At 41.8% G+C, this 71,150-nt stretch overlaps 5 protein-coding genes and 1 pseudogene across 5 annotated transcripts; 2 read left to right on the forward strand and 4 right to left on the reverse strand.

Annotated features, from left to right (window-relative positions):
• The first annotated feature begins 1,840 nt into the window (after positions 1-1,840).
• Positions 1,841-15,514, forward strand: LOC129838059 (RNA-binding protein MEX3A-like). The gene is made up of 2 exons (XM_055904736.1): positions 1,841-2,794; positions 6,464-15,514. Exons 1-2 carry the CDS (start codon positions 2,371-2,373, stop codon positions 7,591-7,593), a joined length of 1,554 nt encoding a protein of 517 aa, XP_055760711.1. The 5' UTR covers positions 1,841-2,370; the 3' UTR covers positions 7,594-15,514.
• A 160-nt stretch (positions 15,515-15,674) lies between these two features.
• Positions 15,675-27,557, reverse strand: LOC129838060 (ras-related protein Rab-11A-like). Its single transcript, XM_055904738.1, has 5 exons — positions 27,217-27,557; positions 24,426-24,621; positions 23,725-23,918; positions 22,792-22,872; positions 15,675-17,470 (listed from the first exon to the last, which is right to left on the reverse strand). Exons 1-5 carry the CDS (start codon positions 27,254-27,256, stop codon positions 17,331-17,333), a joined length of 651 nt encoding a protein of 216 aa, XP_055760713.1. The 5' UTR covers positions 27,257-27,557; the 3' UTR covers positions 15,675-17,330.
• A 1,338-nt stretch (positions 27,558-28,895) lies between these two features.
• LOC129837486 (ras-related protein Rab-25-like) lies at positions 28,896-35,668 on the reverse strand. The gene is made up of 5 exons (XM_055903688.1): positions 34,839-35,668; positions 31,306-31,501; positions 30,406-30,599; positions 29,893-29,973; positions 28,896-29,615 (listed from the first exon to the last, which is right to left on the reverse strand). Exons 1-5 carry the CDS (start codon positions 34,873-34,875, stop codon positions 29,488-29,490), a joined length of 636 nt encoding a protein of 211 aa, XP_055759663.1. The 5' UTR covers positions 34,876-35,668; the 3' UTR covers positions 28,896-29,487.
• An 80-nt stretch (positions 35,669-35,748) lies between these two features.
• LOC129837487 (ragulator complex protein LAMTOR2) lies at positions 35,749-38,890 on the reverse strand. The gene is made up of 4 exons (XM_055903689.1): positions 38,682-38,890; positions 38,352-38,514; positions 37,991-38,080; positions 35,749-36,186 (listed from the first exon to the last, which is right to left on the reverse strand). The coding sequence occupies exons 1-4, from the start codon at positions 38,747-38,749 to the stop codon at positions 36,130-36,132; spliced, it is 378 nt and encodes a 125-aa protein (XP_055759664.1). The 5' UTR covers positions 38,750-38,890; the 3' UTR covers positions 35,749-36,129.
• Positions 38,891-39,486: 596 nt separating this feature from the next.
• Positions 39,487-45,620, reverse strand: LOC129837266 (ubiquilin-4-like). The gene is made up of 11 exons (XM_055903286.1): positions 45,239-45,620; positions 44,065-44,216; positions 43,815-43,966; positions 43,419-43,681; positions 42,944-43,102; positions 42,650-42,875; positions 42,343-42,482; positions 42,146-42,229; positions 41,881-41,996; positions 41,597-41,777; positions 39,487-41,366 (listed from the first exon to the last, which is right to left on the reverse strand). The coding sequence occupies exons 1-11, from the start codon at positions 45,383-45,385 to the stop codon at positions 41,208-41,210; spliced, it is 1,779 nt and encodes a 592-aa protein (XP_055759261.1). The 5' UTR covers positions 45,386-45,620; the 3' UTR covers positions 39,487-41,207.
• Positions 45,621-55,855: 10,235 nt separating this feature from the next.
• LOC129837209 (uncharacterized) lies at positions 55,856-57,803 on the forward strand (annotated as a pseudogene).
• The last annotated feature ends 13,347 nt before the right edge of the window (positions 57,804-71,150 follow it).

The following is a 71,150-nucleotide window of genomic DNA, read 5'->3' on the forward strand; positions in this document are numbered from 1 at the left end:
CCCTTTCTGATTAGCACCCAGGACAGGTGTCAGAGTCTAGACTCTCTACTATGATTATGCACAGGTGCACCTGAACTGACCTTTCTTGTGACAATGTACTTCAACACATGACATAGCCTACTCACCTGTAGTGACTCAGTCAGTGTCTCATGTGTCCAGAAGAGAAAGTTGGGGGATTTCAATCAAATGTCTTTACAAGGGATTCATTTAACTATTTACTAATTACAGAGATTATGGATGAAAAAACGCACTAATCTGCAGACTCTGGCACATTTACAGTACATTGATGTGAACACTGAAATGTTTACTGATACATGCAAACGGTCCCTGTTAAATAAATGGCATATAAATAAATAAATAAATAATTATTCATTCAGTAATTGTTTCTCAGTTTCAAACATACTCAGATTGTAATGGTTGTAAAAACAATTATGGCGTAAACATCATCATGGTTATAAATGTGTGTTTTTATCAATGTACTAGGCTAAACATTCATTATGAACATGTATTACTGCTCTATTACCACATTATTAGGTATAGTTATTGTATAGGGATTTGTGCTCATGAAATGAGTGGCAGACTGTCTGATCACATACCCAGTCTGTCACATCCCAAATGAAGGAGAGTTGTTGTTGTTATCAGTAATGTAATGCATGACAAGGCCACATACAGTATATGGTGACAAGTGATTAATTGAACTCACTCAGTGGGGTTCAAGCCCTCAAATAATCTGGTTAAGCCAGTCCAGCCAAACCATATCCCCTCTGAGAATACAAAGAGAGCATCAAATCATCCGATGATATTCATAATCGGTTAGGCTAACTATAGTTTTGTCAGTGCTGAACATATCACCCATTTGAGGGTGGCTTTGGTGACAAACGTCAAGGTTTCCACAGTTAGTTCGAAGGACACCAGAAACAGAAAGATAACATAATTGCTTATGCGAGATGCACAGTCAGAAGTAATGGAAACAGTCAATTACCGATCAAATTAACCGTATCATCGTTTGTAAGAGCGCAAGCACAGTGATTACACCCACAGTTTGCCACAACACTGCCATGCGCACCCACACTGCGCCCGCGACAGGCACTATAGGCTACATTAGAGATAGGATACTGTTCCGCTCCAATTCACAATTGAGAGTTTGTATTGCTCACTTGTGAAATGAGACGTTGGCGACCGTTTAAATTAAAACACTGGAGATCCATTAAATTAATTAATTGTACTATTATTTGTATTATTATTATTACTACTAAGCACATGTGTCTTTGTGTTATTATACAACCATGCCGCCAGGCGTGGCTTCTCTAGAGGACATTTTGGTATGTAGATTTCGCGAGGCAAACGCGGTTCTTTGTTCGCACCAGGCAAGCAATGCTGCAAGCAAGAGCTCTGCTTATGGGAAATATGTAAGGACCTTTTTTAAGATCCCTGCTGCACAGGGTCTGCAACGCCTGTCTGACAACTCCCTTTCTCCTCTCCTCCTCACCCCCTCCTCCTACGTTACAGCCCCCATGCGCAACGGCGCCCGAGACAACAACGCGGTGACCTGCCGCAACCCACAGCGAGTGGGGTGGGCGGACCCCGAAATGTCACTTAACTCCTTCATTCTCGATAGTAAGAATAACGCAAATCCTCCCCATGCAGTGAACCAAGTCGTTAAGATTCCACAAATAAACTCCATCCAAAGTCCATCTATCCCTCCGTAGGCTACTGCTGTGCGTCCCACCATAGATAATACAACATTGGAAATATACCAAAACAGTACACTCTGGTGCCCAAATAGTCACTTGAATCGGGAAAAACAATCCTAAATGGATCCACTTTTGACATTTTATTGAGGGGGAATTATTAGGCTATAGTCCATGCATACTTGTGTTAGTAGCATACAGTACAAAGATCGTTGCGGTCTTGCATTGCAGGGATGGGGAATAAGTAGCGTGGCTTGGATCTAACGCATGGCTGATATGGACAAAGAAAAGGTGGAGGGGATATTTGTATAGTTTTTTCTATACGTGGGGAAAAACGCGGGGGTTGGTTTCTGAGATGCCACAGGCTTGGGAACCTGAGACGGAATGGTATAACGGGAGGGCGGCTCGTTTTGTCTCAGCAAGGAGGGGACTGTATACCAGACGGGGTGGAGTGATACATCGCCTAGTCTCTCCGTGCAGACGGCCTTGTGTCCCGTTTGCCTAGAGCTGGGAGAATACTGTATCGCAAGTAGGCCTATAGCAGACAGAGAGAGGGGCCGGTCTATGGGAGGGACTAGCGCAGAGGGAGAATTGGAAGAAGGAGGGGGCGGGGAGGCGGCACGGGTGCTGTTTCTCCAGTCTCTTTCCCCTGTCTTTGTCTCACACTCTTTTGTTAGCCATGCCTAGCCTGCTGGTTCTAGCAGGGATCATGGAGAAAAATGGGGGCTACGGCGGGGATCTAGCCGGCTCCGGGTTCGGAAGCGAAGGTCTCCTTGTGCCACCCGACGAGGAAGAAGACGACTCCCGTGCCCTGAGGGTCGCGCTGGGCCAGCTGTCTCTACTGGGGCTTGGTGAAGGCGAGGACGGTGGCGGGGCTCCTGGAACGGGAGTACAGGATCGGAGTAACAATAACAATAACCATCACAACCATACCAATAATATTGGCGGAGGTGGTGGTGACACAGGGCTTTTGCAAGGGAAGAACAAGTTATGTGTCCTGTACGAGGGTTCTTCAATTGAGACGAAAGGACGAGGCTGCAACATAACAGAATGCGTCCCCGTGCCCAGCTCAGAACATGTGGCCGAAATAGTGGGGAGACAAGGTAAAGATTCCAACCAAATGTTCCTATTGAAAGTTATGTTGCTGTTCTGAGCTAAATGTGTCTCCCTGTAGTTTGTAGGGTGTTTTGATAATGCTCTAACTGTTACGTTAGCTGGTGTTATTGATATAGAAAAGGGAGTGGTGTTATTTTTTGTTGTATTCTACCACTCTTTGACCATGGTAACAAATCTGTTTCAAGTTAACATACAGTGGCAGAAACTGCACCATTGTTGCAACTAGGCTCGGTTCTATTGTCCGTCTAGTGAATTTCATATGTGGGGAGACACAAAGCAGGACTGTAACCGTTACCTCATGGGCGCATTATTCTACATCCAGCAATCAATGTCAGCTCACAGACGCACACTTCAGGCAGGGATAGCACTTGCTTCCTTTGTCGTCTGAACGCGCGAGACCGTTAAAAAAAACGCAACGTGCTACTGGTAACGGAGGAATCTCGTTCGCCCTGAAATGTTTACAAATGATTTATTCTCTTTATTGTGAATATAACTTGGATTTGAGTAACGATTGACGTTTTCAAGCTGTTGTTTTCGGTTTCGTAAATTCTAATTATGTTCATTGTTTTGTTGCTGACTGCCCCAGTGACACAATTAGACAATGGCAAAAGTGTTTCTCTATTTTCTCTTTTCTTGAGCAGTTTAAAAGTGAATTCCCAGATTTAAGATGGATATATCTGTGTATTGAGTAATTGTCGAAGACCTCGACATGAACTTGAATGACAGCAGCTGTCAAACAAAGGTGTGAAAGTGAGAGGAGGGTGAGGGGAGGGGTACATTATTAGGCGGTGTTACCAGTAGACACTTGGGATGATCATAGGAATCGAAGCGTGACTCAGCCAGAAGTTGAACCAACGTGTCGAGTTGAATGTTGTGTGGTTCTTCTATTTTCTGATATAAGATAAGAATAAATAATAACAAAATATGTGGCCTTTTTAAAACCTATTGCCCATATTGTTATTGTGATCAACTCAAAATGGCTATTTATCAGACTGTAAATATATTGATTCTCCAGATTGCTTGTAACCTGTCCAACTCTCAGAACCAGCAACTCAAGGCTGTTGATTTGTATTTATTGCTTTGTGCTACATGGGTGGTTTTGTTTGACTGCACCTATTGTTGTGATGAGTCCAAAAGATACAGAGGGGTTGGTTAGACAAGCAAGGATAAATGGGTGGGTCAGAGGCACTGGGCATTGAAAGGGAGTCACACCCAGACACCCAAACCAAGGGCTCCCTTACCTAATGGGAGGGGGGGGGGGGGGGTGTAGGTAAGGGAAACCAATTCAGCCAGTGAATCCTAATTCATGTTTTTGGGGTTACACAAATAAACAGGTCCCCACAATGTCAAGTGGGTCCAAGGCAACAGAGACCATTTGCTTCAACTCCATTTTTTCCACAGATGTGGGGATCTGGTTGTTGTTGTGCCGTTAAGTGCCCTCATCTTCCTGTGCGTCTCCTGTTCGTTACTCTGAAGTGTAAGCTTCACATTTTAATGGGGTAACTGAAGACAGCCAGAGGGTGGATCCAGTGAGCACAAGTGCAGCAGAGGGCTTTGTGTTGACTGAGAAGTGCTGATTTGGGGGATTTGGGATGAGCTCCTTTTGATTCAGGGCCTCGTTAGTTAGTTCACATTCAACGCCCTCCTTCCCAGGGTCAACTACTGCCTGGTGAATCTGGCAAGTTAATGTTCCGTCCTGGAGAAGCAAATATTATCGTTTTGTCCTTTGTCAAAGTCATTTGAATTGATTCTGGAGGTTGATTTTGTGTCGTCTAGGGCTATATTATTACGACTTTTGGTCAACGGTGGGTTTGCTGTGCATGCGCCACTAACAATGCACACAGTACTGGAAAGCATGCTCTCCAAATGAAAGATATGGCATACAGTTGTGGATTGATCTAGAAGGATCTTTGTCATCTGCCTGAAGGAAATTATTAAGGTTCCAGTGGAGTACTTTTCTTTGTCTCCTCTGTTCATAGTTTTAAGTTTTACGTTGCCTATTGGTCTCAACTTAAATATCTATTCACCTTCCTGCTACAAAGGATCACAAAACCTTACATCTATCCTAAGTTAACACATGGTTTAATATAATAACATTGTGGTTATTACATGAGTTATAACTATCATACATATTATAAAGCTTGAGTGTTCCTTCTAACACCATCATGCTTGAACCCCAACTAATATCATCACCGCCATCGTCCTCAATAAATAAATAATAATTGTAGTTTGAACTCTTCAGCCCCCAGAGCCTCACTGAGTCACTCAGTCAGTGCCATCTAGGCTTCTGAAGTTTGTGCCCTAGTAAGTGGGGCTATTTAGTAGCATTAGGGAAGCACATTTCCCTCGGATAGAGGTGATCATGACATTTGATCCACACTGCTAAAGTCCCTGCCCAGGGACTGCAGTTGAAAATAGGCAGGTTGGCTAAAACTGGCACTTTTACAGTAAAGTTGATTAATGTGCACTGTCCCTGAAAAAAACGACATTTAATAAAGTAAGTAAAGTAAAGTGTATTTAGGCTACTGATGTAATGGTGTGCTGTGATTTGTAGTGCTACTCAGAAAGACGAGCTGAGACCTGACCATTGAATAAATTGCTAGTTATTGTTACCAGACCACGGACATACATACGCCTCTTAAAGACCCTGCTAAGGGGAGACACTCAGGGATTCTTAGGGGTGGAACATAAACTTGCATTTCAGAATGAGAACGGTAGCTGCACACCTGCGTATATATGACACCACTGGCTGCTTTAGTGGGGCATTGCATACCGTTTCCTGTTAGGCGTAATATACAGAGTACGGCTGTGTTTACCATATCCCTCTTGACCTCAAGTGCTCTTAACAACCCTACTCTACAATTACTCATTTTTTATTCCCCTCTGCATTATTACAACGTCTCAGTATTAGAGACTAAGGTAATTTGACATGAAATAGCATTAGCCTGTACTCTCTCACATCTAGGGTCTCGCTAAAAGCACTTAATATAGTCAGCTTTTACACACTGATCAAAAACAGAGCAAATGCACTGCAATAAAAGACCCAAAAATGATGTATGTGTGGGCCGGAGGTACCAGATTTATCAGTTCAAGGAGAGGGGCTGGTTGTTCGTGGCAACACTGTTGAATGCATCCATAACTGTAGCCATAGCACAGAATAGTTCTGATGTCCTTTGGAAACAGGTACAATAACTCATCTGTTTATCAATGTTTGTACATAGGAAATCAAATAAAGGGTTATTCTAAAAATACTTTGATGTCTACAGTCTCTTCAATTATTTCAGATTTTACAGCAGATTGAGACTTGATGTCATGTGAAAACATGTGACTTAGTAATGATAATCTTGTCAGAAATGGAAAAAAAAGTGTCATACTGTAAAATGTTGTAAAGGGGATAAAGACTGGTGACCATTTCTGGACTGTCTAAAAACTCTGAAGGTGCGGGCATTTTAGACCAAAATTTGCCATCTTTTAAAAAGGTATGTCAAAGGTCAACTATCAATTCAGTCTTTGTTTCCATAGAAGAGGAAAACATAAAACCATGTAGTAGTAACAATCTTAGCTATTTCAAACTCCTTATATTTGATGAGTGTAACAGAAAAATGAAATCATTGTGACCGTGGCCATTTTCAAACTTTGCCTTTTTGTTTCTGCAGGTTGCAAGATCAAAGCCCTGCGGGCCAAGACCAACACCTACATCAAGACCCCCGTGAGGGGCGAGGAGCCTGTGTTTCTCATCACGGGCCGAAAGGAGGATGTGGCCCTGGCCCGGCGCGAGATCATCTCTGCCGCCGAGCACTTCTCCATGCTCCGAGCGTCCCGGAACAAGCTTGGTGTGTCCTTCAGCGGTTCCCCGCCTGCGCCCCTGCCAGGCCAGACCACCATCCAGGTGAGGGTGCCCTACCGCGTGGTGGGGCTGGTGGTGGGGCCCAAGGGTTCCACCATCAAACGCATCCAACAGCAAACCTGCACCTACATCGTCACTCCTAGCCGAGACCGTGACCCTGTCTTCGAGATCACGGGATCACCCAGCAACGCCGAGAGAGCCCGTGAGGAGATCGAGGCGCACATCGCATTCCGAACGGGAGGTCTGCACGACCACAACAACGAGAATGACTGCTTGGGGCCGGATGGCGGCAGTCCAGTAGGCTCCGGGGGTCTGGAGAGTCGCCTGCAGCAGGTGTGGGGTCTGCAGGGGGGCCAGCGCAAGCCATTGACCAGTAGCTTCCGCCAGAACTTCTCAGATGCCATGGTTGGAGGAGGGGAAGGAGGTGGGGTAATCTTCAGCAAGGGCAACTTCAACAGCCCTGGAGAGAAGCCCTGCTCCTACTTTGGCTCAGAGGGCACCCAGAGTTGGGGAGACCCAGACTACCCAAAACAGGTGGCTTTCTATGCCCAGCAGCGCTCCAAGAGCTTTGGAGGCCTGCCCCTGCCCCTAACCAGACTCTCTCCAGGCCTTTCTGACCCCTGTGGAGGGAACAACGGCAACTCCTCGGGCACCAGCATCACTATTCTGTCTGGCTCGCCTCATGCCCAGGCCCGCCGTGCCCACAGCGAGCCAACCTCGGGCGTGGGTTTCCCTGGACGCCTCCCTGTACCGGACTCGCCACCGGCCATCCTCCGGGACTGCATGACCTGCTTCGAGAGCAAAGTGACGGCCGCCCTGGTGCCCTGCGGCCACAACCTCTTCTGCATGGAGTGTGCCATCCGCATTTGTGAGCTCAACCATCCAGAGTGCCCGGTGTGCCACACCCTGGTCTCTCAGGCTATCCGAATATTCTCCTAAAAAACACCACGTCAGTTTTTATCATTCGTTTTATCACAGTGTTTGTTTGACATTTATTTACTATTATTATTATGATTATTATTATTATTATTATACTTTTCTCAGAAAATTTTAAACAAACAAGCAGATATTTTAGAAGGCACTGCTTGCTTTACTAAAAAGTATAAGAAATATTTTGAATTTTTTCTTTTATATATATATATATATATATACATATATATTTTATAAAAGTTTTGTTTATAAGAAAAGTATAGTACCTAGCATTTTTTCAGTTTTTTTTACTGCTGCTGTTTTTCGTTCACGAATCACAGTGTGGGCGGAGTAGATAGGAACGTGAACATTTTACGATTCAGATTTATTTTACCATGAAGTGGTTTTATATGGAGCAATGGAAGGAGGTGATCATTGAGGTTCAGTTTAACTCCCTGGTATCTTATCTGTACCTGAATGATATAGGAAGTCAAAATCAAACAGAAGGAAAAATATTTTCATTGCACCTTACAATCGTCTTAGTTTTGGATAGTCAGATTAATGATTGTCAATCATCCAGAAAAATGACGTAACTGATGAAAAGCTAAATCCCCCAATGTGGCAACAAAAAAAAATGGAACAAACTGTGATATTGTCATTGAAAGTCTAAATTTGTTCCAATTGAAAGACAGACTATTCCATCATTGTCACCTTTCTGACATTTGTATCCCTTTACAAGCTCGTTGTTATACCTGGTAGTCCTCCCTAAACACCTGTAAGAATGGTAACAATATAGGACAGAATAGCAGACAAACGCCTTTCTTTATGCACATATGTTTTATAGATTTCCTTTTTCACAAAGAGGTGAATGAATGCTACACGTTGTATTGCTGAAATGTTCACTTCTGTTACACCTTGAATATCACTGCAGTTTGGTGAAAAGTTTCAGCGATGCCTGTTCCTCGTGGCACTTGAAAAGCATGTTTCTTTCGCCGGTGTTAAGCACTGATTTCATTTGTGAGGCCAAAAGCCTTGGAATTCTTCCAGTTGGCTAATTTGGGAGATCCGTCTCCCCGACGGACTAGTTTCAAAGCCAACTAATACCCACTTTATTGTCTTATGTGGTAATTTAGCTGTTATCTGAACGATGTAGGACAAAAACGAGAGCCACTTTTGACAGGCATCTCTCTGAGGTTTGCGCAGTTAGAGCGTCAGCAATTAGAGTGGACAGAAGCTGAGGAAAACACTGAGCTGTTCTCTGAATTGGTAATAGAGTGTGCCTAAATGGGCGAAAAGCTCCTAGAATACAGTACCACCATCCACAGAGCTCCCTCGCCATCCCAGTCCAGCAGCTTTGTATTTTAGCTCAGAGGCCTATAATTATCAGAGCTGTGCAGGAGCAGGTGTTTAATAGCGCACTGTGGGTGTGACCTCAACTTGGAGGTCTTTTTTAGCCCCCTCTTTTTCTATTTTCTTTGGGAGTGGCCCCCCCCCCCCCCCCGCTTACTGTTCGATCGTTGGCTATTGAAGGTAGTAATGACTGCAGCCGACCCACAATGCATTGCCTCCCTGTGTTGGGCGTATTGTCTACGCCCAGTGGTGGCGTGGGCCCGGAGTGCTTGGACACAGCCCGGAGAGACTCATTGATAATTAGGCAAATTGTCCGGTCCAGGTGCGGACCTTGCGGGGGACCCTGGTGCTGACCGCCCCATCCCTCTGTCACAGGCACAGAAGGTCCAGTCTGGGTGCAGCTGGGCGAATGGGACCCCTCCTTCCATATCCCCCTCCTTCTCTGCTGCTCTGAGCTATCCCTACTGGGGAGAGGGGCCTCCTTTGTCCCAACACTCAGGGAAAAAGCAGCATATGAAAGAAAGAGACCAACTGAACAGGCTGCCAGCTCTGAAATGAGAGTGAGGGGACTTTGGAGAAGGAAAGGATATCAACAGTGTCAGTAGATACAGTAATTACCTAGTGTAAAATTCTGACACACAGATCCAATCCTTTGAAATTTCCTACTGAACTAGATGTCTCCATGTGTTCTCAATACGATAAGGGTATGAAAACATGCAGACATATATAATTTAAGAGTACGAGGAGTCTGATCACTTGGAGTTCATCACCCCACCACAATTTGGATGGAGGCCTTTGTGACAGAGAGTGAGTGCAGATCGAAGTTTCCATAGAGAGCCCCCCCCTTTATCTCCCGTCTGTATGGGACATCCTGCAGCTGCCCACTCACCACAAACACACAGGCTTAGCCAATGGCAGGCTAGCACTGGGCCTTCAGAATGAAATCAGACGATTGTAATTGACAGGAAAGCGGAGGAAACGCCCCATTTAGCCACCACTCATGCTGAATCAAATTACACACCCTTTGCCTCTGCCTTAGCACCAGCCTGGGGATTTCAGAGGGAGGGAGGGGGGATTATAGCCGTTGGAGGATAAGAGGGGGGCTTTTGGGGGTGGAGAGAGAGAAGGCTGCTCCCAAAGAAAAGAGAACCTGCAGATCTAGTCTTTGTGAGGGGTCATTTGTGTGTCTTCAGTGAAGGGGTAGTTAGAAGGCTGCTGCCTCATGTTTGCTGGTGGTGGCAGGTGAACAAGGACATGCTGGTGATTCAGCTGGTCTCCCACTAACACTGCATCAGATCGCTCTATTGCGTTTTTTCAGGAGAACAATTTTGCTCAACTTCTGTCCATCAAAATATGATGAATAGTTACAATAGACTGTTGTCCCAAGTCTAGGCAGCAACAGAGCCCCCATTTCCCCCATTGTATTGTCAGCAGACCACTCCTGTTGTCCGTGGACTGTGAAGAAATTGTACTTTCAGAGTATCTAAATTCTATTACATATATAGAAATGAATTGAATATTTATGAATGGGGAGAACCGTGGTTTGGTCTGAACTTTCAATGACAATTTCAAGGCAGTATAACGCTGTCAAATGAATATAGTATTTTCTATTATTTTTTATTTTGTTTTAAGCCTTAATATTTTGTATTAAAATATTAATATTTCTTTCACTTTGGCATGAAAGTTTAGTGACATACAGTAGGCCTTCAATAGTATTGCCCCTTAAAAAAAAACTTTCACGAAACTATTTGTCAGAAAAGAATGTGAATCAACCTGGTTGGGTGGGATTAAATGGAATTGGGAAATTAGGCTCATAAAGACTTTACATTAAAATATAGAGTAAAGCACCTTATGAGAAAACACATATAATTAATACCAAACTGACCACTGATGGTGAATATTTCTTCATAGATTTTGAAAGACATGCACATCAGGTTTCCCTATCATGTTTTTATAATATAATTATTGTTATTCCTTGTAGTAGTGGTATTATGGGAGACCTCTCATCCATTCAGTCAGTACTGATGACTTGGTTGAGTTTGCACTGGTTTAATGTAGAGGGCTTTTTAGAGAGTCTCACTGTTTTAGAGGCTGTGGGAGAAATTTGCATTGTGCTTTATGAGAAAGGATTCTGCGCATCTGTGTATATATATATCAGTAATTTACGTCCAGTCAAATGCCTGCTATATAAGTGGGATTTTGATTATTTTTACAAGCTGAAAATATCCCTTTGAATTTGTTTGTTTATGGACTTTGAAGATCACTTTGATTTATATATATATATATATATATATATATATATATATATAATGTCCCCTCATCCTTAAACATAAAGACATATATTGATAGGCTACTTATATGTATGGATCTAATAAACTTAAGCATTTCATCAAGTCAAATATATAGATAAGAATACCACAATACCACATACTGTAATGATGAATACAGGGCTGTATTGATGTTTCCACTGACAGATACCGATACATTCTCTCAAATATGTAAAGACGTGTTCTAAAATATTCCTAGATCCTTTTGGATGAATCAGGTTTTATGTACATTAGGATGAAAAGCAATAATGTCAATACTGCAACAGTAAACAAAAGAGCCAGTTTAGTAAGTTCAAAGAATTCAGCGCCATCCATAACACAACCTTGATTCATTTGAATATTACTCCATTTTTGTCTATCTTCTAAAAATGCATATGGATTTATGCCAATGTAGGACGAGAAATGTAATTAATTAGTATCGGTTTCAGGCACAAGAGCATGTTTTTGTTGCCTTCCTACGTCTTGCTTTTAGTAATTTTTGACTGCTTAATCCCGTCTTTTTCACATTGAATATTAATAAGACTGCAAGCATACCTCAAATACAGGGTGTGCCACCACCAGTGCAACCTCAAGATTTCCTTCTCTTAGTATCTGTGGAATTTTGAGAACACAATACCTATTATTTGGAAGAAACCAATTGCATTGTAAAAGTAAGCTTTTCAGTGTAAACATACAATGCTTTTCAGGAACATAACATGAACAATTGAGGCATTTCCTGTCTGTCGAAAGCAGGAACTCATAACTCCTATGGTGATAGATTGGTGTTTAAGTGACAACTTAAATCACACACTAAAGTAGACGCAATGGTAAAACAGAAGGTTGGATTATTCCCATAGGATCTGTCGAAGACCATATGAACATATTCTGATGCCCAATGCATTGAGCCAAACATTTTCATCACTTGACAAAGTAGCATTTATTTAACATGTATTACTCTGTATTTATTCATGTTTAGGGAGAAACGTTTATAGTTACCATAAGCATATCATGAGAATATATTTCAGTTTTTAGATTGGTTCCAAAACATGTTTTGTAACTGATTTGATGGCACAATTTAATTATTTCTTTATGCTGTCTGTTATAAGTAGTTGTCATTATTATCCAGCTTTTAGCTGATTTAAAATAAAAGGTCAAAAGGTAGCCAAAGAACAAAACCTTGGGAGAGGTTCCAGGACATCGATAGGAATTATATTGCTGATCATAAGCTTACAATTCTACAAATGTTAACACATTTCGCCCTTATCATAGTTTGGATTTATTGATGAAGGTGGCTGAGGTCAATACAATAATAATCAGCTTTTGTTTTTAATAACCCGCTAGTGATAGTTTTGTCAAAAGTCATACAGCATACAAGCTTCAGTCAATATCTGTGAAATGGACCTTGTCTCAATAAAGACATCCTGTTTCAGTTTGGTCTTTTTTTATGCTCCAGTAGCTTCAGTGATCAACTACCCAATCACTGCCCAAAGACACCAATCCCTCTTACATTGTATTTATATTGGTATTATTGCCAACTTAGATTTATAAATAATTATGTCAATAAGTTTTGTTTCATCATCACAGCTGTTAATGTGAAAAGGCTGGACTTGTCTTGGAAAGTTGATGTTTCTTCAGAATGGGGCAGGAACACACACTAAATTAGAAAAAGAACAGGTAGAGATTTGTATTTGTTTACAATTCTGTTAAAATTCATGTTGAATTGCAGCTGAAGGGCTAGATTCGTCTCAAAGACCCCAGACTGAACAATAGTTGAATAATGCATAAGAAAGTTGTTAAGATTACACAAATACCCTGCAGTACCTTTGTTAGAGTTCAAAAATAATACTGCGGTTTTAATTTAATATTGTTTCTAGTTAACTCTATTCTCCATGTCGAAGTATGGTAGCTGAAGTTTAGTACAGTACATAAGAGTAACAGTAAAATTAAGATCCCATGGCATTAACATATTTCATCAACATAACCACAAGGTATATAAAAAAGCTTTAAAGAAATTCAAATGGACATATATTTAATTCCATATATTTACCTTGAGGTGTAATTGATATAGAAATTTAAATAATGACTGTCTTATAAGATGAGGTGTAGCTTGATATATGCACCCAGTATATGAAGTACTCCACTTCCTTTAGTGGAAAAACAAAGATGGCGGTGAGATAACTCTTAGGGGGATGTCTATTTCATTAACTATTTTTTTCAATTGTTAGTGTTCTTTACAATATATTAAAGTAACCATAGAAACTCTGAACAGTTTTCTTCTCTTTAACAAATGTACAACTCTTTATGCATTATGTATAACAATAATAGCACCCCTTTCAAGGAGTGATAGGAAATCCTTTAAATTGATGCACTTAAGCAATTATTCCGATCTATCATAATCGCAAGATGAGCAAGTAATGCATTTGAATGTAAAATAAATTACCAGTGCACTCCTTTTACCTATTGGTTTATACATTTTAAAGTGAGCTGGAAAGAATTTGTGAGAAGGTTTCACCGCAGTCTATATTTGAGTTCTTCCACATACATTTATAGAAAGCAACTTAAAAAAAAAAAAATATTATTACAGTTTCTTAAATCTATTTTGCTAACATGGGTTATTATTTCATAGAAAGATGGGGAATAAGTCAGTTTCTGGATGTTATTTATGAAAATCTCAAAATGAAGAAAACATGAGTAACCTCAAGAAATGTGTTTTTTAGTTAAAAATACAAGAAGTTAATATATTTCTAAACACAGGAAAGTTGGTTTCTGCTAACGGTAAAGAAAAAAAAAATGTTTTATTTATGAAAGTTATGGACTTACCTCCACTGTATTTCATTGTAAATGAAATAAGAGTTGATGTGGGTTCCCCATAGCTTATATTTTAACTTCCGATATGCACTATTTCAAAGGACACCAGTGCATCCACATTGGAATTATGACAGAAAATAATATAATATTTTTAGGATTTGGAGGTATTTTAGTCACTGAGCATCAATTCCGTGCCTCAATTACACATTTATTTCTTGCATCAGCACTCTTTCTCTATGCTGCTTGCTTACCTTTTCCCCTTTGACTAACCCCATACTGACTGGCCCCATTACACATTTCCTCTGGAGTCTTAACTTGCTTTTTTTAATCTCTAACTTTTTATGCTAACACAGCTTCAGTTGTGATTGCAATGCTGAGAACGAGTGATTCAGGTGTCCCGCAAGGGCACATGTAACGTATACAGATACACACACATTCATATGTCTACTACTTGGGACCCTTTGTGATTGGTAAGGCAAGAGAGGACATCATCAAAGCCTTAATGAATGATTACCTTAAAATTGGGCTTAAGTTTCGTGAAAACATGACAGGGTGAGAGCTGAGCTGAGTGATCAATAGTTTAGCACATAGGCACACTGTGTAGTAGATCTATGGTAACCAGCCACACACACACCAACACATTCATATCCGTACTAGTTTGCATGTATCTTGTATGGTCACCTAGACTGGATAAACACCACAGATCCTATGTGTTTGGTTTTAACACAAGGGGTCTGGGGCTGGTTGTTCCTTGTAGATTTTCATAGTTGGCGCCCCTTCAGAAACAGAAATATTTCAGGTGAAGCAAAGAGAGGCCGTTTCAGTCCCCATGTGACACTGTCAGTATTTTGTCCTTTTCATTTTCTCATCACAGTTCTATAAAAGGGGAGGAAAGCTTGGTTGTCATTCCATCACGTATGGATGAACCTAAAATGTATTTATTTCAATCCCAAAACTAGGTAGTTAAAAGTGAACATTTGTCGTACAATTCAACATGTCAGGACGGTATATTTTCCGCCACAACTGACTGAAGCACGGGGACTGAAATGACCTTCCAGCCTTCACGTTGTCCTCTTCTGAAGGGGCCACCACAGTCTGACAGTTTGTCTTTGGTAGTGTTTCTTCAGATTCTCCCGGCAACGTAGAAGTGTTTCATACCGGTCTTATAGTGGTCTTTGTGCATTAGTTTTGGGTCAGCATCTCCTGGCTTTAGTTTCTGGTTTCTCTGTGATCAGCGAGAGAGGGTTTGCCATGTGGCTGGCCGTCACTTTGATAAAATAAAAAAAAGTATTCTTTGAACTGTTACAGTGCATCATGCCCGCAAGAGGCATGTGATATTGCAGGTTTATTTCTTAGCACATGTTTTTGTGAATAATTTTTGACATTTTATTATTGTATCTGCGCCATATTAGTTTTGGTTTCTGTTATTTTTTCAAAGATTCAAGATGTATTGTAAATGTTTCTAATAAAACAAAAATGAAATCATTTCCGATGGATGCTCTTTGCTTTGTCTTGAGTATTTTATAAAGTTGCAGTTGTGAAATGGAAGAAAGTACCATAAGTGAAGTACCATACAGTAACTCCACAGTATGTCATTTTTCATTGAAAAGTAGGCACATGGTTAAGGCATTAAATAAGAAGCAAAACTTAAGAAATTACATTTATTTATACATATGCAATCTAAATGTACACATGAGAATTAACATTTTAAAAACCTAACCTTCACCACCCAATTTACTATTGGGAATGCTACAAGGAAAAAAACTCAGCAGGATAATGACTGTTTACACTGTTGACCTTCGGCTGTGGTAATGGCACCCTGAAACTTTCCCCACACCTCCCCTCTTGCCAAACTAGCAGATCTATAAGGGCTAGTATCCTCCCTAGTGCTTACTCTTACCAACCTACTGACAGAACTACACACACCCAGAAAAAAGAGAAAATATAACCATACAAAGAGACCTGGGAAACTCTTAAGGGATATCCCAGAAGGCATGATACGGTTCCAGTTACATACAGTGGATAAGGGGTGGAGGAGTTCATTTACAGTAAAACAAGCCAATTTGTGTACATCAGAGACGCAGCAGCGGGCAAGGCTGAGTGCCCTTGCTACCCATCTCTTGCAACATGAGCTGTCCATCCATCTAGGACAGCAGGCCGCAGGGAGGGCTCAACTCGGAGACCATGGTATATGACCACCACTCCAACCAATATCCCCTCATCACCCTCACAAATCTCCAGTCACGGAGAAAGCGACAGCAAATCAGTTAAACCGGAAAAGGATGGTTCACGGTGATAAAGGATAACACCCAAAAGAGCAAGACTGCTTTGTTAGCAAAAAAGACATAGGCCTATGTGAGAAATATTGCTGTGCACAAAGTACTTTGTAATGGGTTTCAACAGGGAGGAGGAAAATGTTGATCACAAAAAAAATCTGAAGAGCAAACTTTATTCTGTGTAAAGACTAATAGGGATGTCGAAGAGCACTGATAAAATGGACATGAAAAGTTCTCCAAGGACCCCCATTTTGTACAGTTTAGATTGGCTTGACATTCGACCAGGAACATTTGGGATGAGATGGCTTAACTCCTCGTTTCCCCATTAGCCAAGAGTAGTTACATTTAATAACTCCATCATAAAAGGATTTGATTACCAGTGAAATCAAGAACAAAAAAAAAGAGAGGACACCCGTCATATATAGTAAGCAGCTTAAGATCAAACCCACCCAGTGTTGCATGTTAGCACAAACAAGACCTCAATATAGTGTTAAATAAATATCATTGGGGCAAACGCAAATACGTTTGGGAGGAGCTGCCTGACAATGGAGAGGTGGGGGGGGGGGGTTACACTTCAGTGAAGTCAGGTCTTCACTGCCAAATCTTATTGCCCTTTTTCTGTGCTGGGGAATTGGGTGTGTTCACAGGCTTATTAAAGATGACAATGGGGTGGGGGGGGGATCAGTTCACAATGAGTGATACAAAAACTGGAAAGATATGGCGGACCATACCCTAACATGCTAAATTTCTCAATTCAATTCATGTCCTCGTTCATATTTAAAACCAATCAAGCCAAGGCGTAACCATAAAGCTTATTGAATTAGATGGGGACAGACTTCTCAGAGGAAACAATGCATTGAGGCTATGGAAACACTTGGTTGCCCCCCTTGGTCTCCCTGTCCTTCTGTCTCCCTATGCATCTCTCCACTTGTTTCTGTCTGCCTGTATCCTTGTCTCCAGGTTTCTCCTCCTCGTCTCCCAGTCCTCCCTCCCCGTCTACCCGTCTGCCCCTGACGGTGGTGAGGCCTCAGTTGTTCTGGCAGCAGGCACTCGACTTAGCAGCGTTCTGCGTGGGCTGCACCGTGATCGGCACCACATTGGAGTTGGGGGAGAAGTCGGCGTCGCTGCGGCCCGTCATTTGCCTCTGGGACACAATGTTGTAGATGGCTGCAGGAGACGGACAGACAGACAGGTGAGGACAACAGTTGCTGTTGGGTTGTTGGGTGATGAGAAAGGGAGAGTTTCGTTAAAGACTACAGTGGATACAAAGCAGAGAACAAGATGGTCATGCAATTGGGACCTAACAGCATTTGACTTTACAGGGTTGTGTAAATAAATAACAAAACAAACATGAAATGGAGACAAGCTATCATAGAAACCAGCAGCACCCCGTGGCTCCTGGGGATTGAACTTCTGCACCTTCCCTAGGATTACTCTTGAGTCTGGCACGCAAAACTAACTTCAGACTGACCCATACATGCCACTGACTGGCTGGTGAATCCCAAAGTCAGTTCCCTGCCTCTAAATCAGCAAGAGATTGAAAAGAGCAGACAAGACGACCTCAACTAACCCTTGACCTGGGATTTCAACCACTAGCTACAGTCAGCATGCTTCCCGGGTCAGGGAGTCTCTAGTTCAATTCCTGTGCTTGAGTACTGCTATGCACTCTGTTGTTCTCTCTTAAATGAGCTAATTAGAACTTTCTATGAATAACAAATTTGTTGAAGAGTAGAATTACTAAGTGACCAACTTCAGGCAGCGGGAATTATATGTAGAGGAGGAAAGCAGAACACAAATAGCAGGGAGCATGCTGACAGCCCTATATCAATTGATTTGAAGGCCTCACTCAATAGGCTTGTTCCTCAGACACTCTTGGGTTTGAGTCGGTCGTTGCCCATTTTTTATTTTACAGCGGCCATGCATTAACAAGGGCCTTTCTAAGGTGTGGCTAATACGTCAATGCCTCTCAGTAAGTTGCTTTTGTAGAGGTACTTAATGTGAGTTGTTCTGAGTATGAGGGACTAAATTGTGTCTTTGTAAAACGATGAGACATCTGGAAAGAAGAGCTAAACTACTTCTATGCTCGCGTCGAGGCAAATTACACTGAAACATGCATGAGAGCACCAGCTGTTCCAGATGACTGTGTGATCACGCTCTCCGCAGCCGATGTGAGTAAGACCTTAAAACAGATCAGCATTCACAAGGTCGCAGGTCCAGACGGATTACCAGGACGTGTACTGCGAGCATGCACTGATCAACTGGCAAGTCTCTCCCTGTCCGAGTCTGTATAACCAACATGTTAAGCAGACCACCATAGTGTTCTTGGGCACAGGGACTAAGGTAACCTTCCTAAATGACTACCGAACCGTAGCACTCACATCTGTAGCCATGAAGTGCTTTGAAAGGCTGGTCATGACTCACATCAACACCATTATCCCAGAAACCCTAGACCCAGTCCAATTTTCATACTGCCCAAACAGATCCACAGATGATGCAATCTCTATTGCACTCCACACTGCCCTTTCCTACCTGGACAAAAGGAACACCTATGGTGAGAATGCTATTCATTGACTTCAGCTCAGCGTTCAACACCATAGTACCCTCAAAGCTCATCAAAGGACCTTGGGACTAAACACCTCCCTCTGCAACTGGATCCTGGACTTCCTGACAGCCCCCAGGTGGTAAGGATAGGTAACAACACATGCGCCATGCTGATCCTCAACCCAGGGGCCCAAGTTTGGTGATGACAACAGTGGTAGGCCTGAACACCGACAAGACAGCCTATAGGGAGGTCAGAGACCTGACCGTGTGGTGCCAGGACAACAATCTCTCCCTCAACATGATCAAGACAAAGGAGATGATTGTGGACGACAGGAAAAGGAGGACCGAGCACGCCCCTATTCTCATCGACGGGGCTGTAGTGGAGCAGGTTGAGAGCTTCAAATTCCTTGGTGTCCACTTCACCAACAAACTAACATGGTCCAAGCACATCAAGACAGTCATGAAGAGGGCACGACAAAACCTATTCCCCCCTCAGGAGACTGAGAAGAATTGTCATGGGTCCTCAGATCCTCAAAATGTTATATAGCTGAACCATTGAGGGCATCCTGACTGGTTGCTTCACTGCCTGGTATGGCAACTGCTCGGCCTCCGACCGCAAGGCACTAGAGGGTAGTGCGTACGGCCCAGTACATCACTGGGGCCAAGCTTCCTGCCATCCAGGACCTCTATACCAGGTGGTGTCAGAGGAATTCCCTAAAAATGGTCAAAGACTCAAGCCACCCTAGTCAGACTGTTCTCTCTGCTACGGCACGCGGTACCAGATCGCCAAGTCTAAGTCCAAGACGCTTCTAAACAGCTTCTATCCCCAAGCCTTAAGACTCCTGAACATCTAATCAAATGGCTACCCAGACTATTTGCATTGCCCCCCCCCCCCCCCCTCTTTTACACCACTGCTACTCTGTTATTATCTATGCATAGTAACTTTAATAAATCCACCTACATATACATATTACCTCGACTAACCGGTGCCCCCACACATCAAATCTGTACCGATAGCCCCTGTATATAGTCTCGCTATTGTTATTTTACTGCTGCTCTAAGTACTTCTTACTTTTATTTATTATTCAATTTTTTAAACTGCATTGTTGGTTAGGGGCTTGTAAGTAAGCATTTCACTGTAAGGTCTACATCTGTTGTAGACAGCGCATGTAACTAATAAAATTTGATAGCTCACATTTGTATTTCAATGTACATATTGCGACCAGACCAAAAATGCTTTAGTCATTTCATGGCAAACAGCAGATCTGATTGAGGCTCACACAAAGTGTCATTGTCTGAGTGTGCCAATTACAGATGCTTTTGACCTTAAATGTCAGGTACTGTTCAATTTACTGCAGAGTAATCTTACAGTAGAGGCCTCGTAATAACCTGGATTTTGCTGCCATCTATTGGTGGAAGATGAGTCACAACTGAACAAATGGACTACAAAGCTCTCAGAGTACAAAGAATTGATATATATATATATATATATATATATATACACACACTGCTCAAAAAAATAAAGGGAACACTTAAACAACACAATGTAACTCCAAGTCAATCACACTTCTGTGAAATCCACCTGTCCACTTAGGAAGCAACACTGATTGACAATAAATTTCACATGCTGTTGTGCAAATGGAATAGACAAAAGGTGGAAATTATAGGCAATTAGCAAGACACCCCCCAAAACAGGTTTGATTCTGCAGGTGGTGACCACAGACCACTTCTCAGTTCCTATGCTTCCTGGCTGATGTTTTGGTCACTTTTGAATGCTGGCGGTGCTCTCACTCTAGTGGTAGCATGAGACGGAGTCTACAACCCACACAAGTGGCTCAGGTAGTGCAGTTCATCCAGGATGGCACATCAATGCGAACTGTGGCAAAAAGGTTTGCTGTGTCTGTCAGCGTAGTGTCCAGAGCATGCAGGCGCTACCAGGAGACAGGCCAGTACATCAGGAGACGTGGAGGAGGCCGTAGGAGGGCAACAACCCAGCAGCAGGACCGCTACCTCCGCCTTTGAGCAGGAGGAGCACTGCCAGAGCCCTGCAAAATGACCTGCAGCAGGCCACAAATGTGCATGTGTCTGCTCAAACGGTCAGAAACAGACTCCATGAGGGTGGTATGAGGGCCCGACGTCCACAGGTGGGGGTTGTGCTTACAGCCCAACACCGTGCAGGACGTTTGGCATTTGCCAGAGAACACCAAGATTGGCAAATTCGCCACTGGCGCCCTGTGCTCTTTACAGATGAAAGCAGGTTCACACTGAGCACATGAGCACATGTGACAGACGTGACAGAGTCTGGAGACGGCGTGGAGAACGTCCTGCTGCCTGCAACATCCTCCAGCATGACCGGTTTGGCCATGGGTCAGTCATGGTGTGGGGTGGCATTTCTTTGTGGGGCCGCACAGCCCTCCATGTGCTCGCCAGAGGTAGCCTGACTGCCATTAGGTACCGAGATGAGATCCTCAGACCCCTTGTGAGACCATATGCTGACACATGCACATTTGTGATCTGCTGGAGGTCATTTTGCAGGGCTCTGGCAGTGCACCTACTGCTCAAAGGCGAAGGTAGCGGTCCTGCTGCTGGGTTGTTGCCCTCCTACGGCCTCCTCCACGTCTCCTGATGTACTGGCCTGTCTCCTGGTAGCGCCTGCATGCTTTGGACACTACGCTGACAGACACAGCAAACCTTTTTGCCACAGTTCGCATTGATGTGCCATCCTGGATGAACTGCACTACCTGAGCCACTTGTGTGGGTTGTAGACTCCGTCTCATGCTACCACTAGAGTGAGAGCACCGCCAGCATTCAAAAGTGACCAAAACATCAGCCAGGAAGCATAGGAACTGAGAAGTGGTCTGTGGTCACCACCTGCAGAATCAAACCTGTTTTGGGGGGTGTCTTGCTAATTGCCTATAATTTCCACCTTTTGTCTATTCCATTTGCACAACAGCATGTGAAATTTATTGTCAGTGTTGCTTCCTAAGTGGACAGTTGGATTTCACAGAAGTGTGATTGACTTGGAGTTACATTGTGTTGTTTAAGTGTTCCCTTTATATTTTTGAGCAATATATATATATAAACTAAAGAAACGTTTGGTATGGCCGTTAATATAAGATGTGTGAAGAGGAGACCTTTACTTGGACTAGCAACTCTTTTTAAGCCTTTTAAATGTTAGAGTAGGCCAGCTCTTTCACAATATGGCATGATTCTGTGTGCACTACAGGGTGAACACAAGTTGCTTTGGGGCAATTTCACTTCAAAAATGTATACCAAACAAAAACCATAGATTTTTTTATGCATAGAACACAATGCATAAAGACTAATTTTAACAATATCCACAGAACATTTTACAAAAACATTTACAGGAAGAACTGCACAGATACAAAGTTTGGTAATAATAAAAACTGAGATTTTATGGTAATTCTGCAGTTTCCAATAAATGTTATTTTATAATTTACTGTATAAATTGTTAAATGTAGTTACTGTGCATAGAATTGTATGGTTCGTTAATCTTTTAAAATCAATGTTTTTTGTTTAGCATACATTTAAAAGTAAAAATTGGAGTCGGGGCAATTCCATCGTTACAGAATTACACTTTGTTAAAAACCACAAACAGTCCCAGTGTATATGGTAGGCAGTGTTGCATGGTATATTTAAGCAATAAGGCCCGAGCGGGTGTGGTATCTGGCCAATATATCACGGCTAAGGGCTGTTCTTAAGCACGACACAATGCAGAGTGCCTGGACACAGCCCTTAGCCGTGGTATACTGGCCAGATACCACAACCCCCTCAGGTGCCTTATTGCTATTATAAACTGGTTACCAATGTAATTAGAGCAGTAAAAATACATGTTGTCATACCCATGGTATACGGTCTGATATACCACGGCTGTCAGCCAATCCGCATTCAGGGACTGAACCACCCAGTTTATAATGTACACTAACCTGTGAGAATAGTCTGGAAAGCCAGCTCCACATTAGAGGAGTCTAACGCCGAGGTCTCCAGGAAAGACAGTCCATGCTTCTCTGTGAAAATGGAGAAAAATAAATAAATAATTTGCACCAGCCACCACAGTGTAAGCTAACTGATAAAGCAAATAAAAAATGGCATGATGTCGGTGACCCTTTGTAGTAGTGCTGCATGAGCCAAAGCCAGTGACAAATCAATAGCAGAAATTGAGCGAGAGCCTGTGGTTTCACATGGCATGCTTGTTTACTCCACACAATGACGTCTTCTAGAACAATTCCATTCAATTATATATATATTTATCAGACACTCTTATCAAGAGCAATTTACAAGTCAAAGTGTATTCGATGCATGAAATAAGACTCAAGGTCATAAGTAAACACATGAAACATTATGCAGAGCTACAAAGAAGAAGTGTGATAAGCTGGAAATGTCACATTGGAGTGTGGAGAGAAGCTAAAATCACAATGGAGTCAACTTGACTGGCTTTTTTTCTATTGCTGGGTATGTGAATTCAGAACCATGGGCTGTTAACCACTGACAGAGGCAGCCTGATGGGCACTCGTCTCCACATCAAAGAGCAGCCCCTAAGGGGACAGTAGACAGTGGAAGGCATTCCCTTGTCCACTGCGAGGCTCAAGTGCATCACTTTCCCCAGATTATTTTTGGAATGTGTTTAAAATGCCCTTATTCCAATTTTGAAAGCGAGATTATGGACATATTTACCAAAACATTGGTATTGTGTTGTTCAGATTGCCGTATCTCTATGTCTACTGCTATTGTGAATAAAAAAGCTAAAATGATTGAGGGAGAAACAACTCTCCTGTACTGTCCCCATGGCTTGTAATGCTGTGGAAGAATCAGCACAGATTAACAAGATGGCTATAAAAAACTAGTTGATGTGAGGATACCTGCCAAGGCCTTGGCCTCATCCGTGGGCACGGCCCTGAGGTGGCGCAGGTCACTCTTGTTTCCCACCAGCATGATGACAATGTTGCTGTCAGCGTGGTCCTGCAGCTCCTTCAGCCAGCGTTCAGCGTTTTCATACGTCAGGTGCTTGGCGATGTCGTACACCAGCAGAGCCCCCACTGCCCCACGGTAGTACCTACACAGAGGACAGGAGGAGGGAAATAAGTTTTACTGGGAGCAGTGGTGGACAGAACAGCTGAGCATTAGCTGAGCATTGGCTGAGTCAATGGAGTGGTAGATATAGTTTGTCGTTCCCTACATGAAATGCTATTGCATACATCATAAGCAAAGGACTCAAAGTTGTCAACAAGATGAGAACATTTGAAAATTAGCAGAAGTAGGCTGGAATGTGCAGTACGCACAAATATCCTCAATGGCTGGGTTTACACAGGAAGCCCAAGTCTGATATTTTTTTCCATTGATTGTCATTTGACCAATCCCATCAGCTCTTTACACATCAGATCTTTCAGAGCTCATTTGTGAAAAGGATCTGACGGGATTGGTCAAATGACCAATTAGTTAAATAAAGACCCGAATTGGGCTGTCTGTCTAAACACTGCAAATATGTCAAAAGGTCTGTCTGCCTGGCAGACAGACGAAAAACAAACAAATCTCTATGTGTGTGAGCAGTGTTAATACTCACGCTGAGGTGATGGCTCTGTAGCGCTCCTGTCCTGCAGTGTCCCAGATCTGGGCCTTGACAGTCTTGCCCTCCACATGGATGCTGCGCGTGGCAAACTCCACCCCAATGGTGCTCTTGCTCTCCAGGTTGAACTCGTTGCGGGTGAAGCGAGACAGCAGGTTACTCTTCCCCACTCCAGAGTCCCCAATCAGCACCACTGAAGCACGCAGAGAGGATCGAGGGCATGAGTCAGACAGACACCACCAGAATAACAATACATTACGCTACCCACTGTACAGGGGTCGACAAACAACTTATTTTCTACGATGTAGGAACAGGAACACTCAGTAGGGATAAAACATGTCTGACAAAAAAAATTGTGGTAGAAGATATGACAGCTCCTGATTAAGTCGCACCATGTGTCTGCTGTTCTGTTAGTGATTAATGGTCTACTGAGAGGGCCTGACTATACTTGACTGTAGTTCAATAAACAATATGTGTTTTTACTATACACTAAGCCCCATGACGTGAAGTTTCGACCTTTGTGAGGTAGCGCCTAGGCTAAGTATTGCCATGAATGACCGAAGTTTGATTTAATTGACCAAGAAGATGATGCCTTGTGTAGTTCAGCCTATTCACTTAGCACCACCACTGAACCATGCCCTTATGGGCCAATTAAACATTTGGCACCTGTTCCCGTTGACACCCATTCATTTCCAAACACAAGGCGGGGTGTTGGGAAAGAGGATTTTACAATGACTGAAATCCAGGTGAGTCAGGAGGAAAATCCTAACTCATAAACTCACCACCCTGTTATTGGGAAATAGGAACTGATTGTGTGTTGATGAGGCCTTATTGACAAATGTCCTACTCCCACAGAATGTAGGCTATGTTAATCATACAAGCTAAGCATGGAACCTCATCACATGAAAATGCTACAGTGGAGCAAAAGACAGTTAGTGCCTACCAATTGACGATTGTGCTGACTGACTCAAGCTAGGAGAACCTAACAAAAGTAAACTTGTTGCACAGGAAATCCATTGGCAACTCTTCACATCAGTTAGTCCCAGTTCTCATGTTATTAAGTAGTTCCAAGAACACCCTTGTCATTTTCAAGAAGGACTCTGAACTACAATTCCATTAGACTAGCCTATCTGGTAACAGTGATAATACGGTGGCAGAGGAACTAACAGCAGCATTATGCAACTTTCAGTGTACTTGTCACCAGAAACATAATATCACCAATTTAGGCTACGGTATTGTGTAGGCTGCATTCCAGAGTTCTAAAGATACAACCATTCTACAATCATTGTTCTATTCTTGGACGCCATCACTACATAGCATAGGCCTAAACAGTGTAGTCTAGCTTCCTTAAAAATCCAAATTCTATTTCCCAATACAGTATAAGGAAGTTATTTTAAGTAGGCCTATCTTATCTGGAAGTCGACTCAACAAGAGAGCATATGTTATTTGTAAAGAGAGCACTCAGTAGGAGTCCTTTAAACAAGAAAGCTGGTCAACTTGCTGTGCAACACTTACAAGCTCCTAGTCGGGAGCAGTGATTCAACCACTCACCTGACTGACTCATGCCTAAACACTGAGGGTGCAGTAAAGAAAGCAATTAAAAGCAGGAAACTGGAGGGGGAGGAACCTACTGGTTATGTGACCTACTGACAGTCCTCACTTTAGGCTCTATGGGGCAGTGCATTCTAGCTGTGTAATCTAATCTATCTTCACTATGGTCAGAGGCCTTCTGTATAGGGACAGACACAGACAAACACACACACTCACTTGATTCATGCAGGTCTTTCCAGTTTGACAACATGTTTGTTTGGGGTTCTACATTTGAACAAAGGACCCCGTGCACTTTATTTCCCTTGTCCAGGACAAAACAACCCACGAGGGGAGTAGTTAGTGTAAGTGAGTACAGGGGAGCAGTAAGTATCCACTATTATTGTAACATACCAACGTTGTATTCTTACAAATGTAGGCCTACACATTCTCTCTCATATGTAGGCCTAACAATAGGCTACAGTGCATGTGCACAGAAAAGTCTGGGAAAGGTATGACTAAATAACATAGAACATAAGGTCGAGACAAGTCATGTTGAGTAGGGGCCAATAAGATTTCACTCTGTGCTATCTATGAATTAGGCCACGGTCATCTTTACTCCACTTCATTCAGATGTAAACAGATCGTGGAGATGACTGCTTTCTCTAAACCCAGAGTGACCCACCACACCAGGTCAATGGAATCCCTACAAACAGAATGGTACTTAAAGGCTAAACCATGTGGTCACTGGTCACCTTAGGGCAATCCGTTTGAGTAAATGTAGTATTTTGAGGTGTCATCCTGCCAGTCAGTGGGCTATATGACTCCTGTTGACCAATACTTCCTCTCCTGATGATTGCGTCATAGGCCCACCACAAGATGACTAGACAGATGCCACTTTAATGGATAGTTACTTGGTGCTTATTAACTGACAGTGTTTAGTGCCGTTGCAATCAACTAGCCCACTACACAATTGTAGCCATATTTCTACTGAATGGAAACAATAGTTTCAGCAATTCAGAATGAAGTTGTTACTGTAACTGGTACTGCTACGCATTTCCTCGTGTCATTGAGAACTGATTTTGGCAGCGCTCGTTACATAGCTGAGGCAAAACACTCCGAATAATTATGACAGGGCGGAAGCGGCGACAAAAGAAATGTATTACATTGAAAGCGGTGTAGCTCTGAACCAACTGTAGGTCGAAATCACTACACTCAAAAAAATGGCAATGTCCTAGTAAAGTATCGTAAACACACTCACCTTTAAAAAGATAGTCATATTCGTCTTCTCTATTCGTCATTTCTTCAACGTTTCTACCTATATAAATGTGAAATGTTCAAACCCTCCCGTGGTGGTTTCTCTGTTCAATTCGACAAAACTTCGTGACCATTTATCTCGCGACCGACCGCTTCCTTAGAACGAACAACCGATTCAAAAAGGTACATTCGCACTGTCAACACCTCTAATATATTATTCGACTATATGTAACCTATTTGACTGAAATTTTTAAAGACAACAAACTATCTTTTACAAACTTTCGACTCCTCTTCCCCACCACTTGTAATGTGCCATTTCCGAGCGACGTAGCGTCGAGTCTCTAGCCCCGCCCTTTACCCAGTTTCGACTGGCCAATCGACGACTGATACCTGTCACTGACTTTCCTGTGATTGGTCTACATTGTTGTCATTCATGATTTGCCTCCACTGATCCTACTCATCGCTTCTTGGGTGACGTCTTCAGTCTCAAGCTTTCCCAGGTATGCTGATGCCGCGTTCAAAACACCTGGGACCTCGGAAATCTCCGACTTCGGACTCCAGTGCGTTCAAGACAACTGGGAACTACTGCACACAGCTCGGACACCCATGCATACCCCACAAGACATGCCACCAGAGGTCTCTTCACAGTCCCCAAGTCCAAAACAGACTATGTGAGGCGCACAGCACTACGTAGAGCCATCACTACAATGAACTCTAGTCCCACATCAAGTACTCATGCCAGCAGTAAAATTAGATTTAAAAAACAGATAAAATACATCTTATGGAACAGCATGTGAAGCCACACACATATAGACACATGCGTACAAACACACGATAACATACAAACTCTGTACACATGGATTTTGTGTTATATATATGTGGTAGTAGAGGCCCGAGGGAACACACTTAATATGTTATGAATGTATTGTAATGTTTTTAAAATGTATAACTAGCTAAAGTGGAATCATAATAAATACAAATACAAAACTCGGAAAAAACGAGTTCCGACTGGGAAAAATATTTTTGAACGGTCATCCAACTCGAAATTCCAGGTTGGGAACTCGGGCCTCTTTTTACAGCTCCGACTTTCGACCTGAAGATCACTGACGTCAGGATTTGAACACGTTTTTTCCGGGTTCCCAGTTGTCTTGAAAGCACCATGAGCCTCAGGTTGATCCTTGGCACGGTATCATAATGACGTCACGTGAACTGTAGGCTATGCTTATGCAGCTAAATATATGCAATTAATATATACTTCTTTGTCAATCTGGATGTTGGCCTATCAGCCTATTTATTGTATTTTTTGCACCTTGGGTCTGAAAAAAGCACTACAAATTAAATGTATTATGATTATTATAGGTTTAGCCAAGGGCTACTTATGAGATCAATGTCTGATCATTAATGGGATAACTTCATTAGATTCAAAAGTGATCCCCACAGATGGAAAATGTAGGCTATTCCATTATATTCTCATCTATCAGTTGCTGTTTGTGTATCATACTTATTGGCATATGCATTTTTAGATGTATTATAATGGAATGTGTGTATGACAGATTGGCTATTATTGTGAAGGAAATCAAATGTAAAAAGTGATAATTAAAAGGCAAGCAATAATGAACCTAGCATTTGAGTGCAAAAAAATATTCCTGTATTGTTGTAAAATCACCTCACAATAAGAATAAGCCGTTTTGGAACAATTTAAGCATAAAATAAAACAATTACATGTTACTATACATTAAGTAAACAGAGCACAAACAACAGTGACAGCAAATTTAATTAATCAAGCTTTGTGTAAAATTATAAACATGGTTTTGGCACCTGTTGTCCAACCTCACAGTCACTAAAAATACAAATATTCTGTACATCAGTTGACTACCTTTTAAAAAAAAAAATGTTTATCCTTCCAAGCAAAGTTGAATCTTAAAAGTTTACACAAAATCTTTGTTTGAGACATTTTTTTATATTCAAATGATTTCTGGATTATTTGGGGAAATGTATCATGGACCTCCAGCCATGTACATACATACACATTACATAATCTTTAGGAATGGAAAACTCATTCTGTCTGCCACCATGTAAATGTGTCACATCAAAGTGGTCTTGCTCAGCATCATTCTTTTCAATCAGATGTGCACACTTTTGGCACAATAACTAGAGGAAGATGGAGTGTTCTATACCACATGAGGTCGTAATAGGGGTGGGTGGGTCAGGCAGCTCCATACTGCTCGACAGTCACCCCTTTTAGCCACCCCCCCACACTGGGTGGTTTGTCCCATCAGAGGTTCCTACAGCAGGGCTTCTTCTCTTCAGGGTCGCCTGCAGCTCTGGGGACAGGGCTGGCCAGAGACACGGCACTAATGGACCCCCGGGTCACCTCTTTACTGCTCACCTTCCTGTGGATCTCTGATGGAATAGGCACAGGGATACAGTATGAATTCTGGTGCAACAAACAGTGACAAAAAAACATTGACCACAAACTGCAAGTGACACAACTGCTTACACAAAACAAATGTGGCACAAGCATTTTGTTCTGCAATGCCAACTTTCCACTCAGTTTTACGGATGAATTACTGAGCATTGATTGCGCTACTATTACACCAAAAAAACAAGGTTAGCTAGAGAGCTAAAAACAAACAAATCGATAATAGGGTTGGTACTGTAAATATATAAAGTAAATTACCTCCAAGGACATTTTGGAATGCCGTCTCAACGTTTGTGGACTCCAAGGCGGATGTCTCTAAGAACAATAGGCCATTCTTTTCTGCAAAAAGCAAGAATTACAGAGTATTTTCTCATAATTTAGGTTTGTCAAATTTGGGGTGAACTAGTGACTCAAGCCCAGTGCTTGACATGGACTAAAATAGACTCTGGTACTCATTTTGGGTGCCGGTACTGTTTATATTTACAGTAGGTGCAGGAGCTCAACAATACCTTTGAACTAATATTCTATTTGAGGAACAGGAGCTCAAGCACTAGAACATTTGAGGTGCCGGTATTCAGCTCCCAAGTCAAGCACTGCTCAAGCCTTGGACCAATAAGTTTGGACCAATAAAGTCTATTGGCCGATTGGCTGTTATGAATATTAATATATTAGCAATGCAAAACCACAATTCACTATATAAGGGAACAACATTTTGAAGTTAAATGCTTTGTGTTTATCCTAGAATATATTCATTGTGCCTGGCAGCTGTACCCGCAAAGTCCTTGGCCTCCTCAGTGGGCACTGATCGCTCTGACCCCAGATCAGTTTTGTTGCCCACCAGCATGACTACGATGTGAGGGTCTGCATGATCATAGAGCTCCTTAAGCCAGCGCTCCACACTCTCATAGGTCAGATGCTTGGTGATGTCATAGACCAGTAGCGCTCCGACAGCTCCTCTATAATAACTAGGTAGAAAATATGAAAGTAAAAGAGGTGATGAGATAAGTCAACACCTTACCAATAACCTGATGTTTTTATTCATATTGATACAGTATGTGATGGGTGATGCCTCTGAGTATCCATATCCCATGTTTCTCTTGAAATGCCATGTAGGCCTCCATAGTATGATACATGATTGAACCGACGAAAGATTTATAATATTCTAATAGACTTGTTTTTTGATTACAGAAAGACATTTCTAGGGAAGGAAATGTACATGAGGGAATTATTCAGTAAAGTAATTACTAAACTCTAGACAGAGAAGAACTAATCCTGCTGTGGTATAGCATATCCTCAGATTTGTCTTGTCATTAAATTGAATGGACACAGTTTTATTGTTTTGAAACGTGTTTCCATGCCATTAACCCTTCCAGAGTCTTTACAAAAGTCAGAGAAGAAGTCAGAGAAGAAACATGTTTGAGTTTGGATGTTTATTGAGTATGTCCAGCCAAATGGATATTTAGACCAAAATGCATGGTAAATGTCGTAGTAAATGTCTGGAACAGTGAACCTGCTGTTTGTTCCTCCAGGCTATCTGGGAAAAATGTGAAACCAGTGCCTGTCCATGTGGCGTGTTTGGGCCTATAATACCACCCAAGATGCCCACACAATAGTGAGAAATGGTCCCTTTGTGTGTGTACGTGGGTCCACAGTTTCACCCAAAGTACTCACGCGGAGGTGATGGCCCTGTACCGCTCCAGCCCAGCCGTGTCCCAGATTTGAGCCTTGATGATGAGACTTTTCAGTTCAATTGTGCGTGTGCTGAACTCCACCCCGATGGTGGTGCGGCTGTCGTGGTTGAACTCGTTCTTGGTGAAGCGGGAGAGCAGGTTGCTCTTGCCAACGCCGGACTCACCTATCAGAACCACTGGAGAAGAAAGAAGGGGGAGCGAGAGGAGGGAATGAGTTCTAGTGCACCAGAAAGATGTTTGAATATGTGCTTTACATCCCCAGTGACTCCCTATTATGTGAATGAATGGTATGTCTATCATCTAGAAAGGGGACTAGGCGTGTTTCATCCTAGACATAGAACACTTTATTTTGCCATAGTGCAGACGCACAATAGTATCAGGCGTAGAACCTCAAGGTGCCATTTCAGGGCACAACACATATGGAATTACAATAATGAGAGTAAGTAATGGTTTTTACACACAAAACAATGATTCTTCAATGTGTCTCTTTCTTTACTGTTATAATCTCACTCATGTCATCCCATTGATTAATACCAACTCATAATTACAATAAGGCTGCTCCCTGAACTTCATGCACATAGTGTAACTCTTAGGTGAGGCCTAGGTGTGTCCTCAAACAGCCCACTCAATTTCACTAACCCTACCCTAAACCCTCAGTCTTAGTCTGCTGCTCATTGTTCCCATTATATCATTAGGACTCTGTTCACAATGATGTTCTATGACAGAAACAGCACCACACCCGTGCAAATGGTTACTGGTCTAATTATGTTAAGTGAGGAATGTAGAACAAACCATCTGAGAAGTAGCATCAAAATCATGGCTCAGGTGTCTTTAAAATGAATTATCATGCTTGTTCGTATTAATTATAATCCAGGAAATGGGAGATATGTTATTATTATGCTGTGTAGGTTAAGAGATATGTAGTATATACAGTGATGGGTCAGTTGTTGAAGAGAACCAAAGGAGAACCAGCGAGGATGGGATTTATTGCATTGCTCTTGGGGAATTTCCTGTAATGAAACAGGCCTTCAAAAGAGGAAACGACAAAAAAAAATCTGGTGGTACAGTTTACGCTGATACTTCCCTATATCTATCTTGCTGTGAGCAATCAGTCTACTGAGTCCAAACAGAAGAGGTACAAGGAACAATGAAGCCCCCTTGTATGTTTCAGTGACTCATGTGTTTGCTTATAGAGTGTGAGCAGCTGACTCAGAAAGCCAGCCTTGGCTTACTTGACAAACATATAGGAAAATATGACCACAAGACACAATAACACCATGATTTCAACACAGCCGACTGAGCTGAGCCAAACACCAATTCCTGCTTTAATCTCAACCATGAGAATATGAGCTGAACCAAGATAGGCATCCAAGTTCCATGACGAACCAGTAAGGAAGATCTAAGAAGTACCCAGGAAACCAAGAATGTGAAAAAGAGCAGTGTGCAGAAGGTAAAAAAAAAAGAGTGACATGTTTATTTAGTACAGTCACCTAATACATATTATATTTATTGCCCTCCAAACCACAAGTGGGGATAAGATTTTGTAACTTTTATTTAACTAGGCAGGTCAGTAAAGAACAAAATCTTATTTACAATGACGGCCTAGCAACAGTGGGTTAACTGCCTTGTTCAGGGGCAGAACGACAGATTCTTACCTTGTCAGCTCGGGGATTCAATTTAGCAACCTTTTGGTTACTGGCCCAACGCTCTAGCCACTAGGCTCCCTGCTGCCCCAAATATTCAAGTATATGCAAGTATTGATTCTCTTCCCAGCATGCTGATTTAGGCTACAGAGCTTTTAACAGGCAATACGTTATCTTTCAAAAGCAAAAATGTTGGGGTCATTCCTGTTCATGTTCCCAGATTTACATTATAAAGCAACTATCCGGTTTCTGGTCTCTGAGCCTAGGTTAGATTTAACCTGAGGTGTAAAACAGGCAGCAGGAAAGAATGTTTGCGAGATGTTCTACTTTGGTTTGTTTTGGCTAATTGTTCACTCCATTGGCAGATCATTGTTCTGCTTTTAGTTTTTAGTAGGTGAGATGAAAATGTGGCCATTTCCCCTCCCATACTCAGTAACCTCTTATGCAAACAAAACCCCTGGTTTCCATGGCAAATAGGACAAGAGGCCTTGAAGCACTCTACTGGCCTGGTTTGACTTTATTCTGAGGAAAAAGGGGATTATGTAAGTTGCAGAAAAAAACTCCCCCTCATGTAATAATTTAGTTTTACTTCAATTGATTTATGACTGAGCAGTTCCCTCAGCTTATTGACATACAAAAGCTGCATTTACTTTTAGACAATCAAAGCAGGGAATCATTTAGATTTTACTTCATGATGTCTGGATGGTTTCAAAAATAAAAAGTTAAAGTAGAATTAGGCCTAGTCCTTCGTTCCAGAATGAATGGCAGAAACTTACATGTGGATCAGTGAAAACACACTAAATTTGACTTTGTCACCTTCGGCCCAACCAACTGGGTTTTCTTGTTTCCCTACCGACAAATCACTTCACCTCATCATGCACAACACCACCTTCTCTACCATGCCTGCAGCGTATAGGACTTAGTAGGTCATTTAGTGTAATAGTACACATGTTTCTCTAGTGTGACTATAGACATAATGGAAAGAGTGATAGGCTCAAACATTCAGGAACGTGTTTTCCTGGAATGACATTGACAAGCTTGTGAAACTTACCACAATATCAGTTGGGGGTCGAGAATGTATTCAGTTACAGAGAAATAGCATTCAAGTTCATAGAAATAGCAACATTCTTGAAGTAGCACTGTACTGACTTGTAAAATACCAACAGTAGCTTATTAATGAACCTCAAGGTTAGAGGCATTCTTCAAAGTACTGGGTAAAACTCCTAGACCTGGGCCTGTATCCACAAACTGTCCCAGAGTGGGAGTGCTGATCTAAGGTCTGTCCATACAGGATTATTCATCATGACCTAAAATGCTAAACCAATCCTAGATCAGCACTCCTACTCTGAGACGCCCTGCACTACATGACTGGTGTAAACATAATTTCCAATATTTATTGAGTGCATGCACTATGCAAGACAACTTGCTTCTGAAACAGGGTGTGTCCTAGACTTTTTCTGTAATTTCAACACAGTTGAGTGACCTGCATCCTATCTGTGTGGTAGATGTGTTACTAACAATCTACTGTGTGCTTTTGATACTGTGCTGGCACTTAGCTTCTAGCCTTAGCATACACACACTAAGTGACAGAACCCAATGGTTGTCTGTACTGAACAACACTGCACTAGCTCTAACTACAGAAAAAGTAGGTTTCAGAGTCACTCTGTTGACATATACACTATATCATTATTGTGGCTCAGTTAGTAAAGCATGGCACCTGCAATGCCAGGGTTAGGAGTTTGATTCCCATAGAGGACCAGTAAGCAAAAAAAGTCTGACAATGCATGCAATCACTACTGAATAAGAGTGTCTGCTACATTATGTAAATGTAGGACATCAATCTGTTAAATGTGAAAGAACATGGACTCACCCTTAAAGACAAAGTTGTAGGCCTCATCTGAACCCATGATGTACCCCTTCAGTGGTGCCACAATGTGAAGCCTTGTCTTCAAGTCCAACTCTCAAAGTGTGAGGGGAGAAAGGAAAGATGACACTGGCCCAGAAGCCACTCACCCTAATCTTCAGAATTAAAAGAGCTCCACAAATACTTTGCAAGTCACCTGTCCCCCTCTATGTTTAATATAAACTTAGATTGTTTACAAGGAACTTGCTCCGCTGTGTCATAAGGTAGTTCTGCTGAGGAATGATGGGGGTTGGGGGAGTGGCTTGGTGTAAGTCTATGGCAGGTTGAACAGGTAGAACAACAGCATGAGCAACTGTATGAAAACAATTGCTACATGCCACCTGCTGGACAAACCAAATGATTGTCTTCAGGAAATTACTGTTTCCCTATCCCTTTTTCATGGTGAGAGAAAATCATTGCTTCCTCTGAGGTGTATTCACTATGAACCAAACGAAAGCAAACGAAACAGGGAGGGACCTACCTGCCAAATGGAAACAGTTTTGCAACAATTAGGTTCTATTGCAAAACATTTTGCTACAGTATGCAACTAATGAATAAAACAACCCCTGGTTCTGTTCATTTCAAACCAGGAACACAAAGCAACAGTAAAAGGGACCTAGAAACAGTGTTGATAATGGTCTGAATTGTCAAACAGAAATATATATATCAGTAAGAACAATACTGTCAAACAATTGACAAGGTGATGCAATCTTAGGTCTGTTCAGCAAACCTGTAACGCAAAAAAACAACTTAGTACCCCTGGAACTAAAAATCGAACGTATAAATCAAACACATAAAACCATTTATTTCAGATCCTTGAAGATAAAAACTTTGTGATTTTTCCATTGAAAAAAAACAATAGTATATGGATAGCCTGTTAAAGGGATATCATACATTTTATTGCGTGGCAGCAACAGACAAATGTAAGATTCTGACTAGGGTAAACAGTGAATGCCTTAAAGTTAATGTGTCAGCATGTTCAGCAGTCCTCTTGAATCTCAAAGACTTACATAGCCAGCCTTACACAATGTATGAGCTTGACTTTTGAACTGCATGCTACAAGAGGACAAATTACTAAAAACTCAAGCATTAAGTTAGATCATATTGAGTATAAATATAGTAATCAGAAGATAAATACTCAGTTCATTCATACACAGATTGCAGTGGTTCATGAAGACCAGGTGAAGCATTCACATCAGCAAGTTCATGTATTTTTAGGGGAGACAAAATTGAAGACAACGCTCCAGCCAGACTTCCCCTATGATGCAGCAACTTGGGTTAAAGGTTCCTCCAGGTAAAGTACCAGTGCTTCAGCCTAAAAATACCACACATACAGGAGAAATATGCTTAGTATGGTATGCAGACATGATCTGTGCTCATGGCTCTTTAAATGACATACAGTTGAAGTCGGAAGTTTACATACACCATAGCCAAATACATTTAAACTCAGTTTTTCACAATTCCTGACATTTAATCAGAGTAAAAATTCCCTGTCTTAGGTCAGTTAGGATCACCACTTTATTTTAAGAATGTGAAATGTCAGAATAATAGTGGAGAGAATGATTTATTTCAGCTTTTATTTTGTTCATCACATTCCCAGTGGGTCAGAAGTTCACATACACTCAATTAGTATTTGGTAGCATTGCCTTTAAATTGTTTAACTTGGGTCAAATGTTTTGGATAGTCTTCCGCAAGCTTCCCACAATAAGTTGGGTGAATTTTGTCCCATTCCTCCAGACAGAGCTGGTGTAACTGAGTCAGGTTTCTAGGCTTCCTTGCTCACACACGCTATCTCAGTTCTGCCCACATATTTTTTTATATAGGATTAAATTCAGGGCTTTGTGATGGCCACTCCAAAACCTTGACTTTATTGTCCTTAAGCCATTTTGCCACAACTTTGGAAGTATGCTTGGGGTCATTGTCCATTTGGAAGACCCATTTGCGACCAAGCTTTATCTCAAGACATCAGTCAGGAAGTTGTCGCTTCAATATATCCACATAATTTTCCTTCCTCATTATGCCATCTATTTTGTGAAGTAAACCAGTCCCTAATGCAGCAAAGCACCCCCACAACATGATGCTGCCACTTCCGTGCTTCACGGTTGGGATTGTGTTATTTGGCTTACAAGCCTCCCCCTTTTTCCTCCAAACATAATGGTCATTATGGCCAAACAGTTCTATTTTTGTTTTTATTTTTGATGACATTTCTCCAAAAAGTACGATCTTGTCCCCATGTGCAGTTGCAAACCGTAGTCTGGCATTTTTACGGCGGTTTTGGAGCAGTGGCATCTTCCTTGCTGTGCGGCCTTTCAGGTTATGTCGATATAGGACTCGTTTTAGTGTGGATATAGATACTTTTGTACCCGTATCCTCCAGCATCTTCACACGGTCCTTTGCTGTTGTTCTGGAATTGATTTGCACTTTTCGCACCAAAGTACGTTCATCTCTAGGACTCCTTCCTCAGCGGTATGACGGCTGCGTGGTCCCATGGTGTTTATACTTGTGTATTATTGTTTGTACAGATGAACGTGGTATCTTCAGGCATTTGCAAATTGCTCCCAAGGATAAACCAGACTTGGAGGTCTACAGTTTTTTTTCTGAGGTCTTGGTTGATTTCTTTTGATTTTCCCATGCTGCCAAGCAAAGAAGCACTGAGTTTGAAGGTAGGCCTTGAAATATATCCACAGGTACACCTCCAATTGACTCAAATGATGTCAATTAGCCTATCAGAAGCTTACTAAAGCCATGACATAATTTTCTGGAATTATCCAAGCTGTTTAAAGGCACAGTCAACTTAGTGTATGTAAACTTCTGACCCACTGGAATGGTGATACAGTGAATTATAAGTGAAATAATCTGTCTGTAAACAATTGTTGGAAAAATTACTTGTGTCATGCACAAAGTAAATGTCCTAACCGACTTGCCAAAACTATAGTTTGTTAAAAGAAATTAGTGGAGTGATTGAAAAACAAGTTATGACGCCAACCTAAGTATGTAAACTTCCGACTTCAACTGTACATACTTGTTCTCTTCAGGAATAAGTCATTAGTGTTTTGTAATTTCAAATACAACACAATTCACATACCAATGTCATTCACACTCAAAGTATTCTTCCTCACCTTGGCTTTAAGCATTCCAAAGCCCACAGTCTCTTTGGCATACATGCACAGCAGTAGGTTAGCTACCCGTGTAATGGCCACCCTGCCTTCCTGCAAAGAGAAGACCAGAAAGGAATAGATAAAAATGCATGCACATTGAATTTCAATTGACCTTTGATGGTGATACTACCTCCCAAGCTGCCAACTAGTCTAGGTCATCATTTTCGACCACTATTTAACCAACGTTATAGGGCATACAACAGATTTTCTCTGGAGCCTCTGACTGTGATAGTCAATGGATAATCAAAGCAAGGTAGAATTATGGAACAAAGATTAATTTGGTTCATGCATAGTAACTAGACCATATAGTTCAAACTCTAACCATGCAATCCATCAGAATGAATTTGAGTTTATCTTCGTTGAAAGCTTGATGCCCATTCTTGTCATAGGCCGACCATATGTTGCTTGCGATAGCAGCGGTCACTCGAGCGTCAGTGTCCCCATAGCCAGAGTAAGCCAAAAGAGACCCTTCATTGTTTAACAATCTGCGGGGAGAACATGTAAATACGTTAGCCAAGGAGAGTGTTAGGTAAGACTTACCTACATGTAGGTAGCTGTCGTTAAAAGTAATCTTTAAAAAAAATATTAGCCAATTTAGCTAGATAGCAGAAAAGAACGCTATATTCACGTGCCTCTGCCACTCAATACTTACAGTGTGCTTTGTACTCCGCTTGTATTTGCCTGGCTGAGAACTTGCGTCAATGCTTTTGGCCGCAACATGGTTGGCGTGAGCAATACTTAGCAGCAACTCGATTAATTTAGGCGAAATTATTATGAAATGTATATTATCATCCAGTTCAGTGACTTCTTCAATAACAACACAATCCAGTCAGCTGACCCCTTCAACTTCCTGATACAAATCGTAATGCATTATGGGAATGCCACTGGGTGCGTTCCAGACGATTGAAACCGGTCACTGGAATAATATATTCAATTGCACCAATTCAGCTCAGATCTGCCCCAATTATAGAATTGATATCCTTTTCATGTTGCTCCTGAGATGTTAAACACTTGTCCAAGTAAGGGTACTGGGGGAGAATCTGTATTAGAAGAACAGAGTTAGCTACAGTATCCTGACTGGGGCTAATTGCAGTTATTGAATAAAGGCACAATATGGTATATCAAGGGCACAAAATGGCATATATCCCCATCATATTTTCAGACATGAGATTCCAATCAGTTAAACAAAAAATAATAGCTACCCCGAGTAACCTCTTTGCGGTGAGGCTGGATGAGTCTAACAATTGCATTGCTTCCAACTTCACAGCCCAAGCATAATTGATGAGATTGAACTAGCCCCAGTCATTTGTTTATAACTTACACAGCTTTCCTTTAGCCACCATTTTAGACCAGGATCTTCAAAGTTATATGAAATGATCATAAATTGATGATCTAAGAAATCCATGCTTTTATACATTTTGTCATCATGGAGGAAAATAAATAAATACAAACTCCTCTCTGGTGAATGTTAAAACAGCTTAATGCTTAATTGCCATTAAGATATTTCAATGTTTATTACAGTTCACAATTTATATTTTCAAGCTTGGTCCTTTAATGATCTACCAAATATGCATGGTCACCACTATAACTTTCCCACCTCTCAGACTACACACAACAATTCCCATACAAGTTGACAAATCATCCATATCAAGTTCATATAATTTCATAACATACACAATGTAGACTTGTGTTAATCACACCTGGTCCTAGGGGGTTGCAGTCAGTGTGAACAGACTAAGTCTACAACATTAACTACTCATCAAGATAATGAATAGCTGAATCACATGTGTTTGCGCTGGGCTTGCACTCAATTCCAATTTTACTTTGCCAAAAGGGTTGGCATAAGCTCGGGCTAAATGGAGTTTCCACCACATTTCTCACTGCAGTCCAGTCCAGTGCTTTTAAATCTGAGGTGGGGTAATCAAGTGTGCATTTTGAGGATTGAGAATCTGATTTCAACATATGGTGCATCCCTCCAGGATCAGGAGTGAAGACTACTGGTGTAGACCATGCTTCTGAACTAAATGAATCACCACCACACACTTGATCATGTTTCTTGAAAGGTATTATTAGAATAGATAACAGAGTGACTCCAAGAAAAAGGCAGAGCTGAACAGATTTTCATTAACTGTAGGTATTGCAACTAATATGTATGGGTTTAAGAAAAACTATTCTCTATGCTATTAGTACACTTTGTCATTATAGATTTCACAAATTATTTTTGAATATATTGCTGAACCCAATACATACATTTTTATCAGGCACTAAACCGCTGCTTGTATGAAAATACACAAAATGGTTAACGTAAAAGGTGCCTGCATTTTTATCATTGCTCAGATTAAAACATTGAGGTCTTATCACAACCCATAATCAGAGCCTAAACTGTTGAATAATTTACACTCAATAGCATTCATTGACTCAATGTAGCATTGACTGCAGAGCTCACCAGCTACCTTGCTTGACCTTCCAATCTGAAAATCATCCCTTCCAAAAAAGCTGAAAGTGTAGCAAACAGCTGAACCAGGAGCACTATAGTGCTCAAACAGAGAATCCAACAGCCTGTATCAGTTTTGAAGGATGTCAAGAAATTCTTAAAGCAGAAGGTAAATTGAAGGTGAGTGGTAAAGAAAAGAGAAGGTAACTTCTACAGCTCCTGTAATAAATACTAGTCAATCAGGCATGATAGTGTGAAATTAAGTAAAAACAAGCAGGTTCTCATGACAATGAAAGAATGAGGGATTCCTCTGACCTATGATTTCAACACTCATATTCCTCCAAATTTCAACTCGTTACCGCCTAAACACAATCCATTAAGATGGGTTAAGCCGGCAACCTCATGCATGTCCAGCAAACGGGCACAGTCATTTCAGAAATAATCTCCCATAGTCAACAGAGGAAGTAGTCATGTTAGTGGTGGCGTCATTTTGCAGCGATGTCATCATTCCACAGGGTTGATATGAGATCTCTCCAATAGAAACTTGAATCTGAACACCCACTTCCTGCCCGCATATCTTTCCTACGATTCACAGATCAGTCAAAGAGATGAATAGTAATTGGAATTCAATTGAGTCTATCTGAGGGGCTTGTCAGACTGTGATGGACTGTGTTCATTTGTAATCTCCCACTCCAGGCCCCCCCCTAACCCTTCTCTCCCGGTAATCTCAGGAGGCTAAGGGAGTTAGGAGGGCTGGGAGCCCAGCAGTCTCTCAATGGCAGCGTTGATGTCTCCCCCCGTGGCGATGAGGGCCTGCAGGTTGGCCTCGCGGTTGATGAAGCCCATGGCGCTGAGCTGGTCCAGCTGCTGCTGAAACCGCACCTCTGGGGTTACGGTCTGGGTCTGCAAAGGGGAGCATAAACAAAGTCAATTTTTATATGAGCCTACGTGGAAAATGTTGCTGGGGTCCTATTTGAGTGACTGTTAGGATACAAGTCTCAGTGTCAGTATTAATTGGTTTTAGGTCAATGAGGCCAGTAGAAACACAAAGCTAATGCTAAACCACTGGATAATAGCAAAGTATAGTTACCAAGTAGAAAGTCAGAAATTATGTTTGCAGCTCAATGACATACCGATGAGCCGCCTCCTCCTCCAGCAAACATCTGTAACATCTGCTGCATGAGCTGCTGCTGTTGTTGGGATGGGTTAGTGGCAGCGGTGGGATTTGAGCCCTGTGTTGGGGGAGGAAGGTTTTCTGGGGCCACACTGCCTCCTGTGGTTGGAGGAATCACTGGTATCCCACCAGGAGCCAAACTAGGAGAAGAACCATAGTTTGAGTGGCATCATCAATAAAATCAAATGTATAAAGCACGAGTATGTCCAGTAAGCATCTACTGGATAATAGATGGTACCGTACCTGGGCATTAGGCCGGGGGCTTCCGTCTGTAGGGTCTGCAGGCCCTGCTGGATCTGCATGAGAGCCTGCATGGCCCGGGGGTTAGTCATCACGGACAGTGACTCAGGATTCTGCATCTGTAAAATAACCATTTAGTTGGTCAACCCAAATGATGTTCCATTTAGTCAGTCAGAAACTCAGCACCTTCCATAACACTCTGTCGTCTTTTTTGTTGTTGTTGTCAGTATATGGAACTAAAGTGTATTACTGGAGACAGAAATCTGACCTGTTGGAGAAAGACTGGCATCTGATGTCTCAACTGTTCCTGTAACTGGGGGTTTCCGGCAAAGAGGGGGTTGTTCAGCATTGCCTGAGGGAATTAGTAAAGGATTAAGCAATGACTCAACTCTCCACACAAAATAGCCTAGAATATTCATCAGGACTTCTGAATCCTACTGCAGAGAGGGCTGAAGTTGTGCAGACCTGCGAGGCGAGGTCAGGGTTCTGCGCCAGCGACTGCATCATACTGCGCATGTAAGGCGCAGACAGCATGTTCTGCATCAGCTGGGGGTTCTCAGAGATCTGCTGCATCAGACTCTGCATGCCAGGGCTACCGAACACACCTGGACAGATTATAGGGTGTGGAGTGAGAGAAACAGACCACGGATTAGCTAAGCCGCAAAACAAGGGTTATACTCAAGGGTGGTATGTTAATACAGGTGTAAAGGGAAATATAGTTTTGCAGATTGACTAAAAGGTGAAAGTGCTTCTTCTGATGTAGTGGTGTTACCGTTGCCCAGCCCAGAGGCGTTGATGCCCAGGGGGTTGGAGGCACTGGGTGCAGTCCCGCCAGCGGAGGAGGTTGTTGTCGTGGAGGCGCCAGTCCCCCTGATCTCTGAGGGGGTCGTTCCTGGGGGTCCCCAGGGGTTTGGTAAGGGCTCCCTGTTCTCTGTTCTGGATGGCTGCACGCCAGAGTCCAAGTTGCCCCCCAAAGCAGAGAAGGGATTGTTTCCAAACTATGGATGGAAAAAAGATTCAAGACAATTGTATGTCTACATATGGTATTTGCAGGAATAATAGCTACCTGCTCTCTAGCGGCACTGAACATAGGCTCCTGGATGTCTGTGTACATCCTCCGGAGGGCGTTGTAGCCCCCAGGGATGCTCTCCAGGTTGCTAAGCGCCCGGTCCTGGTTACGCATCATCTCTTGCATCATTGCTGGGTTTCTTGCCAACTCCATGGTCTGAAGAGAGGAAGGGAGTTAACATTATGCATCTGTGCATGATCCACCTCACATCCATTCCTACCACCGTTCTGCGAGTGGTGCAGTCTAGTTTAAGGGTTTGGGCCTATGTAAATTTGCACTGTTACATAGACCCTTTTTACATTTAAACTACATTGCAAGCTAACTACATAAACAAGCAAAATGGTTTGAGTAATATGCTCTTCAAGCGTAGGTTCTTTAGAGGGATTCAAATAAAGTCAAGACACACTATGACTCCCCAAAACCAAGTCTATGACACCTCGAGCAAAGGACCCATCTGAGCTCCAGACTTAACCTGTCTCATAAGTTCAGGGTTGTTGAGCATGTGGGAGATCTCAGGGTTGCGCTCCATCAGCTGCTGCATCTGAGGGTTTGTCACAATCATCTGCCTCATCAGGTCTGGGTTGGACATCATGTTCTGCACCAGAGGGTTGTCCATGATCTGAGACAGCATCTCTGGGTTGGACATCAGCTGTCTCTGCATCTGCTGCTGCATCTCCATGAAGTTGGCCGAGCCCATGCCCATGCCTGACAGGCTAGATAGGTCACCAAACCCACCTATGCAGACACAAGGGGGCGGTGTATTACTGGAAGGATATAGGTTAATGCCTAGTTGTGTGGATGTTGAGTAGTTGTATGGCGATATGGCCATCTTTCTGTGAGATGGTTTGGTGGGGACTGGGTCACTAACTCAGTAAGTTGGGTGGCTGTGTAGAGGCTGGGGTAGGCCCAGTGCCTGGTGTTGTGCTGTCATTGGGCGCTGCGCTGGGGTTGACGCTGCTGTTGGCCTGGGGGGTCCCAGAGCTGGATGCTGAGGACTGGGATGTGCCACCAACTGTAGCCCTGGAGAAAAAGCATGGTCATTATCAACCTAAATGTTCCCATTATCTCACACACACAAAATAGTGTCACTAGAATAGTGGGCAAGAAAATATTCTTACTTGGGAGCAGTCTTGATGACAAGGTGAACAGTGAGTCCATCCTTGATGCCGTGTTGGTTCAGTGTGTCTCCATCCTTTAAGATTTTGCCAGCAAAAATCAACACCAGCTGGTCCTGCTTGGCATTAAACCTTTTGGATATCTCCTCTTTAAACTGTATGCAAGAGACAGAATGAAGTGGCCGGTGAAGACAAATGGGAATAAAGAGGATAGGTACACACCCAAATCATTCAGTGTTGGTAAAAAAAGTTGTCTTGGCCTAGCTAGCTAACGTTAGCTAACTATGTGAATCTGCTAGCTGTCCTTTTAGTTTTATAAAGAACAATGAGGTCAAATGTTAATGTTTAGGAAATGACCAAATACAGCATTACCCATGTCGCCAGCCGTGAACTTAACAGTCAGTTTCCCGAGGGAGGGTATCATTTGTGGGACGTTCCAATAGGAATCTGTTCCAAAAACTTCGTAAATAACAAGGTTGCCAACAAACAACGCATACAAAGTTGTATAGCGGCAGAATAAGACACCGGGTAGGGAGCGGGCTATTTCATTCAAATTTTCACTCACCACGTTCATTCTGAAAAATGTCTGTCCTCACTTTGGTAGCCTATGGACAAACATTAAGAATAAGCTACGTGGTGAGGTGATGCATGCCTATTCGGCAGCTAGGTGAATTGATCCTGACACTTTGTATGCGTTGTTTGTTGGCAACCTTGTACTTTACGAAGTTTTTGGAACAGATTCCTGTTGGAACGTTACACAAATTATACCCACCCGTTTCCCGATTGGCTTTTGCAATGGCCGGGTCCTCCGTTGGCTAGCCGGTTATCAGCTAGCCTGATCGCAGCTAAAGTTAGCTAGCTAGATGAGCCTGACAGAGACGTAGCTGGCTAGCTTACTCACAAGCTAACGTTAGCTAGTTGCGTAGTTAGCTAGCTCATGCTTACTATACATGTCTTTACACAGTGCCGATTGTGCAAAACACGAGTCAATCTACTAGTAGGAACCAATTTTCAAGGAAATGGACAAGTTGAAAATAAATATTACTAGTCAGGAACATTAGATAATTCTTCCCAATTAACATCGTAAACCAGCTAGGTAATAGTTGGCTAACTTCGATTTATGCTTGTTAGCCACAGCATGACTTGCATAACTGACTGTGTAAATAAATGCGAATACCTGTGCGACAGAAGAATCCTCCGAGATCGCTATCTCCTCTTTATCTTTCGGAGTTTTTACCGTGACCACGATCATGGTCCCGTCTGAGGCAGCATTTTCAACAACGTTGGAATCCACAGTGGGATCTGTGCCGCTGTTCTCCGCCATATTTACTCCTCTTCGAATTCACTACATCCAGAGAGGAAGAGGCGAAGCGAGAGGTTTTACTCAGCCCAAAATCTGTCCACGAAAATAAGATTTGTTTGTACGGTCATTAAGTGTCGAATTTGGTCAACAAAAACGTCTATATTTTATTTGCTATGTGAGGATTATTTGATCAAATAGAAGTTTCGTAATGGTGTACCAGACGTGGCATTTCGCCAACTTTGAAAAAAACGACTTTATATCGGAGTTGTGCCTGTTGTCATAGAGGTAGATAGAGGACTCATCATATAACACGTTCAAGTATGGACATTGCCATTGAGGGCTTCTACCGTTAAAGTGGTCAACTAGGTGGGGATTCCTATGAGTTGGGAGTTTTCAACCGATGAAGAAGAAGATAATTTACTACTTTAAAATGGAGTTAGCCTCAAATGCGCTGCCAATGCTGTTACAGACGCTATAATAGCACATACACAAAGATGAGTCCTCTATCTATCTCTATGGCCTATTGTTGACACTTGTATCGGCCCTCTCATTGGCTAGAATGGCACCACGTGCTCTCGCATCGCCCGCCTTCCATCTTTGAGGACATGTATTTCCATTGTTATAGCGGTCACTTTACTATCTTGTCAATATAATAAACAATCTTTGCTACATCACAAAACTAGCTAACAAAATTATCAAACTGAGATGAAAGCAGTATTACCTTAGGTTTTTGCAACGTTGAAGTCTAGTGGTGTGGGGGTGTCATTGCATTTGACCAAAATGTATGTGTGCTACTCAATTATGTATATAAACCAAGATCTAAATCACTGTCAAATCTAAAATTGTAATGCTGAGAAAAAAAGTGGGCAAATACTTTATATATTAAATATTATATTTAAAAGGGGCAATCTGCATTTGCTACGTACATTTTTGGAACCCTAAATTGATTCTTGAAGAATATAATTTATGCCTTAGTTCAACTGTCACACCCTATCAAACCCAAAATATAAGATTGTTTTACGCCAATGTTTGTAAATAATGTAAATTTAAACAAACACTGCATCCTAAAAACTTGGTTAAAAATAAAATGTTAATATCATGGATGGTCAGTCCTTGCACCATTATGTTTATGAATGTGAGAGTGGTTACATTTCTCCAGGCCCATCCCTCAACTTTTTACCATACCATAACAGAGTTGGGGCGTATAACTTGTTATTGTTTTAACAGCAGATTGTCCTTTTAAAGTATTGTAGTTTTTTGTGCGGTAATGAGCATAAAATAAGTCGCTCTGGATAAGAGCGTCTGCTAAATGACTTAAATGTAAATGTAAAATCCCACATGCATTCATTTAATTCTTTAATGACATGAAAATTAAGGTTTGAAGGTGAATAACAGCCTATTATGCCTAATAACTCAATCAAAGCACTGCACGACCCTAATGCGACCCTAATTTTTCCTAAAGTAATATCATATAAAAAATGATTAATGAAAGCTGTGACGGAAACAGGAAGTTTCGGTAGGCTTCAATTTTATAAATGCCAACAGATATTTGTTCATTGGACATGGTGGGATCTTTTTGTGTCGTTAAAATATGCGAGAAATGGCGGTGCATAGAAAACGCCTTTATGCGCAAAAATTGATTTGATATAATAATTGTCATATAAAAGTACATTTGGATGTGGCGTGCGCGCAGTGTGTCCTGAGTTATAAAGTTTGGGATCCCCTGGTGTAGATGATCATTGTAGGCCCACCAGGGGTGTCAAACTCATTCCATGAAGGGCAGAGTGTCTGCAGGTATTAGTTTTTTTTCTTTCAATAAAGACCTAGACAACCAGGTGAGGGGAGTTTCATACTAACTACTAACCTTAATTAGTCAATCAAGTACATGGGTGGAGCGAAAGTCGGGCGACAATCTGCCCTCGGCGGAATGAGTTTGACACGTGATCTAAACTGCTGTGAAATACATTTTCCATAACCAAAAATACAGAATTGTCAGCTGTTTGAAGCTGGTGTAGCCTACAAAACCGAAAGTAAAAGACGCAAAAACTAACCATAAAACCGGGAGCCATAGCCCACATAAAACAGTTCTACCGTTTCTTAGTATGAAAAGAATGCACTCACTACTGTAAATCGCTCTGATAAGAGCGTATGCTAAATGACTAACATGTAAAACATCTTAGACTTACTTTCAATGAGAATGACAGTAACAAGTTAACTATTGCAGCTTTAAGCGAAAAAGTACATTTTGTGTACACTACATCCTCACGCATGGACTTTTATCCGCAACAAGTCTGTTTGGTGGGAAAATCATTTTTCTTTATGCGGATTTTAGAATATTCGCATGACAGTCTGTATCCAATTGGCTGGAAACCTACCGACGTGGAAAATGCGCATCTTTTTCTTTATGTGGATTTGAGAATGTCCATATGAAAATCTGTCACCAATTGGCTGGAAATAAAGCTAATGACATTCTTAACAAGGCTCGTCTCACATTTGCGACTGCAGGTCAAGGCTGAGAATGTACCATTTGATTTAACAAAAGAAATGTGTGATTAACCTTTCTCAAAGACGAAGGAAAAACACTAGGTAAACACTATAAGACCAGCCTATCCTTTATCAGTATGCTATAATTTAGTTGGCAATCTGCAGAGGTCAGACCACCAGCACTTGTGTGAAACTCCTTAGGCCGGAGCTGTATGTGATTATCCCAGTCTTTAGCCAGGTGAAACATTCTATTTCAGTCTTGGTATAGGAAAGCCATCTAGAAAAGTAAGGCTATATAGAAAATCAGGAGTATGATTTTTGAATTTGCATTATACACTGCTCAAAAAAATAAAGGGAACACTTAAACAACACAATGTAACTCCAAGTCAACCACACTTCTGTGAAATCAAACTGTCCACTTAGGAAGCAACACGGATTGACAATAAATTTCACATGCTGTTGTGCAAATGGAATAGATAACAGGTGGAAATTATAGGCAATTAGCAAGACACCCCCAATAAAGGAGTGGTTCTGCAGGTGGTGACCACAGACCACTTCTCAGTTCCTATGCTTCCTGGCTGATGTTTTGGTCACTTTTGAATGCTGGCGGTGCTTTCACTCTAGTGGTAGCATGAGACGGAGTCTACAACCCACACAAGTGGCTCAGGTAGTGCAGCTCATCCAGGATGGCACATCAATGCGAGCTGTGGCAAGAAGGTTTGCTATGTCTGTCAGCGTAGTGTCCAGAGCATGGAGGCGCTACCAGGAGACAGGCCAGTACATCAGGAGACGTGGAGGAGGCCGTAGGAGGGCAACAACCCAGCAGCAGGACCGCTACCTCCGCCTTCTGGTTGAAGTCTGGTTCATCCTTGGGAGCAATTTCCAAACGTCTGAAGGTACCACGTTCATCTGTACACCATGGAACCACATAGCCGTCATACCGCTGAGGAAGGAGACGCGTTCTGTCTCCTAGAGATGAACGTACTTTGGTGCAAAAAGTGCAAATCAATCCCAGAACAACCGCAAGGGACCTTGTGAAGATTCTGGAGGAAACCGGTACAGAAGTATCGGATTGTAGATTTGATTTTGGATTGGAGATGCTTAATGTGAGTGTGGAAGGAGAGTTTAGTCTAACCAGACATCTAGGTATTTGTCATTGTCCAGAAATTCTAAGTCGGAACCGTCTAGAGTAGTGATGCTGGACGGGCGGGCAGGTGCGGGCAGCGATCGGTTGAAGAGCATGCATTTAATTTTACTTGCATTTAAGAGCAGTTGGAGACCACAGAAGGAGAGTTGTATGGCATTGAAGCTCATCTGGAAGTTAGTTAACACAGTGTCCAAAGAAGGGCCAGAAGTATACAGAATGGTGTCGTCTGCGTAGAGGTGGATCAGAGAATCACCAAGCAGCAAGAGCGACATCATTGATGTATACAGAGAAAAGAGTTTGCCCGAGAATCGAACCCTGTGGCATCCCCAAAGAGACTGCCAGAGGTCTAGACAACAGGCCCTCTGATTTGACACACTGAACTCTGTCTGAGAAGTAGTTGGTGAACCAGGCGAGGCAGTCGTTTGAGAAACCAAGGCTGTTGAGTCTGCCGATAAGAATGTGGTGATTGACAGAGTCGAAAGCCTTGGCCAGGTCAATGGATACGGCTGCACAGTATTGTCTTTTATCGATGGCGGTTATGATATTGTTTAGGACCTTGAGCGTGGCTGAGGTGCACCCATGACCAGCTCGAAAACCAGATTGCATAGCGGAGAAGGTACGGTGGGATTCGAAATGGTCGGTGATCTGTTTGTTAACTTGGCTTTCGAAGACCTTAGAAAGGCAGGGTAGATTAGATATAGGTCTGTAACAGTTTTGGTCTAGAGTTGGGATGACCGCGGCAGCTTTCCAATCTTTGGGGATCTCAGACGATACGAAAGAGAGGTTGAACAGGCTAGTAATGGGGGTTGCAACAATTACAGCATATCATTTTAGAAAGAGAGGGTCCAGGTTGTCTAGCCCAGTTGATTTGTAGGGGTCCAGATTTTGCAACTCTTTCAGAACATCAGCTATCTGGATTTGGGTGAAGCAGAAATGGGGGAGGTTTGGGCAAGTTGCTGTGGGGGGTGCAGGGCTGTTGACCGGGGTAGGAGTAGCCAGGTGGAAAGCATGGCCAGCCGTAGAAAAAATGCTTATTGAAATTCTCAATTAATGTGGATTTGTCGGTGGTGATAGTGTTTCCTAGCCTCAGTGTAGTGGGCAGCTGGAAGGAGGTGCTCTTATTCTCCATGGACTTTAGTGTCCCAGAACTTTTTGGAGTTTGTGCTACAGGATGAAAATTTTTGTTTGAAAAAGCTAGCCTTTGCTTTCCTAACTGCCTGTGTATATTGGTTCCTAACTTCCCTGAAAAGTTGCATATCGCGGGGGTTATTCGTGGCGTACTGCATTTGCATCAAGATGTTTTTGTGCTGGTCAAGGGCAGTCAGGTCTGGAGTGAACCAAGGGCTATATCTGTTCCTGGCTCTACATTTTTTGAATGGGGCATGCTTATTTAAGATGATGAGGAAAGCACTTTTTAAAGAATAACCAGGCATCCTCTACTGACGGAATGAGGTCAATATCCTTCCAGGATACCCCGGCCAGGTCGTTTAGAAAGGCCTGTGTTTTAGGGAGCGTTTGCCAGTGATGAGGGGTGGTCGTTTGACCGCAGACTCAGTACGGACGCAGGCAACGAGGCAGTGATCGCTGAGATCCTGGTTGAAGACAGCAGAGGTGTATTTAGAGGGGAGGTTGGTCAGGATGATATCTATGAGGGTGCCCGTGTTTACAGATTTGGGGTTGTACCTTGTAGGTTCATTGATAATTTGTGTGAGATTGAGGGAATCTAGCTTAGATTGTAGTACGGCCGGGGTGTTAAGCATGTCCCAGTTTAGGTCACCTAACAGTACGAAATCTGAAGATAGATGGGGGGCAATAAATTCACATATGGTGTCCAGGGCACAGCTGGGGGCAGAAGGTGTTTGAGTTTGAGTTTATTTTTACATGGACAGTGCACCTTAATCAACGTTTCAGTAAAAGTGCCGGTTTTAGCCAGCCGGCTAATTTTCAACCGCAGTCCCTGAGCAGGTTATTAAAAACAATTACAATATAGACAATAGCAACATAGAACAAGACATAGCATACAGACATAGCAACATAGGACAAGCAAGACGTAGCATACAGACAGAGCAACATAGAACAAAAAGCAGCAAGACAAAATTCATAAAACCAACAAAGTGTTTCCACACCTCACAAGTTACAGACAACAGACATGGAAAGCGGCAACACACAGCTAGGGACCATGTTCACAAATCTGATTGACCTTTAGCCATGTCTTCAAGCATTTTGTGAAAGTGTGATATGTGGTGCAGTTATGTGTGTCTGATGGCAGTGTATTCCAGACATGGGAAGCTCTCACAGAAAAAGCGGATTTACTAAAGGTGCTTTTCCTTAGGGGAACTACACAGTCACCTCTCATGGCAGACCTTGTGGATCTGCTGCCATATGTTTGGGTTTTCTGTTTAACAAAAATACTGAGTGGAGGGGGAGCCAAGCCATTTAGGATCTTGAATACAAGACATGCATCGGTGTATTGCACAAGATTTTCCCAACTCAGGAGCTCATGCTTTCTGAGGATGTGACAGTGATGATGGCTATTGGGCTTCCTATCAAGCACTTTGAGAGCCTGTTTGTAGACAGACTGAATAGGTCTTACTGTTGTACAGCAAGCTTGGGCCCAACTAGTCAAGCAGTATGTTAAGTGGGGGAGTATCATAGATTTGAAGTACAGTTTTGCTACCTCTGTAGTCAAACAATTTCGTATAAATCGGAAATTAGCTAGGTTGAATTTGGTTATTTGAATTACCTTTTTCACATGCTTTTTAAAAGAGAGGTTGGAATCAAGTATGATGCCAACATACTTAAAATCAGATACCACCTGGAGCTTCTCCCCTGACACATAGACATCTGGCTCAGTAGCATCTGTTGCCCTCTTTGTGAAGAACATGCAAACAGTTTTTTTCACATTGAGATGCAAACACGAGTCACTGAGCCACTTTGTAACCTGGACCATTACAGTAGTGAGTTCTTGTGCAGCTTGTTGTTTGCTCTTTGCATGCACATATATCACTGTATCATCTGCATACATTTGAACTTCAGACCCAGTACAGACAGAAGGCAGATCATTAATGTACAGGCTGAACAGGAGGGGCCCCAGTATTGACCCTTGGGGCACGCCCACATCATAGCTAAGAGTGGGCGACAGCTCATTGCTCACTCTGACACACTGAGTTCTGCCTTCAAGGTATGATTTCATCCATCTCAAGGCATCGGGGGAAAAGTTGAATTTGGACAATTTTGTGATGAGAATCTCATGGTTAACAGTATCAAAAGCCTTCCTTAGGTCCAGAAACACAGCCCCAACAACGCCCCCTTTGTCCATCTTGGACTTCACATTTTCCAGAAGAAAGCATTTGGCCGTTTCTGAGGAGTGTTTCACTCTGAAGCCAAACTGCATGGAATGTAATGTGAAGGGGCTGTTGTTGAGGTGGCTAATCAGTTGTTCTGCTACACACTTTTCAACAACCTTTGACACCACAGGTAGTATACTAATGGGCCTGTAGTTACTCACGTTAGCAGGGTCGCCTGATTTAAAGATGGCCGTTATTATGGCCGACTTCCATACCCTTGGAAACACCCCGAGACCAATAGATGTGTTGGTGACCTTAGTAATGGGGCCAATGAGTGACTCTTTGTAGTTTTTAAGAAAGGTAGAGTCCATCCCAAACACATATTTGGCTTTAGAGTTCTTTAGTGAGCTAATCACCTTGTCCACCTTTGACTCAGAAACCTCCCTTATGATGAAGACAGGTTGAGCATCATTTACTAGCACTGAGCCCAAGAAACCAGTGGAGGGGTTCTGTGTCAGTACCCTGACAGAGTCAATAAAGTAGGAATTGAAGGCTATTGCTATTTCGACTGCATCCTGTGTTAGATTGTTATTCACCATGATTTCTAGTCTTTTTGCAGTGTTACTATGGTCTTTCCCTGTTAACTTTTTTAGATTCTCCCAGATCAGTTTAGAATTTCCCTTTGCTTCACCAATTATGTTAATAAAAAAGTTTGCCTTGGCCTGTCTGATTTCTTTCATCACCTTATTTCTCAACATGGTAAACCTACGTCTGTCATGCTCTAATTTGGATCTTAGGGCTATTTTTAGATAATGATCTCGTTCTTTCATCAATTTCCAGATTTCTCCATTTAGCCAAGGAAGAGTGCTCTTTTGGCCAGGTTTGGATTTGATTTTCTTTAGGAAACCATTTAATGTAGTCTGGATTGTGGATAGAAAAACTTGACTATCAGCTTCCACGTCTGCATAGGACAAGAGATCATTCCAGTTAATTCCCTTAATTGCGTTTTCAAAATAGCTTAATTCACTCTTAGGTATTCTTAGTTGATCAGGCTTTCTAACAGTAAATTCACATATGTAAATTCGCATATGGTGTCCAGGGCACAGCTGGGGGCAGAAGGTGGTCAATAATTAGCGGCAACGGTGAGAGACTTGTTTCTGGAAAGATGGATTTTTAGAAGTAGAAGCTCAAATTGTTTTGGCACAGACCTGGATAGTATGACAGAACTTTGCAGGCTGTCCCTGCAGTAGATTGCAACTCCACCCCCTTTGGCAGTTCTATCTTGTCGTAAAATGTTATAGTTAGGGATGAAAAATTCAGGATTTTTGGTGGTCTTCCTAAGCCAGGATTCAGACACGGCTAGAACATCCGGGTTGGCAGAGTGCTAAAGCAGTGAGTAAAACAAATTTAGGGAGGAGGCTTCTAATGTTAACATGCATGAAACCAAGGCTTTTACGGTTACAGAAATCAACAAATGAGAGTGCATGGGGAATGGGAGTGGAGCTAGGCGCTGCAGGGCCTGGATTAACCTCTACGTCAACAGAGTAGGAGTAGGATAAGGGTACGGCTAAAGGCTATAAGCACTGGTCGTCTAGTGCGTTCAGAACAGAGAGTAAAATTAACAGGTTTCTGGGTGTGGAAGAATAGATTCAAGGCATAATGTGCAGACAAGGGTATGGTAGGATGTGAATACAGTGGACGTAAACCTAGGCATTGCGTGACGATGAGAGGTTTTGTCTCTCGAGACATCATTCAGACCAGGTGAGGTCACCGCATGTGTGGGAGGTGAAACAAAAGGGCTAGCTAAGGTATATAGAGCAGGGCTGGAGTCTCTACATTGAAATAAGACAATAATCACTAACCAAAACAGCAGTGAACAAGACATATTGACATTAGGGAGAGGCTTTCGTAGCCGAGTGATCATAGGGACCAGTGGGAGGTTAGGCGAGCTGGACACCCGGCAATCCAGACAGCTAACGGGCCGGGGCTAGCAGGCTAGTAGAAGGGCCTTAAGGGGGGAATGTTGAGGAGCTGGCTGGAAAAATTATAAAGATATATGGGTGAAGTCTGACCTGCCAACTATGGCTGAGGCAAGTGGAAAGAGGATATTTGTACAGAAATCGAGCTTTAAGCTGGGCATTACTCTCTTGGAAACAGACAGCAAGGGTTCTTCAGTTTGTCAGGAAATGACAGGAATTCATTGTATGTTTATTATTCATTGAGGGAAGGGTTAACCTCTCAGTTCCTCTAAACTGAGGAGGTACTGTTGGGAACTAGCTGAGACTGGTTGAGCCCTCCCTATCAGCTACTTCCCTGTAATGAAACCAAACTGTGCATCAAGCAGACTGGTCTGCCACTGATCACCTATGACCTATAGAGGTGTCCATCTCAATTGCCAGGAATGGATGAGCTCACTTTCTCTAAAATATGCATTTGTTGTTGAATGATATGTTTTGAGTGAATTTGAAATGGGTGTGTAGTTGTTTCATGGTCTCAAAAATAAATGATGTAATCAAATGTAATTACAAAATAGTAAATAAATAGATTATATTGAACAGTTCATACTGCAAATTGAAGTTCAACAGTTATAAAATCTATGCAAACATTTGTCATGGTTTACATTCTCTCGTGAGTTAGCGGGATGGATATGCTCATTTTAGACCATTCCATTGGTCCTTAAGTGAAATCTCCACCCACCCGGGGCACCGGGACATGCAAAACCAACTCCACCACTGACAGACGCATGTGTAACTCCTGGATAGTAGTTTATTTTACAGTACTGTTTAAGCTGGTTTACTGGGACATTATATGGTATGGGTACTTTCTGCTGCTAACTAAAAGTAATTTAACACTATTTGTAAATACCTGTAGCCTGCTTGGTACAAAGTGGGTGGAGCACTTTCTAATGCAAAATGGCTGCCCAGTTGGGTGCTATACATTGTATGTGGATGATGTGAGTTTCCCCCACATATCTAAGTAAACAATCGGTAGCCTAAATTCTTTAGCATGAAGTGCTGCAGAAATTTGAGCTGTACTGAATTGATTAAATTCATAAGTTAATTGAGCAACATGGTCATACAATTGCTGTTTCAAGTCATTTCCCAGAAGAGGGGGTTTTATGATGTGCACTTCCTGCTCAGGCATAGCAGAGGCTCTACACCCACTCATCACCACACTTTATGACATGCCATATCATCTTTCAATGAGGCAAGAGATTACCGCAATGAAGGAAAGCAAAGCAACAAAATAATGGGTAGATTAACTTTAATGTTGTCTACATTGGATGGAACCTGTTTGCCACTATGACCCAATAAACACAGTAGCAGTGACAGTAAGAGAGCCCTTATTTATAGCAGATTCAGAGCTGTACAATGCCAGAAATTCTCTAACAAAATGAATAGTTAGTCCTTTAAAAAAAGGTGTGTCCTTCAGATGCAACATTATCAGATGTTATTGGAATGAATGGGCACCTTTTAACATGATTACTTATAATGCATACACACTTATTTTAATATTACGATTATTGTTCTGCCTTCCTTTTGTTTTAGAGCTGTGTAACCAAGAGTGGCCAGCATGTCAGTGACTGTGACCAAAGGCAAAAGGGTGACTGTATTTACCGTGAACTCTAAAGAAGGAAGCAGTTGGCCCCTGCTGTGTCAAATACTTGGGACCCTGTGCTACAGCCCAGCAAGCTCTGTGTCCCAGGGACAGAGGAGGCTCCAAGCCAGTTCCCAGTCAGCTCTGGGGGTGGGTGAACTAAAATACACACACACACACACACACACACACACACACACACACACACACACACACACACACACACACACACACACACACACACACACACACACACACACACACACACACACACACACACACACACACACACACACACACACACACCACAACATACATGTCTATCACCACTGGGTCACAATTGTCATCAGAAGTGAGAGGGAGTTATCTAAAATGATTATTTTCTTCTTTCACCGACTATACAGATCATGGAGGGAGTACTCAACATTGGCGTGGGAGCAATCCTTGTTAGCACTGATTATTACACTGGCAGGGTATAGGGTTCCTTATTGGCTTGGTGGTGTGGTAAGCTTACTTCATTTTGTTATCATTTACCATGTTATCATGTTTAGTATGAAAGCACATGATTTCACTTGGAGTTATAACCACAGTAAACAAACCAGGAAACATATAAGTAACTTTATTTATTTTTTAATTTCGGCCTGCCTACTTAAGTAGTATTTTTTTAAATAAAATTAAGGGTTGAAGTCAAATGTCTGTGTATTTTCTTGTGAATTTTTTGTTATTTTATCAGGACAAATAATGTGTTGATTGTGTAGGTTGTGCGTATTTGATTTTGATATTTCTGTGCCTTCTTAGTTTATAGCAGTTGGCATCATGTGTATATTGGCTGAGAAGTTCCCCAGTCCCTGCTTGGTGAGTTGTTCATTGACCTTCACTCTTTCCTGTCATTCCTAAACCTCATTCCCTTCATCCATTGAACAATCATTCAATCTGATCCAGTTGAATTATAATCATCAACTGAATATTTGAGACAACTAGTACTCCGTGGTTTACGAGTATTGAGTCAAACTGGTTTTATATTCTCTGATTGTGTTTTAGGTGGGCATCAATATGTTGATGAACGTGTCAGGTGCTTCTCTGGCCATTTCTGGAATTGTGCTGTATTCTGTAGACCTGGCAAACGGCCATTTCTGGTGGAGTTGCAATGATGATGACTACATCTGGCGAGATGACTACTATGGCGGCCAGGTGAGACAACCACCAAGTCATCCGCAGAGGGATAGACTCTTGGCGAAATGCAAAGATGCCAAACAGATAGCACAGGTGAGTGCTTTTGAATGAATTTTTTTAATGATATCCATCATGTGAGGATGGTGTCCCTTGTCTGTCAAATATATTAACATTTGATTAGATGGATCAAACTGCTTAATTTAGTAATGAACATGTGTGTTCTTAAACAGAGATGGTGGGTTCCATGTTTAAAGCACATTCTAATAGCTGGTATGCCAGTCTGTTTCTGTATTTTCCAGTGTTCACCAACACCGCTATCTTGCTAAACAATCCAGTCAATATGTTCAAATCCTCCTCCATGTGTTTGTTCTACCATTAGATGTTGATACCTTGGACATCATGCTCACCGTGCTTGCAGTCCTTCAGCTTTGTGTCACCATCAACTCTGCTGTGCTGGGTCTCAAGGCTTTGTACAAGAATGGAAAGGAGGGAAAAGAGGTATAAACAGAGAACCCTTGAACAGAGCGAATACAACGGCCATACAAATGGAAGTAGAATACAGATTTGTAGAAACACACAAACACACACACACACACACAACCAAGGTAGTGTTTGTTGTGTCCTCCCAAGTAATGTGTAACTTTGCTCTGATATGTTGCAGAACATCCAGGACCTGGAGCAGTATAAGCCTCTGCTCGAGGAGGTCACCACTAACCCTGCAGCTTAAACAGCACTGATCTGATATACTTTATTGTCCACGAGGGTACATTTTGTCATGGACGATTTAGTGGTGCTGCTTCCACATGAAATACATAGAATCAAATGTATTCTACATAGATGGAACATCAGCATCATTCACCCCCCCCCCCCCCCACACACACATTTTTTTGTTTCATACGTACAGTATGTAGTACATATAGTTAACATACAGTGTCAACTCACAGTAAATTAAGTATGTCTTCATGCAGTATGAGTCATGGTTTTGTATTTGTCATTTTTCCAAAACTGAAAGGACAGTTAAAGGGGACTATATCAAGTTAATTACTGTTTTGGTTGTTGTATATTATTTCTTTTTTGTATTTTGATATTTTCTTACTGTATATTAACCCCCCCACCCCAATTAAAAAAATAAATAAACTGTCTTAGCTCAACAGTTTCAAAACTGTTTTCCTTAACATTGCCATCAGGTGGCAGTCATTCCCATACAAACATACACCATTGGTTGCTCATAGGTTTTCTTGGAGGTATATACAGGTAACTGCCAAAATAACGAAAACGCCAACATAAAGTGTCTTTAGGTCTAAGCCCATAGGTCGCAGTATCTACTAAGTTAAGATATGGAATTGTTCGCCATTTGAATTTGAGGACTCCTGTAGGTATATCATTTTTTATATATATGCATATATTTGATGAAACACTGAATTTGGCCTTTACTGCTATAACCCATAGAAACAAAAATAATTAACACATTTGTATATGGCAAAACAGACATTCCAAAAATAAATTGTAAGGATTAAGGTTTTGAAGTGTCTGTCCTATACACTGGTGTAACGCAGTTTCTCTGGACCCTAAAATAAACACAGAATGTGTCAGCCAGAGAGTCACTCACAAAGTTTAGACTACCAACCACTGTCCATGGTGCTGAAATTAGGACATATCTATGCGGCTGCCTATCGGAACGATGATAGGCTTTCTGTGGTGACAGGGCATGTAGCCTATAGCTTTGCTTTAGCAAACGGATACATGTTTATTGGTAGGCCTATTTGGTCGTCATTTTCTCATGTTAAGCTTAACATTTCACGAAGCTGTACACAGTGCCGCAAGTCTGCCATCATTAAAAATGCTGTCTGGTGGCAATAATATAATCACTGGTTCAGTAATTAAAGTTAGAAATTTAAACAATCCAGATTGTAAAATGTATTTTCGATACAACAGAATACTCATCTGCAACCGATTTATATTAAAAAAAAACTGTCTTGTACAGCCTACCTGAACCTGCATGTCATGAGCAGTCCTCGTGCTCTCTCCCAGCTTGGATAGAAAGTTGTTGGGCGTTAAACCAGTCTATTAATGCCAAATAAGTCAGTCCACCCTCAAAGCACTAGTTAACTATGGATTGTTTTATTTTGCAGTGTAGGCTACTATCTATAGCTATTGTCGTGGAAGAATCAGATTTAGCTAAGTAACATAGATGTTATTTGGACGATTTAGTGGTGAAACCACAGATGAAGAAACCACAGATGTTATTTTCATCATATGCTTGTGAGATACTTGTCATTAGAATGGGGCCCTTTGGACTATAGGATTGGCAGTGCATTTTCCCCTTCTGTGATAGGGCTTAGTAACTTGGGGCCAGAGAGGGGAGAGGTCAGGCTTGTCTTCATAAGTCAATGTATCTGTTAAACCATGTGGTGCTAAGTAGAATATTAGAAGGGGAAGAGGACAGAATGGAACATTGTCTTCTTATGGGAACGTTGTTTGTAACTATTCCTAAACCATGTGGTACTAAGTAGAATATTAGAAGGGGAGGAGGACAGAGTGGAATGTTGTTTTCTTCTGAATGTGTCTGTAACTATAATCTTAAACCATGTGACGGGATGGCGTTATTAATGGGGAACCAGTTAGTAATCTCATACAATGTCTGTACGCCAGTCACTCCCTACTTTTCTCATAGGGGGAAGGAGTTTGGCAGTGTTTGGAACCATTGTATTTCCCCTCTGAGGTTGCCCTTATCTTGATCTAGTATATGACCTAAGAGGCTCACTGTCTTTTCTGAGCTTATCCAGGAGGGGGTGTATTTGAGATGGGAGTATCTCAAATGACAATTGATATATGCCATTGGATGAGGTAAGGTTTTGGTAGACAGTGAAGTACCAAGCATGAGATTAAAACCTTGTCTTGGGAGATCAAACTGAACAATGATTTATAGCTGATGCTGTCTAGCGATAGGATACTCCTCTTTCGGGTAAAGGATTCTTTGTAAGTTGAGAGGGGTGTATCTTGGCTATGAAGGAAACTAAGAATTGTTTTGTAAGCACTCTCAGAGAATTCATTTATAGACACTGAATTGATCTGAGAGTCAAAAAAGGGCTTTGGTGAAGCTTATATATATATTAAAAATGTACTTTATAATATAACTCTGACTTGTGTGTGGTTGGCTCTCTCTCTCTCTTTATTGAGTAATACAGGAAATTACCACGACACTATATAAATTATTTAGCTGCCATTTCGCTGCTATTATAAACTTTTTATAAACATTATACATCAAATAGCCCAACATTGAGGGGAAAAGTATTCAGCTCGAGGATAAATGTAGCCATTATTTATTGTTGAACTCAGCAGGTTTTGTCTGGCTAATAGCATACACAAATGGGCTACAATCAAAGTCGATTAGATGAAATCCAGCTTGAGAGACTCCTCTGGTCTTCTAAAGTCTTCCTGAGACGTTGTGCATTATACTGTATGTCCATTGCGCTGCACATAATTGAAACTTAGTCTTGAATGATGCATGCCAAGACATACCAGAGATAAAGGACTGTTGATATTGCAACCACACAACTCAAACACCGGTTCACCAGTATGAAGAAAATCGCAAACTAATTTTTTGGTTTGTGCCCTCAACGACTGTTATCCGCTGAAGATGATAATCTGTTCGCATCTGCCAATTTATTGGTTCTCCAGTATCCAGATGACCTGTCCCAGAGCTTCCTATACAGTTCATCTCTTTCTGTAACGTTTTGAAGCCACAATTAAAGAGAATAAGAGGCTCTATTAAAGATGTTGCAGAACTGCTATATTTGAAGAACCACTCCCTTCTGCCCAGTTTCCCTGATGTTGCTAAGGCAATAAAGCTGTTTTTAACCATCCCTGTAACTGTGGAGTGTCCGGTACGCCAGAGGTACTATATCTGAGAAATATAAGAAAACAAATAAATAAAATAATCTAGACTCATGTTTGGTCATGTTATTTGTGGCACATTTTACCCCCTATGCACTTTTTGCCATTTTTACACAACGGTACAGGGTTACCTTTAAATGACTCCCCTGAAACTTGTGTGGCTCATAGAGCAGAATAGCCAACACCTTTGTGTTCATGAGAGTGACATTTTAGTTTGGACAGTCGGTTTTGTGAGAAGACAGAGAGTTCAGACATAAAGCCTGTGAATGTCATAGAGCCAAACAACCGACACTGTCGTGTTTCAATGGTTCGGGTTTTACACACGATTTTGTGACGATTTTCTTGTCCGGATCATCTCATGTGTAGAAAAAGACCACTTTCACAAGCCCCATGATTTGGAATAAGCGCATAATTTATATCGGCAGAAAGAGAGGATTGAGCTGGAGCCACTACAATAAACTAAGTCTCTAGCATAAACACACAGGGAGTTATTCAATATTTAAAATTATGTCACCTTGTGATGCATGGGTGCGTCAATCAACTCTAATAGGGTGTTGGGCCTTCACGAGCAGCCAGAACAGCTTCAATGCCAACATTGATTCTATTGTGTCTGGGACTCTATTAGAGGGATGTGACACCATTCTTCCACAATAAATTACATAATTTGGTGTTTTGATGATGATGGTGGGAAACACTGCGTAAGACCCATATTTCAGTCACTTCTTTTATAATAAATAAAATACCCCTTTTTTGTGGTATTCAATTGGTAGTCCCATACGGACTCGGGAGAGGCAAAGGTCGAGAGCCGTGCGTCCCCTGAAACACAACCCAGCTAAGCTGTACTGCTTCTTGACACAATGCCCACTTAACCAGACGCACCAATGTGTCGGAGAAAACACCTTACACCTGGCTACTATGTAAGTCTGCACTGCACCGCCACAGAAGTTGCTAGTGCGAGATGGGACAAGAACATCCCTGCCAGCCAAACCCTCCCTTAATAACCTTGACAACGCTGGGTCAATTGTGCGCTGCCCCATGGGTCTCCCGGGCATGACCGGCTGTGACAGATCCTGGACTCGAACCAGGATCTCTAGTGGCACAGCTAACACTGCTATGCAGTGCCTTAGACCACTGCGCCACTCATGCACTCAACCATGGTAGCCAAAATAATGGGAAACTGGGGATTTGTATACATAACCCTAACAAGTTCCACAGACATGTGACTAACATAAATGGAATAATGTGTCCCTGAACAAAAGGGGGGTGGGGGGGGGGGGTCAAAATCAAAAGTAACAGTCAGTATCTGGTGTGGCCACCAGCTGCATTAAGTACTGCAGTGCATCTCCTCCTCATGGATTGCACCAGATTTGCTAGTTCTTGCTGTGAGATGTTACCCCACTCTTCCACCAAGGCACCTGCAAGTTCCCAGACATTTCTGGGTCGAATGACCCTAGCCCTCACCCTCTGATCCAACAGGTCCCAGACGTGCTCAATGGGATTGAGATCCGGGCTCTTCGCTGGTCATGGCAGAACACTGACATTCCTGTATTGCAGGAAATCACGCACAGAACGAGCAGTATGGCTGGTGGCATTGTCATGCTGGAGGGTCTTGTCAGGATGATCCTGCAGGAAGGGTACCACATGAGGGAGGAGGATGCCTTCCCTGTAACGCACAGCGTTGAGATTGCCTGCAATGACAACAAGCTCAGTCCGATGATGCTGTGACACATCGCTCCAGACCATGACGGACCCTCCACCTCCAAATCGATCCCGCTCCAGAGTACAGGCCTCGGTGTAATGCTCATTCCTTCGACGATAAATGTGAATCCGACCATCACCCATGGTGAGACAAAACCGCGACTCATCAATGAAGAGCACTTTTTGGCAGTCCTGTCTGGTCCAGCGATGGGGGGGTTTGTGCCCATAGGCGACGTTGTTGCCGGTGATGTCTGGTGAGGACCTGCCTCACAACAGGCCTACAAGCCCTCAGCCCAGCCTCTCTCAGCCTATTGCGGACAGTCTGAGCACTGATGGAGGGATTGTGCATTCCTGGTGTAACTCGGGCAGTTGTTGTTGCCATCCTGTACCTGTCCCGCAGGTGTGATGTTCGGATGTATCGATCCTGTGCAGGTGTTGTTACACGTGGTCTGCCACTGCGAGGTCCTGTCTCCCTGTAGCGCTGTCTTAGGCGTCTCACAGTACAGACATTTAAATGTATTGCCATGGCCACATCTGCAGTCCTCATGCCTCCTTGCAGCATGCCTAAGGCACATTCACGCAGGGACCCTGGGCATCTTTCTTTTGGTGTTTTGCAGAGTCAGTAGAAAGGCCTCTTCAGTGTCCTAAGTTTTCATAATTGTGACCTTAATTGCCTACCGTCTGTAAGCTGTTAGTGTCTTACCGACCGTTCCACAGGTGCATGTTCATGAATTGTTTATGGTTAATTGAACAAGCATGGAAAACAGTGTTTAAAACCTTTACAGTGAAGATCTGTGAAGTTATTTGGATTTTTACGAATTATCTTTGAAAGACAGGGTCCTGAAAAAGGGACGTTTCTTTTTTTGCTGAGTTTACTTTGTATCCCTCATTTACTCAAGTGTTTCCTTTATTTTGTCAGTTACCTGTACATACACCACTTTGCAGTCGTGTGACTAAGGAATTCAAATTATTTTGAAAAGGCCCTCATTACAAAAGTAACCATGACCATTACAGAATAACAGTGAAATCAAGCAAGGCAACAAAGATTGAAGTTATGACAACAGATGGATGCCAGGAATTAAATGACACCTTGGGTTCTATAAATGTTATTGCCATTCTGCACATTGTTTACAATTCCAGAACAGAGGCTGCAGCAGGATCTATGATAAATATTGTATTTTGAAGAGAAGAGGAAGTTAAAGGAGAGGAAATTGATATAATATCAATATTAATATCATCATCCTTAACTTGCTTCAATTTGAATAAACTGCATAACAGTTTGTGTAAAAGACAGTTGAGTAAAGCCTAGTTAAACATTTAAGAAATGATAAACCCAAAATCCAACACCAGATTTGGTAGATGCCTCCCACATTCAAGTGAAACGCATATGTGCAAAATGTGCAAAATGGTACTATATCTAACTAGTTCCTACAGATGTTGGATCTTAATTTGATCACTCTTTTATTGCTGAGAATGTTCCTATGCCGTAGGAACATTTACTGATAAACCACACTAACTCACGGTTATATTAACAGTATTGCACATTCATGTACCCAATTTTTGTCCAGCTAATAGCCTAACTACCGACCAAGCAACATTATGGATTGAACGTTCAAATCCTGTTGCTGCAGGATTATTTTGCGAAGACAATACTGGTCAAATTAAGATCCTACACCTGTACATAAATAAACCTTCCATGTGCCTTGAACATTACACCTTGAAAACCAAATGAAAAATACCCATGGATAAGACACAGTATAAATGTAAACAAATGGATGTCAGGAAGCTATTTCTTTCAAATAATTCCAGCTTTCATTTGTTTGAGTTGAGTTTAAGATTAAGGTAAACCCATTCCTCCCAGAAGGCCTAGACCAGACTTATTCAAATACAGTGGAGATCAGAGTTTGTTGTCTCATATATTTTTTAGCACAGAGCTGATCTTTGTATAAGTTAAATTAAAAAATAAATGTTCCTCCTCACTCCGCTCCATATACTTCCCCTCCCCTTGTAAATTGAACACACTCACATTAAATCACATGTACTCATACAGCCTATCACTCAGTACTGTATTGTACAGTATTGTACTGTACAAAACATCAACTGTTTAAACAACCATAATGCATATGCAGTTGAAGTCAGAAGTTTACATACACTTAGGTTGGCGTCATTAAAACTCGTTTTTCAACCATTTCTTGTTAACAAACTATAGTTTTGGCAAGTCGTTTAGGACATCTACATTATTCATGACACAAGTAATTTTTCCAACAATTGTTTACAGACAGATTATTTCACTTATAATTCACTGTATCACAATTCCAGTGGGTCAGAAGTTTACATACACTAAGTTGACAGGGCCTTTAAAACTTCTTGTGAATAGGGGGGCGCTGTTTTCACTTTGGAAAAAATCGTGCCCAAATTAAACGGCCTTGTACTCTGTTCTAGATCATACAATATGCATATTATTATTACTATTGGATAGAAAACACTCTGAAGTTTCTAAAACTGTTTGAATTATATATGTGAGTAAAACAGAACTCATTTGGCAGCAAACTTCCATACAGGAAGTGAAAATTCTGAAAATGAGGCTCTGTGTCAGGGCCTGCCTATTCAACTGGCTTTTATTTATGGATCTGTATTCACTTCATACGCCTTCCACTAGATGTCAACAGGCAGTAGAAGGTTGAATGGGGTGTCTAGCTTGATGTGAGGCCGAATAAGAGCTTTTGGAGTGACAGGTCCGCCCTTTTGTCAGTTTTCATCTGCGCGCCGGGGAACCTCACATTGTCTTCTGAAAAGCGTTCGGTATACACTACGAATTGCTCCGGCTCTCATTTTATTGGATACATATGAGAAGAACATCATAAAGTAGGATTTTCAACTGAGTTTGACCAGTTTATTCAACGTTTATTGGTAATTTTTGAATTTTTCGTTCCATGCGCCAAGAGATGAATGGACATATGCGCTCCACAATGCTAGCCGAAGTTGCTAATTCGACAGAAGAAATGGACATTCTAAAACCAAACAACGGTTTATTCTGGACCTAGGACTCCTTGCACAACATTCTCATGGAAGATCAGCAAAAGTAAGAGAATATTTATGATGTTATTTCGTATTTCTGTGTAATATGTTGGCTCCAACACGGCGGAGAATAGGTGAGCGCTGTCTCACAATAATGCATGCTGTATGTTGTAGTAAAGTTATTTTAAAAAATCTAACACAGCGGTTGCATTTAGAACCAGTGTATCTTTCATTTGCCATACAACAAGTACTTTTATGTGAAGTTTATGATGAGTTCTTTGGTTAGATTAGGTGACTGTCCAAAATATCTCCGGAGATTTTGGTGAATTGTTGCTACGTATTCACAATGTATAACCACGATTTGCAGCTCTAAATGTGCACATTTTCGAACAAAACATAAATGTATTGTATAACATGATGTTATAAGACTGTCATCTGATGAAGTTGTCCAAAGGTTAGTGATTAATTTTATCTCTATTGCTGTTTTTTGTGAAAGCTATGTTGGCGGTGAATAAATAGCTTTGTGTGTTTGGCTATTGTGGTAAGCTAATATAATTCTATATTGTGTTTTCGCTGTAAAACACTTAAAAAATCGGAAATATTGGCTGGATTCACAAGATGTTAATCTTTCATTTGCTGTACACCATGTATTTTTCATAAATGTTTTATGATGAGTATTTATGCATTTCACGTTGCTCTCTGTAATTATTCTGGCTGCTTTGGTGCTATTTGTGATGGTGGCTGCAATGTAAAACTACGATTTCTACCTCAAATATGCACATTTTCGAACAAAACATAAATGTATTGTATAACATGATGTTATAAGACTGTCATCTGATGAAGTTGTTCAAGGTTAGTGATTAATTTTATCTCTATTTCTGGGTTTTGTGAAAGCTACCTATGCGGTGGAAACATGGTGAAAACATGCCGTTGTGTGTTTGGCTATTGTGGTTAGCTAATAGAAATACATATTGTGTTTTCGCTGTAAAACATTTTAAAAATCGGAAATGATGGCTGGATTCACAAGATGTTTATCTTTCATTTGCTGTATTGGACTTGTGATTTCATGAAATTATATTATATGATATCCCTGTCCCGTTAGGCTAGGCTATGCTAGTCAGCTTTTTTGATGAGGATGCTCCCGGATCCGGGATGGGTATCACTGAAAGACAGCTTGGGAAAAAACAGAAAATGATGTCATGGCTTTAGAAGCTTCTGATAGGCTAATTGACATAATTTGAGTCAATTGGAGGTGTACCTGTGGATGTATTTCAAAGCCTACCTTCAAACTCACTGCCTCTTTGCTTGACATCATGAGAAAATCAAAAGAAATCAGCCAAGACCTCAGAAAAAAAATTATAGACCTCCACAAGTCTGGTTCATCCTTGGGAGCAATTTCCAAACGCCTGAAGGTACCACGTTCATCTGTACAAACAATAGTACGCAAGTATAAACAACATGGGACCATGCAGCCGTCATACCGTTCAGGAAGGAGACGCGTTCTGTCTCCTAGAGATGAACGTACTTTGGTGTGAAAAGTGCAAATCAACAGCAAAGGACCTTGTGAAGATGCTGGAGTAAACAGATACAAAAGTTTCTATATTCACAGTAAAACGAGTCCTATATAGACATAACCTGAAAGGCTGCTCAACAAAGAAGAAGCCACTGCTCCACAAGCGCCATAAAAAAGCCAGACTACGGTTTGCAACTGCACATGGGGACAAAGATTGTACTTTTTGGAGAAATGTCCTCTGGTCTGATGAAACAAAAATATAACTGTTTGGCCATAATGACCATCGTTATGTTTGGAGGAAAAAGAGGGAGGCTTGCAAGCCAAAGAACACCATCCCAACCGTGAAGCATGGGGGTGGCAGCATCATGTTGTGGGGGTGCTTTGCTGCAGGAGGGACTGGTGCACTTCACAAAATTGATGGCATCATGTGGCAGGAAAATGATGTGGATATTTTGAAGCAACATCTCAAGTCATCAGTCAGGAAGTTAAAGCTTGGTCGCAAATGGGTCTTCCAAATGGACAATGACCCCAAGCATACTTCCAAAGTTGTGTCAAAATGGCTTAAGGACAACAAAGTCAAGGTATTGGAGTGGCCATCACAAAGCCCTGACCTCAATCCCATAGAAAATGTGTGGGCAGAATTGAAAAAGCGTGTACAAGCAAAGAGGCCTAGATTCTGACTCAGTTACACCAGCTCTGTCAGGAGGAATGGGCCAAAATTCACACAATTTATTGTGGTATGCTTGTGGAAGGCTACCCAAAACGTTTGACCCAAGTTAAGCAATTGAAAGGCAATGCTACCAAATACTAAATGAGTGTATGTAAACTTCTGACCCACTGGGACGCTTTTTTAGTTCTGCCCACACATTTTCTAAAGGATTGAGGTCAGGGCTTTGTGATGGCCACTCCAATACCTTTACTTTGTTGTCCTTAAGCCATTTTGCCACAACTTTGGAAGTATGCTTCGGGTCATTGTCCATTTGGAAGAAACATTTGCGACCAAGCTTTAACTTCCTGACTGATGTCTTGAGATGTTGCTTCAATATATCCACATCATTTTCCTGCCTCATGATGCCATCTATTTTGTGAAGTGCACCAGTCCCTCCTGGAGCAAAGCACCCCCACAACATGATATTGCCACCCCCATGCTTCACGGTTGAGATGGTGTTCTTTGGCTTGCAAGCCTCCCCCTTTTTCCTCCAAACATAATGATGGTCAATATGGCCAAACAGTTCTATTTTCGTTTCATCAGACCAGAGGACATTTCTCTGTCCCCATGTTAATCTTTGTCCCCATGTGCAGTTGAAAACCGTAGTCTGGCTTTTTTATGGCGGTTTTGGAGCAGTGGCTTCTTCCTTGCTGAGCAGCCTTTCAGGTTATGTTGATATAGGACTCGTTTTACTGTGGATACAGATACTTTTGTACCTGTTTCCTCCAGCATCTTCACAAGGTCCTTTGCTGTTGTTCTGGAATTGATTTGCACTTTTCACACCAAAGTACTTTCATCCCATGGTGTTTATACTTGTGTACTATTGTTTGTACAGATGAACGTGGTACCTTTAGGCGTTTGGAAATTGCTCGCAAGGATGAACCAACGTGTGGAGGTCTTGGCTGATTTCTTTTGATTTTCCAATGATGTCAAGCAAAGAGGCACTGAGTTTGAAGGTCGGCCATGAAATACATCCACAGGTACACCTCCAATTGACTCAAATTATGTCAATTAGCCTACCAGAAGCTTCTAAAGCCATGACATAATTTTCTGGAATTTTCCAAGCTGTTTAAAGGCACAGTCAACTTAGTGTATGTAAACTTCTGACTCACTGGAATTGTGATACAGTGAATTATAAGTGAAATAATCTGTCTGTAAACAATTGTTGGAAAAATTACTTGTGTCATGCACAAAGTAGATGTCCTAACTGACTTGCCAAAACTATAGTTTGTTAACAAGAAATTTGTGGAGTGGTTGAAAAACTAGTTTAAATGACTCCAACCTAAGTGTATGTAAACTTCCGACTTCAACTGTAGCTAGGGGCACACTCCAACACTCAGACATAATTTACAAACTAAGCATTTGTGTTTAGTGAGTCTGCCAGATCAGAGGCAGGGGATGACCAGGGATGTTCTCTTGATAAGTGTGTGAATTGGACTATTTTCCTGTCAAAATATAACGAGTACTTTTGGGTGTCAGGGAAAATGTATGGAGTAAAAAGTACATTATTTAGGAATGTAGTGAAGTAAAATTAAAAGTTGGCAAAACTATAAATAGTAAAGTAAAGTACAGATACCTAAAAAACTACGTAAGTAGTACTTTAAAGTATTTTACTTAAGTACTTTACACCACCGGGGGTTTTACGGTAAGTGGTACGCTGTTCAGCTAAAATTGTGAAAACATCTTTAATCAATGTAAATACATTTGACATGATCACTTCGATTTGAACTCACAACCTCTCTATTTGTAGTACGCTTAGCATACTGAACTCCATTACATGGTGAATTCAATTTCTGATGAACTTCCCCAGTGACGTGGAGCCGAAACCAGGCTTTGTGGAATCTAGCTCCGATTATATCGATTCAATACTTTAAAAAAAGAAAAAAGGAAATGCCCACCATGTTTGTCCTCTGTAGTTGCGTGTCTTTTTTTGTTTGCTGAACTCCATACTTTTCCAATAAATGTTCATTGAATCCCACCACCAACTCTTTCCTTGTTGTGCATCAATTGGCACATGCACATGTGCGCTGAGTTGCCATTTTAGAGCAACAGCAATGAGCAAACAGTCAGTGGTTGTATTTGATTAACGGGGCAGTAGGTAGCCTAGCGGTTAAGAGTATTGGGCCAGTAACCGAAAGGTTGCTGGTTTGAATCCCTGAGTCGGCAAGGTGGAAAAATCTGTTGTTCTACCCTTGAGCAAAGCAGTTAACCCCCAATAACTGCTCCCTGGGCACTGATGTGGATGTTAATTAAGGCAGCCCCCTGCACCTCTCTGATTCAGAGGGGTTGTAACTGCGTTCAGTTATGCAACTGACTAGGTATACCATCTGCACTGCTATCACTTTTCTCTCAACATGGATTTAATTTACTTATTTAAACAATTTGAGGGTTTTCTGTATAGTTGTCTAATGTTGCCCTTACAAAAAATTTGAAATATCGGTTTTCACATGTTGAGCTTAAATTTCATGTATTACATTTAGAGTTCACTATAAATAGTAAAGAGAACAGGTCACAATACTGACCCCTGCGGTACACCTTTTGTAATATCCAGGAAACTAGACTTAACACCATCAGAAATCATGCATTCTGTTCTATCTGACAGATAATTCTCAAACCACTTGCAAGAAGCCTGATCCAGGCCTATTTCAGTCAGCCTTTGAATGAGAATGTAATGATCAACAGTGTCAAAGGCCTTGGAAAGGTCTATGAATAAGGCAGCACAATGCTTTTTATGATCTAAGCTATTTTACACATAATCTAGAACAAGCGCAGCAGCTGAAACGGTGGTATAGCCAGGTCTAAAACTAGATTGGTGCACATTTAGAATACAATGACAAGGGAAAAAAGTTCTTAGCTGAAGCTTGGCGAGGGATTCTAAAACTTTGGAAAGGCAAGATAACTTGGAAATTAGACGGTAGTTATGTTGTTTCAGAGATTTGACTACTTTCCAGAAGTTTGCTAGATTCCCACCATTCTCTGATACACAGTTCAAAAAGTAGATTGACTTTACTTTTCTAACCAGACATTTATTTCTCAAATGTCTGAAGGGCTGCCAGTCAGACATAGTATCAGCCAATCTAGTCTTAGCCCAAGCGACATTTCTTTCCTGTAAATTTTCAGACAATTCATGCGTGAACCAAGGGTTTGATCTATCTGTTACTCTTAGTTTTTTTTATATGGAGCATGTTTATCTGCAACAGTGTTAATAAACAGAGGGGCCTGATCCGAGTCAGAGATAGTAGACATTAAAATGTGAAAATGCA

This window comes from Salvelinus fontinalis, chromosome 38, assembly GCF_029448725.1.
Source record: "Salvelinus fontinalis isolate EN_2023a chromosome 38, ASM2944872v1, whole genome shotgun sequence".
NCBI lineage: Eukaryota > Metazoa > Chordata > Actinopteri > Salmoniformes > Salmonidae > Salvelinus > Salvelinus fontinalis.

What these genes read in the sequence shown, in the direction of transcription:
- LOC129838059 (XM_055904736.1), top strand. Translation starts at nt 2,371, where the DNA reads ATGCCTAGCCTGCTGGTTCTAGCAGGGATCATGGAGAAAAATGGGGGC. An exon ending in CGAAATAGTGGGGAGACAAG is followed by an intron (nt 2,795 to 6,463) that starts GTAAAGATTCCA and finishes TTGTTTCTGCAG; the next exon opens with GTTGCAAGATCAAAGCCCTG.
- LOC129838060 (XM_055904738.1), bottom strand. Translation starts at nt 27,256, where the DNA reads ATGACGAATAGAGAAGACGAATATGACTATCTTTTTAAAG. An exon ending in TGAGGCCAAGGCCTTGGCAG is followed by an intron (nt 22,873 to 23,724) that starts GTATCCTCACAT and finishes CCATTTTCACAG; the next exon opens with AGAAGCATGGACTGTCTTTC. An exon ending in TTTCCAGACTATTCTCACAG is followed by an intron (nt 17,471 to 22,791) that starts GTTAGTGTACAT and finishes CGTCTCCTGCAG; the next exon opens with CCATCTACAACATTGTGTCC.
- LOC129837486 (XM_055903688.1), bottom strand. Translation starts at nt 34,875, where the DNA reads ATGGGTTCAGATGAGGCCTACAACTTTGTCTTTAAGG. An exon ending in TACAGGGCCATCACCTCCGC is followed by an intron (nt 30,600 to 31,305) that starts GTGAGTACTTTG and finishes TTTTCTACCTAG; the next exon opens with TTATTATAGAGGAGCTGTCG. An exon ending in GGAGGCCAAGGACTTTGCGG is followed by an intron (nt 29,974 to 30,405) that starts GTACAGCTGCCA and finishes TGCTTTTTGCAG; the next exon opens with AAAAGAATGGCCTATTGTTC.
- LOC129837487 (XM_055903689.1), bottom strand. Translation starts at nt 38,749, where the DNA reads ATGTTGCGGCCAAAAGCATTGACGCAAGTTCTCAGCCAGGCAAATACA. An exon ending in AGCGGAGTACAAAGCACACT is followed by an intron (nt 38,515 to 38,681) that starts GTAAGTATTGAG and finishes TTCTCCCCGCAG; the next exon opens with ATTGTTAAACAATGAAGGGT. An exon ending in TCATTCTGATGGATTGCATG is followed by an intron (nt 38,081 to 38,351) that starts GTTAGAGTTTGA and finishes TTCTCTTTGCAG; the next exon opens with GAAGGCAGGGTGGCCATTAC.
- LOC129837266 (XM_055903286.1), bottom strand. Translation starts at nt 45,385, where the DNA reads ATGGCGGAGAACAGCGGCACAGATCCCACTGTGGATTCCAACGTTGTT. An exon ending in TGCCAGTCTTTCTCCAACAG is followed by an intron (nt 41,997 to 42,145) that starts GTCAGATTTCTG and finishes GTTATTTTACAG; the next exon opens with ATGCAGAATCCTGAGTCACT. An exon ending in GCCCCCGGCCTAATGCCCAG is followed by an intron (nt 41,778 to 41,880) that starts GTACGGTACCAT and finishes TTCTTCTCCTAG; the next exon opens with TTTGGCTCCTGGTGGGATAC.